A 64,775-nucleotide genomic window follows, 5' to 3' on the forward strand; every position below is an offset into this window, starting at 1 on the left:
TAAGAGTCCTAGCTTGAGTGCTAAGTATGCCTCATCTACATCATAGTCACCATGGAGCTTAATATCCACAGTGTCGATGAGTGATCCATTGTTCCAGTGCTCAACCACCCGATCAACTAACATGGGCTGTTTTTCTCGTATATCTTGCTTGATTGGCCGCTGTCCACAGACAACTTCAAGGACAAATATGCCAAATGCAAATACATCGGTAAGAGGGGTTACCTTCCCTGTGCATGCTAGCTCTGGTGCTAGGTATCCTATGGTGCCAACCACGTGCGTACTATGTGGATCAATGCCATGGTCATACAACCGCGCAAGACCAAAATCACCTAGTCGGGCATTCATCTCGCCGTCAAGGAGCACGTTGCTTGCCTTGACATCTCTGTGGATAATAATTTTTTCCCACTCCTCGTGAAGGTAGAGCAATCCAGATGCAACACCTCTGATGATCTGGAACCTTTGGGTCCAATTTAGGGTAGGCTGCAGCTTGTTGTCATCCCCATGAAACAAGTACTTGTCAAGACTTCCGTTTGGCATGTGCTCGTACACAAGAAACAGTTCTCCTCTTCGCCGACAATAGCCGAGTAACCGCACGAGATTACGGTGTTGAAGCCGTCCTATACTCACGATTTCAGCGACGAACTCTTTCATGCCTTGCTTCGATTCGTGCGATACCTTCTTCACGGCTATTTCAAGTTTAGATGTTTGCAGCACCCCTTTGTAGACTCTTCCAAATCCACCAACCCCAAGCAGGTTCTTGTTCTTAAATCCCTGTGTAGCATAGTACAGATCCTTGTAAGGGAACCGGTGTGGCCCGAACTCAACCTCCCAATCTTCTCGCAGCTCAGCGTACCTCCGATGCCTTCGCACAAGTAGGAAAACGGCGATTCCCACGGTGAGGACAAAAGCAGCTGTTGCTACTGGCAATACCATCTCCAACACTTTGGACCTAGGCTTTGGACCAAAACGTGGCAGCCTTGGCAATTTGCTCGTGTCAATAGCCGGCGCCGGCCTATTCATGCCGAAGCTCCAGCCAAGTATGTAGTGCCGGCTGCCGTCCTTGCCCGCTGAAGAGCCGAAGCCAAGGTATGCCTCCTCCTGGATCACCGTTGAGAGGTCGTAGATGGCCGAGACCAGCGGCCGAGCTGGCTTACCCATACTCAGTGGACTCATGGTCACATTGATCCGTGTCGACTGCATTTCATAATCTATCCAGAGCTGCAGCCCCTGGGCACTGGTGAGGTTCAAAGTGTTGAAGGAGCCAGTCTTGTCGTCGTAGAAGCCTGCGGTGTTGGACTTGTTGGAGACGATGCTGTTGATGTTGATGCCAACATGGTTGGCGTCGATATCCAGCAGGTCCCTGTTGTTGACGGTGTCGAGCTCGACGGCGAAGATGTGGTTGCTGGAGTTGCCCTGGTTCACGGTGTTGAAGACGCCCAAGTACTGCGTCGGGAGAGCCGAAGAGAAATCCTTGCTCTTGGCGATGAAGAAGGCCATGCCTTGGCTGGGCCGGTAATTGGGGTAGATGGCGAAAACGAAGGAGACGGAGAAGGATTTCACGGTGCCATTGGGGGATTCACGGAAGGGGAGCGGCGCAGGATAGATTGCATGGCCTTTGAGGCTCTCCTGGGCATTGGTAAGGTCGATGAGACCGTTTGGGGTGACTGTGGCCACGCCGTCGACGGTGATGTTAGCTCCGGCAAAGCCCGAGAAGAGGAACTCATCTTGTGCGAGAGCCAAGGCTGCAAGGATGAGGACTACAGGGCTGAAAATGAGATTTAGAAGCAGCAGCATTGACATGATTATGGCTGGATATATCGGTCGATATGATCGATCTGGTGACCTTGCGTTATTATAGTCTGCAGCTAGCTGTACTAAGCTATGCATGAGTGTCTTTGGTTGGCAACACAACTATGGCGACTAGTCATAGTCAAAACCGGCATGAATCATTCATTGCTCATTCTTTGGTCCCTAGGTTTTTTGGGTCAAATTGAAGGCGTCCACACAAGTAGTAATCAAGCAAGCGGTCGGGGTGGACATGAAAGCTCAAAACTCATTAGCTACTTGGGCTTATCTCAGGTTTTTGCTTGTTAAGATTAACGAGCTTGACGAGTTCGAGCTGGCGTTAACCGCTAGGTACTCGATATGATCCACTCGTTACACATGATACTTCTGATACTTCGATCACCCCCGTAGGAACTTAATATACTTCGATCACCCCCGTACGTAGGAACTTAATATACATGATACTTTTGAGATCCGTTGTTTCACCTTTCTTTTCTCTAGTCTCTCTTAGTTCCCATATCTATATATACAAGACAAGGAAGTATGCATCAAAGTTTAGGAAAAAGATTCTTGGCGCCTATTACACAGTTATTAGGAGTGAAAAGTCAAGATCAAGGTGTCAGCACACAAAAAAAACATATTTCACCACTAGACGAAATAACCCTGTTGTGGACTTTTTGGTTGTGTGCATCCCGTATCCAGACGCCGGGGGTTTTTAAATTCATGTGTATCGCTCGATACTTTTGAGTCAATAATATGCTTCCATTATCGACAAAAATGTCAACCCACCAGAACCAGTAAACTGCAACCTCAAAAATCCGCTGTTGTCTTAGTCACACAAGTTTGCACAAGCCATCAACATTGAAAAGGCCGGAGAGGTTGCAGTTGTCATAACAACAAGACTTCCATAGAGTCCAAGCGAGCAAATAACCATTACAGGTCTCAGTTTGTCAATTGACCATATAAAATTTGTGACAGGTTCTACCGGCATTGGCTGGCTTCCCAACATCCAGCTAGCCTGCCCAGTTTTTTCCAAGATTCTATTACGTAGTACAGATAGTGTTGGTTTTTCTCACAGATCTTGTCCGTGTCAGGCTATAGCTATAACAACAATAGTCTTCCCGTATGGGATATCTTATTTTTGGTACATATTTGTAGATGCATCGACACATCAGCATTGAATTGTATGCGCTAATACATTAATTAACAGACAGGACAAGGCACAGGATTGCAGCAGGCCGGCTGCTAAGTCGATCATATCCGGGCTCGATCTCTTCCAGAACTTTTACTGACGCACTCTGACCTCTTTTTTTTTTTGACGAAAATGACCTCTAATTTTAATCACCCGGCCGGCACATAGGACATATGCGTGCCTATCTGTCGTGGGCTGTTTGATTGGGTCTCCTTTAAATATGTCACCACCGGAGAAATATGTCTCAGAGGTGCAGTATCAGTAGAAATTTCTTAGTGAAAAATATTACTATTCATTTACCATTTAGGTTTTAAATAGAGAAAAGTAGAACATCGAAGCACACGCATAAACTTGAATTGTGCAGTTACGGTTTATACTTACCGGACATTTTTCCTCGTCCAGCCGTCAATTGCGAAACAAATGCCATGTTCACTTTGAGATTCAGTGCTACCTTAATTTAAGCATCCAGTTAGTCAGTTATTATCAGCAAATTTAGAAAATTAAACCCTAGCGCACAAGCACAGCCTGCTTCCTGAATCCTGAATTGAGAAATTAAGATGGGGATTTGAGAGGTCATCGGAGAAGAGAAGATTTGGCCGCCAGGGACATACCTTTTTCTTCCAGGGGCTCTATCGGCTGCCACTCCGAGCGACAGCGGCAAATCGGCGATCGGGACAGGGGCGAACATAGGGGAGCCGCTGGAGAGACGGAGTACGAGATGACCCAACAGGCTGGCTCGCCAATGGGCCATTGGGCCGCGCGCCGAAGAAGGAGGGGCGTCGCCGGGTTGGGATGCTATTGCTGCTGTGTGGACTGTTTAAAAGGCTAGGGCTGGTCCATCTAAAATGTAAAACTATTCTCAAAGTTCTCATGAAAAAAAAGTACTCCCTTCAATCCATATTATTTGTCTCAAATTTGCACAAACATGAATGTATCTATGCCTAAAAAACTTCTGGATGCATCTAATATTTTGACAATTTATATGGATCAGAGGGAATGAAGCTTTTCCTATCCGAAGTATATACATTTTGATATTGGGTTTGGTTTGGTAAAGCTAGGCCCACTAAAACAGTCAGCCCATTAAAATATCTCGAAAGTAATTAACTTCTAAACTTAAAGTCCGAACCAAGGTGTTGATTTTTTTTTCGAAAAGTGGTGGAAGCCCCGGTCTCTGCATCGAAACGATGCACACGACCATTTTTATTGCAAAGATACAAAAGTGGGTCTTACAAGTCACCGACAAGCGATCGTGGAAACAAAAATAAGCCAGCAAAAAACATCAGACATGGTGACTAAAATTGGAGGTGTCTAGTACACCGCCAGCCAGTCTGGTTGAAGATATTCCGAGAGACCGTCTCCAGCGGTTGCATCCAAAATCCATAAACCCCCGCAGGCGCACAGGAAGCAGGAAAGCCCAAAGACGGATCCAGTGCGTAGCTTTGAAAATAACCTGCAAAAGATGGGGAACTTTGGATCGATTAAAAACCGCATCCTTTCTGCAATTCCAAATAGCTCAACAGAAAGCCGAGACTCCCATCCGTATATGAGTGTCGCACCAGTGGCACCCGGGGTGCCGCCGCTGCACGACGCGTGGGTCGCATCGCTTGGTCCCTGGGAGGATCGCACCCTGAGCAGCAACGTGCAAGCTACCTGGCCAGCTACCAGCCCGACAGGGCTAGCCGGGCTTCGGGGAATAATCTCGCCTGGTCGCTTCCCGGGAGGTAACTTGTCGGGAGGAGGCGTTCCCGGGCGCAGGTTCCTGCTGTGAAGGCGGGGCTGAGAAAACAGAGCAGCAGCGCCACGTGGGCGCGCTGCAGGCGCCCAGTGTGCAGGGTCGCCAGGACGAGGAGTATAGCGCAAGGCGCATTTAATGAGCCGATAAGAGGGGGGTTATTCGTCTAGTCAGGCAAACAGTGGCTGTCCAAAAGTAGTTTTTAGGCCTTAGACCCCTAGCTACAAGGCTAGTATTCCTGCATGTATGCCAGCACACCGAGGAGGAGCTGTCCGAGCTCCCTGCTTGCCACTTGTAAACCATGCACCGTGGCCCCTGTGGTATCCCCTTGGTTATAAAAGGAGGACCCCCGCCCACGGTCAAAGGGTTCGGTTCGCTTCGGTTTGTTCGTCCGACCAACTCATAGTCCTGCACTAGCAATAGCTCAGAGTAGTAAGTAGCACTTAGCCAAAAGGAGAGAGCACCCGGGGACTCCCCCCGCAACCTGTAAACCACAGTTCTTCGGTTAATAACAAGCCCAGACAGGCAGCACGTAGGGTTTTACACCTAAGGGTGGCCTGAACCTGGGTAAAAACATTCATAGCGTTTTTGTAGGCCACGCATCGGCCCCGCCGGCGATCACCGGAGCGATCCCCGTCGCCCTCTGCCGAACCTAAAAAGGGGGTGCCCGCACACCCCCGGTGTCAGAGCCCCGTGCTACGACATCTGGTGCACCAGGTAGGGGCGCGTGAGGAGAGCTCGCCGGTGACCGCCGGCGGCGATGTCTACACCAACATCGACCTTGTTTTCTTCGACGACAGAGCCAGCCACCATGCCCCCCAAGCGGGCTGGTGACCCCCGGATCGATCCGCGTGAAGCCCCAGCGGCACACATGCGGTCACACGACGCACAGCCCGCGTCGCGGACTCAGGAAAACCCTGAACCCTCACGAGCGCAGCAATCGCAGCTGCCACCCCCGCCTCCTCGGCCGTCGATGGACAACCGGCTAAGGGGGCCGGCGGCTCCTAGCGCTGGAGCCAGTCACGCGAGCAGCCACGGTGCCACCCGCGCCGGCCCACGAGTTGAATCGCGGGCCGAAGACGCGCAGCGGCAGCTGCGCCATGACCAGACCGCGTCGCGAGCAACGCCGACGGGGTCGCACCCCGCGCACCCAGGTGCGCCCGAGGATAGGGTGGAGGGTAGCCGGTCGGAGAATTGGCTGCCCCCCGCCCAAACCCCGGCGGAAGCCATCATCGCCGCGCGGGTCATGGTGCGGTACAAGCCGCAGCAGGGCACGCCGGTGCACGAGGCATGGAGTGCGGAGCTGGATGCGCTCCTCGCACTCGCAGCCCAACAGCCACAGGGCGAGGGTGCCCCGGCAGGCTCAGGTCGCGGGCAGAACCCGGGGCACGGAGACACGCACCGCGCCTCACGACAAGGGGAAAACCCTCCCCAGCAGGGAGGCCCAGGAGGCGGGGATCCAGAGGGGTCCTCGGACTCTTCACCCACGGTCACGCGAGCGACGCGCGCGGCATCTTGAATGCCTGCTAGCAGGAGGATCTGCGTCAGCGCCTGGAGAGCCGGCGCCGGCACGAGGTAGAGCGCCAACGCCCGTAGGAGTAGGAGGATGCTCCTATGGGCCCCGAGGACGGCTGCACTGCGTTCGCGCGCGAGTTGCGGCGGGTGACATGGCCCCACAAGTTCCGAGCGCCCGTGACCTTGAGTCACAAGGATTTCCTCCTGACCTACACCTTGGGGATGCATGCCATCGGCGCCGATGACACGGTCAAAGCCAACTGGTTCCAGATGGTCCTCAAGGGATCTGCGAGAACCTTGCTGCTCAACCTGCCCGCTGGGTCCATCGCCACTTGGGCGGACCTGCGCGAGCAGTTTGTGAGCGCATTCCAGGGCGGCTACAAGCGCCCGGGAACCATGGTGGAGCTGGACACCGTGGTGCAGAAGCCGGGGGAGACGTTGCAGAGCTTCGTCAACCGCTTCTCAAACCTCTCCTTCTCCATCCCGAAGGCGGTAGCTGCCGCCATCATCAACACCTTCGCCATCAACGTCCGCGACCCCAAGATGCGCGAGAAGCTAAGCACGCATCAGATCCAGACGACGCAGGATCTGTACGCCCTGGCGCACAAGTGTGCCATGGCTGAGGAAGGGCACTTAGCACCCGAACTTGCAGCTAAGGCTGCCACGAGCCCAAGTGAGGGTTCGCAGAAGAAGAATTCCCGCAAGCGCAGTGGGAAGCAAGTCCTCGCTGCGGAGTCGGGGGCTACCACGAGGCCCACAAAGAAGGCCTCGCCCAGTGACGGGAATTGCGGCAAGCAGGGCGACGCGTCCCGCTGCCCCATCCACGCCAACTCTACCCACAACGCGCAGGACTGCCGCATCCTACAGGGTATCAAGTAGCGGCGCGAGCAGTGCCACGAGGAGCACCGAGCAGCCGGCGCCTGTTTCAACTGCGGCCACATCGGGCATCTCTCTCGAGATTGCCCGAACGACCCCAGAGCGGGGCCGAAGCCTGCTGGCAGTCGTGCCGGTAGGGAGGAAGCCCAGGGGGACGCGGCCAGGCCCGCGCCGGCAGGGAGCGCCCTCCCGGGGGACGAGACAAGGCTCACGCGGAGGAGCAGCGCGAGTCCGATTGCACCGGGGGCGACGAACCGGGCTTCCGGGAGCCCCGCGGCGTCGCCTGCCTCCATGGGGGAGCTTACGCTCTCTCATCCCACGATGCGGTAAAGCGCCTCACCCGGGAGGTGTGCGCGCTGTTGCCGGATGCGGAGCCGCAGCAGCCACTGAAGTGGTCGCACGTCCCGATCACCTTCAGCTCCGATGATCACCCAACTGTTGCTGGATGCGGAGCCGCAGCAGCCACTGAGCCGGCTGAAGCTGGGTTCAGGGGTCATACCCTTCGTGGTTTCGCCGATCATGAACATGACGGTGACCAAGGTGCTGGTGGATAATGGAGTGGGGCTAAACCTTCTGTCCGCCAGGTGGGTGGAGAAACTTCAGTTGCCGGTGGAGCAGCTGAAGCCCACTGACCCGTTCCGGGGGGTAAACCCCGGGATCGTTCGCCCCCTGGGGCGCATCACGCTGCCGGTGACCTTCGGGTCCCGGGAAGCGTTCAGGACCGAACATAGTGTTCGACGTCGATGTCGTCGCTCGGTGCTCCGACACCGGGGGCGTGCAGCCACGTCCCCCTTTTAGGTTTGGTAGGGGCGTCTGGGGTGGAGACCAGATGATCGCCGGCACGGCCGATGAGGCCCTACGGGGCCGCCGAGGCAAAGTGCTAGGGGTACGCGCTAGTCCAAGAACAGACGCTCGCACGTTTTTTACCCAGGTTCGGGCCACCCGAAGGTGTAAAACCCTACGTCCTGCCTGTCTGAGCTGATATTGATTACAGATCAAATGTTTACAGGTTGCCGGGCAAGCTCCCGGGCTTTCTCTTAGTGGCTAGGCACTCCTCACCACTCTCCGCTGGCTACCTACTGGAGCTAGTAAGCATCTATCGAGCGAGCTTCGTCCGAACCAACTAACTGACCAACTGACTCCCCTCTCCAACTGTCTAACCCATCAACCCCCTAACCCCCTTGACCGTTGGCATGGGTCCTCCTTTTATACACAAGGGGATGCCACACGTGCCACGGTGCATGGGCTGCAAGTGTCCAACGGGGAGGCACGCAACTCTCCCTGGTGAGCTGGTGGCATGCATGGGTGCCACCTCCGCTGCTAGGGGCCTAGGACCTTAGGGTAGGATTGGACAACCACTGTTCCTTGGATCGGACGGGTAACTACCCATCGGTCGGCTCGTTTACTGAGCTGTGCGCCTTACTCCTTGCCTTGGTGGGACCACGCATTCCGCGCCCGTCACGCGCCCGCGTGGCGCTGTCCAGTGGGCCCCACGACCCGAGGTGGGGGCACGCGTCCGGGAACCCTCAATCCCCGCAAGTCGGCCCAGGAAGCACCCGGGAACCTCCTCCCGGGAAGCAGCTTCCCGGGAGGTGCCTAAGCGGGAATATTCCCAGAGGCCCCGCTGGCCCCTTTCGGGCTGGTAGCTTGCCGCGAAGCTCGTCGGTGCTCCCCGGGAAGAGACCATCCTGGGAACCCGGGGGAGGGGGCCACGCGTCGCGCAGCGGTGGTACCCCGTGTGCCATGGGTGCGACAGTCGCGCACACCCCATTGCCCTACAATGGGATCCTTGCTCGGCCAGCGCTGATTAAGTTCAAGGCGGCGACGCATTGCGCCTACGGCGTGATGAAGATGCCGTCCGTGTATGGAGCCCTCGCCATCAGGTGCGACCTCGAGGACGTGGCCTAGTGTGTTGGCGAGGCCGTCAGGGCCGCCGCCGCGGCTGACGCCGATGACAAGGATGTTGCCGGAGACGAAGGGTCGCCGGGCGACGGCCCGACAACTAAGAAGGCCCACGCTGCCCCGCAAGAGCTTGCTGGGGGAAGCGCAGGCTCGAGCTCGTGCCCCGGCAAGGGCCAGAAGCTCAGGGAGTAGGCCGCCAAGGTGAAGAAGCTACCCCTCCAAGCCGGCAACAAGGAGCGCACCGTCACCGTCGGTGCGAACCTTACTGCCGAATAGGAAAGCGCCCTCATCACTTTCCTTCGGGAGAATGCCGACGTGTTCACTTGGGAGCCGTCAGACCTTCCCGGAGTCCCTAGGGAAGTGATTGAGCATCGACTCGCGGTGCGCCCGGACGCCCGCCCCGTCAAACAGAAGATTCGCCGGCAAGCACAGGAGCGCAAAGACTTCATCAAGCAAGAGGTGGACAAGCTCAAGGCTGCGGGGGCTATCAGGGAAGTTCTGTACCCCACTTGGTTAGCTAACCCTGTAGTAGTACCCAAGGCGGGAAATAAGCTTCGCATGTGTGTAGATTTTACTGATCTTAACCGTGCATGTCCCAAGGATCCTTTCCCTGTACCCCGTATTGATCAAATAGTTGATCCACTACTGGGTGTGATTTGCTGTGCTTTTGGGATGCTTTTTCCGGCTATCATCAAATTAAGATGGCAGTCGAAGACGAGGAGAAAACGGCGTTCATCACCCCGGTTGGCTGCTACTGTTATACATGCATGCCTTTCGGGTTGAAGAACACGGGCTCAACATTCCAGCGCGCGCTGCGCGAGTGTTTGGGACCCCGGCTAGGCCGCAACATGGAGGCCTACATGGACGATATCATCATCAAGTCAAAGCATGGGGACTCGCTGATTGATGACTTGCGGGAGACGTTTGATAACCTCCGCAGGATCAAACTCAAGTTGAACCCTGAGAAGTGCACCTTTGGTGTAGACTCGGGCCAGCTTCTGGGTTTCTTGGTTTCACACAAGGGAATTCAAGCCAATCCAAGGAAGATAGAAGCTATCGAGAAAATGGAGGCTCCCCGCAAGGTGAAGGATGTCCAGCGCCTCAACGGCTGCGTTGCCGCGCTGGGCCGCTTCATCTCAAGGTTGGGTGAACGGGCCCTGCCTTTCTTAAAGGTGATGAAGAAGAAGGATCCGATTGACTGGACCCCTGAGGCCGAGGCGGCGTTCCAGGATCTCAAGCAATACCTGAAGTCGCCGCCCGTCCTCGTCGCCCCCAAGCCGGGCGAACCGCTGCTACTCTACCTAGCGGCGACTGACTAGGTGGTTAGGTCGGTGCTGATTGCCGAGAGGGAGGTAGACGTTCCGGGGACTGAGGCGGCGGGGCAGGGGTTGAACGGCCCCCGGCAACCGCCTCGGACCCAGGGACCACCCCCAAGCCGGCAGCGTCAGCACCGTGCAAGCGGCTCGGGCAGCACCCGGTGTACTTCGTCAGCACGGTGCTGCGCGACGCCCGTACGAGGTACCCGCAGGTGCAAGCTGCGCCACTACTTCCAGGCGCACCGTGTTACGGTGGTGTCGGGGTTCTACCTTGAGCGAGCTCTCACCAACCGTGAGGCCACCGGGAGGGTGGCCGAGTGGAGGATGGAGCTGTCGGAATTCGATCTGCACTTCACCAACTCCAAGAGCATCAAGAGTGCGGCCCTGGCGGACTTCGTCGCGGAGTGGACGTCGACGGGTGTAAAAGAGGAGGAGCCAGAGACCAGCCTGCCAGGCAAGCTGGACGAAGGCCACTGGATCCTGTACTTCAACGGCACGTTCAGCCTTCAGGGAGCCGGCGTTGGGGTCGTCATCGAATCACCGATGGGGGATCAGTTGAGATTTGCTATCCAACTCGATTTCCCGAACTCCACTAACAATACGGCAGAGTACGAGGGTTTGCTCACCGGGTTGCGGGCAGCAATCGCCCTAGACATCAAGTGCCTTGTCATTCGCGGGGACTCCTAGCTCGTGATCAACCAGGTCAACAAGGACTACGACTGCCCGCAGATGGCACTGTACGTGGAGGAAGTCCGCAAGCTAGAACGTAAGTTTAAGGGTTTGCGATTCGAGCACGTCAAGCGGAAGGACAACTTCGCGGCTGACGAGCTGTCCAAGATGGCGGCAGAACGCCGGAAGCCTCCGGCGGGGGTGTTCTGCCACAAGCTAGCGGCGCCTTCAGTCACCCCCAAGCCGGTCGCCGGGGAAGCCCCTCCGACAACCAAAGGAAACCTCGCAATAGCGGGGGTCCATGCCGCTGACGTAGCGGCATGCATTGGCAGGGAGACCCCTCCCTGGGCGGTGGAAATTGGCCATTACCTGAAGGGAGAGGCCCTCCCAGAAGACGGCGTTGCCGCGGAGCGCGTGGCCCAGCAAGCCAAGATGTATGCTGTGGTGGACGGCAACCTCTACCGCAGGCGTGCAAATGGAGTCAAGCTCCTCTGCGTGCCCCAGGACAAGGGGCGCGCACTGTTGGAAGAGATACATCGAGGCACATGCTCCCACCATGTGGCCTCCCGAGTGCTGGCCGGCAAGGCGTTTCGGCACGGTTTCTACTGGCGCACGGCCCTGGCCAACGTAGAGCAGCTGGTGAAGACATGTGAGGCGTGCCAGTTCCACGCGAAGAAGAGCAACCAGCCGACACAGGCCCTACAGGTCATCCCGTCCTCGTGGCCATTGGCGGTCTGGGGGCTGGATATTGTCGGCAAGCTACCAAGAGCAGTTGGTGGCTACGAGTATTTGCTCGTGGCCATCGACAAGTTCTCTAAGTGGGTGGAAGTGGAGCCAGTTTGAAAGGTGACTGCCTAGGCGGCCATCAAGTTTTTCAAGTGCATTGTGTGCCGGTTTGGTGTGCCTAACGGCATCATCACCGACAACGACACACAATTCACGAGTGCGGTGTTCCAGGCCTACTGCGAGCGCATGGGCACCAAGATTCATTTCGCGTCTATAGCTCACCCGAGGAGCAACGGACAGGTGAAGAGGGCCAACGCAGAGGTGTTGCAGGGGCTCAAGACGAGAACCTTTGACAAGCTCAAAGGCCACGGGAAGCACTGGATCGAGGAGCTCCAGCCCGTGCAGTGGTCGGTCATGTAACATCCCAAAATTTCAAATTCTTACATGTGCATTGCATCCATAAGTATCATGCCATAATTGCATGTTTGAATTCAAATTTGAATCTCAAAAGGCTTTTAAAAGGTTTTTATTTCAATTTAAACCCTAGGGTTTTCACCCATTTGAGCTTTGGATATTCAAATCAATAAGGTTTACTTATAAAAGGGGTTTATTGCATATATAAGCTATCTCATAATTTTTGGATAATTATTTGGAGTTGAAAACGTATTTTATTTAAATAGTTATATAGCCCTAAAGGCATTTATAGGGCAAATGTATTTTTAGATATTTTATTTTGAGGGGAAATTACTCCCAAAAGTTGAACCATGATAGAACATGATTTTACAAATTTTCTGGAATTTATTTGGACCATTTTGGAGTTTAAAATCAAAAGATATCAAAGAAATAAGAATAACAGAAAAAGAAAAGGGCTAAAAGAAAAAAAAGGGGAAAACGGGACGAGCCCGGCCGTTTTGGGTCGAACCGGCCCCGTCCCAACCGCGCCCGAGCCAAACCAACCGGACCCGTCCCCGCGCGCGCCGACGCTGACAGGTGGGGCCCACCTGTCAGACCTTTCTTCCCTGAAGGAAAGTGGCCGCGATCTCCGCCGCCCGCGCCGCGCCGCGCCGTCGCCGCCATGACACCCGCGCCCGTTGATTCCTGCCTTCCCAAAGTGCCCCGAGCGTGTCCTTTAAAAGCCCGAAGCCTCCTCTTTCTTTCCCCTTTGCTCGCCTGCTCTCGCACGCGCCCACGCCGCCGGGATTTCGCGCCGTAGCTCGCCGTCGCCCGCCGCCGTTCCAAGCTCACCGCCGACGAATCGGTACGGCATCGACGCCCTCTCCCCCCCTATTCGCTTCCTCTCTCCCTCGCAGTCAAGCTGACGCGCTTCTTCACCTTTTTCGTGCACCGCAGCGCCCCGACGCCCGAGCCCGAAGCTCCGCTGCCGACCGCGTTTCCTCATCCTAGGCGTCGTCCCCGTCCGCCCCGACCCGCACCGACGCCGCCATCGACTTCCCCATGCCGAGAGGATCCCACAGCCGCCTTCCACGAGCCCGAGAACCCCCGGAACGCCGTTGCCGTCGCCGCTCGCCGGAACCCTAGGACTCGCCGGAGACGAAGGATGTCAGATCCCGACCGTCCATCCTTGATCCACGGCCGAGATTAGATCCCCGTTTTTATTTTTAATCGAACCGGTACGCACCAATAAGATTGCGACACGTGGCACCTATTTTGTAAAACGAAAAATGTAATTTTAATTCCCGGAATAATTAGAAATGGCACTTTTGCAGAAAAGCCCCAGTAACTTCAAATGATCATATCTTTTAATCTGTTTGGCCAAATTTGATGATCCACACCTTTCTGGAATCCTTAGGAAATGTAGAATCTTTTGGCACTGTCCAATTTCAAATTTGAATAATTGAATCACAGTCAATTTACAGAATAGGGTTTAATGCCATTTAAATCATAACTAATTATTTAGAAGTCCTTTCTAAATGAAACCAGTACCCAAAAATTGGTTTTAATGTCCTCTGTCCACTGGGACAGAGAAATAAATATTTTGAATTAAATTATTTGACTGATGCCAATAAATCTATGATCTACGTTTTAATAAATTGTTTTTGCCCTTTTGTTTAAACCCTAATGCATTTGTTTTAAATACTTATGCTTAAGATCAGTTGATCACCCAAATAAAAAAAACCCAATCATGTCACATGTTTGCATGGCATCATAGCATACTTTATTTTTGTCATGAATTGACTTGTGGTATTATGTGTGTATATTGTTTGTATTTGAAATGGTTTTCTCGGAGAGCGAACCTTGTGATTGTGACGAGTGTTTGAACTCCAACTGCTACCAAGGCAAGTTCACTTTGATCATATCCTATAACTGTTTGTTTTTAAAATACTTATGCATTAGAGTTGTTTGTAGAAATGCATTGATAGGACTATTACTCGTACTTATGCTAGCTATGATTGACCTACTAGCTATAGGGTTACCTTTGCCATGAATACTCCACCAATAGCCATCGTGATTAGTATTGCTTAGCCCTGCTATGTTAGTAAACGTGGGAGGGAATCTCAATCACTGTGAAATGATGATGTGGAGTGATTTTGGAAACTTGGCAAAACAACCCTAATGAACCATCCTAGGTGGACTGCTTTGAGATTTTCCCCGAAGGAAAGCGGCCGCGATCTCTGCCGCCCGCGCCTCGCCGCGCCGTCGCCACCGTGACGCCCGAGCCCGTTGATTCCGGCCTTCCCGAAGTGCTCCGAGCGCGTCCTTTAAAAGCCCGAAGCCTCCTCTTTCTTTCCCCTTTGCTCGCCCGCTCTCGCACGCGCCCACGCCGCCGGGATTTCTCGCCGTAGCTCGCCGTCGCCCGCCGCCGTTCCGAGCTCACCGCCGACGAATCGGTACGGCATCGATGCCCTCTCCCCCCCTATTCGCTTCCTCTCTCCCTCGCGGTCAAGCTGACGCACTTCTTCTCCTTTTTCGTGCACCGCAGCACCTCGATGCCCGAGCCCGAAGCTCCGCCGCCGTCCCCGCCACCGCCGACCGCGTTTCCTCGTCCCAGGCGTCGTCCCCGTCCGCCCCGACCGGCGCCGACGCCGCCATCGACTTCCCCATGCCGAGAGGATCCCGCAGCCGCCTTCCCTGAGCCCGAGAACCCCCGGAACGCCGTCGCCGTTGCCGCCCGCAGCCGCCGCCGCTCGCCGGAACCCTAGGACTCGCTGGAGACGAAGGAGGTGAGATCCCGACGGTCCATCCTTGATCGACGGCCGAGATTAGATCCCTATTTTTCTATTTAATCGAACCGGTACGCACCAATGAGAAGCTGCCACGTGGCACCCGAATTATAAAATAAAAATCTAATTTTAATCCCCGGAATAATTAAATGGCACTTTTGCAGAAAAGCCCCTGTACTTCAAATGATCATAACTTTTAAACCCTTTGGGCAAATTTGACAAACTTGACATTTTTGGAAAGCTTTCAACCTGTAAAATATTTTGGCACTGTTTAAATTTCAATTTGAATATTTGAATCACATTCAATTTACAGAATAGGGTTTAATGCCATTTAAATCATAACTAATTATTTAGAAGTTCTTTTTAAATGAAACTAGTGCCCAAAATTTTGTTTTATTATCCTCTATCTACTGGGACAGAGAAATAAATATTTTGAATTAAATTACTTGGCTGATGCCAATGAAAACTTATTTTAGGGTTTAAACCCTAGCTTTTACTTTTAGTTTAAAACCCTATGCTTTTGTTTTAATTACTTATGCTTAAGGTCAGTTGATCACCCAAATAAAATAAACCCAATCATGTCACATGTTTGCATCGCATCATAGCATACTTTGTTTTTGTCATTATTTGAATTGTGGTATTATGTGTGTGTATATTGTTTGTATTTGAAATAGTTTTCTCGGAGAGCGAACCTTGTGATTGTGACGAGTGTTTGAACTCCAACTGCTACCAAGGCAAGTTCACTTTGATCATATCCTATTACTGTTTGTTTTTAAAATACTTATGCATTAGAGTTGTTTGTAGAAATGCATTGATAGGACTATTACTCGTACTTATGCTAGCTATGATTGACCTACTAGCTATAGGGTTACCTTTGCCATGAATACTCCACCAATAGCCATCGTGATTAGTATTGCTTAGCCCTGCTATGTTAGTAAACGTGGGAGGGAATCTCAATCACTGTGAAATGATGATGTGGAGTGATTTTGGAAACTTGGCAAAAACAACCCTAATGAACCATCCTGTGTGGACTGCTTTGAGATTTTGAGATGTTATGCGATGTCAGGTCAATTTCTATGGGTCCCTCTGAGTCGAGTCTCCGTGGATTCGGAGATGGATCGTCCATGGACCTCTCTTCCGTGGATTCGGGGAGCGCTTGCGTCGCAAATGTGGAATGCCACCTGGGGTATCAGAGACTGGACTAGTTTCCTGTTTAGTAGCTTCTAGTACAACCACATGGTAATATGGGTTCTGCCTGGATGGAGTAAGAAATGTTTATCCAGATCCGAGGGATTGTACTGAGGTAGTTGTGTAGGTGGGAGCGCGGGTCCCTCAGGTGGTCTGGGCAAACATGTTCTGAAAATTCTTGAAGTCGAGGCCGTTGCTACTCCACCCGGAGGACAGCAAGGGATTAACACGTCGAATTCTTGTGGGGAATGTGTACAACCTCTCGAGAGTGTCAAACTAAGTACTTAGCCGTGTCCCCGGTTATAAGGAAAGTCTCACTCATTCCAATTTCAAAATAAAATGAATGGTTTGAACAGGGTAGGGGCACTTGATGTTTCTACTCAATGTGCTCTAGGTTAATAAGAGCATGGGTGTTTCTACCCCGTGTCCATTAATTAACAATATTTTAACATTTGAATGTAGTAAGATAAACTATGTTTTGCTACCACGCCATAAAGCCTGAACCCCACTATACCTCAATTGCATATACTTGGTAGGATCTGTTATAACTTCCAGGTGAACTTGGCAATGCATTCAATGTATTGACCACGTAGTGGCTGCAATTAATAATGAATCTGACGAAGAGTGAGGTTCGTCGATGTCTTTCGGGTCATGTGCTTACATTCCAACATGCTCTCTCCTCTGGGAGTAGATGAGGCCCATTTGCTCTACCTTTCCGCTGCAGTTTTATGATACAATGTTATCATTGTTTTGAAACAATATTTGCTTATGCTGGCCTAGAAGGTCATGCAAGTTTGTAAGTACAATTAAGTTCTGGATGATACGATGCATTAAAGTACATTTGACCTTTGTATCTTAGTATTACATCTTGAAACTGTGTGTGCTAGTGAGTCGATCCAGGGACTAGCACAAATAAGCACAGAGATCGAACCCTTGTAAGGGGGCGGTCGCTTCAGTCACCAACGTGTTGCAACGTTGCGTTGAGCCAGAAGAAGGACAAGAAATCCTCCGAGATATTCATCAAGGTGAGTGCGGCCATCATGCATCCTCAAGAACGTTAGTACTTAAGGCATTTCGGCATGGATTCTACTGGCCGAGTGCACTACAGGAGGCAGAAGATATGGTCAGGAAGTGCAACGGTTTCCAGAGATATGCCAGCAAAGTCCATATGCCGACATCTGAACTCAAGACAATACCAATCACTTGGCCATTTGCTGTTTGGTGTTTGGATATGGTGGGACCTTTCAAGTGGGCATGAGGAAACATGACGCATATCCTGGTAATGGTGGACAAGTTCACCAAATGGATCGAGGTGAAGCCAATACAGAAGTGTGACGGCAAAACAGCAGTGTCATTTTTAAAAGATATCATCTTGAGATACGGCTACCCGCACAGTATCATCCCGGATAATGAAACAAACTTCGCAGAAGGAGCTTTTGCACGGTTCTGTGTGGAGAAGAAAATCCGGCTTGATGTCGCCTCCGTAGCGCATCCTCAGTCCAATGGGCAAGTTAAGAGAGCAAACGGCTTGGTTTTAGCCGGCATAAAGCCTCGCCTAATTGAGCCACTTGAATGCACTCCAGGGTGTTGGCTGGATGAGCTCCCGGTTGTGTTGTGGAGTCTCAGGATAACCCCGAATCGTTCCACAGGCTATACGCCATTTTTCCTTGTCTACGGGGCAGAAGCTGTCTTACCAGCCGATATCTAGCATGACTCCCCACGAGTAACCATGTATATGGAAGCCGAAGCAAAGGAAGCCTGAGAAAATGATGTCGACCTGCTCAAAGAAGCACGGGAATTGGCTTTATCCCGGTCAGCCGTTTACCAACAACACCTGAGACGCTATCACAGTCGGAACCCTGGGGTGTTCCAGGAAGGTTATCTCGTGCTCCGGCTTGTGCAACGCATGGACGGCATGCATAAGTTGTCACCTCCATGGGAAGGACCCTTCACTGTGAACAAAGCGCTGCACAATGATTCATATTATCCTGTAGATGCGCAGGACCCCAACGCAAACAGGATGGACAGATCCAGTGAGGAAACCAAGAGGCCATGGAATGTAGGTTTGCTTCGTCCATTCTATACTTGAAAGATGAGTATTTGTATCGTTGTACCCTTTTTTCGTTATGTCGGTTATTTTGAGACATTGAATGAACCGCCGAGTTCTTGAAAGAGACTCGGGGACTTCCCTTTTCTATGAAAGTTGTGTTTAATTATTTGTTTTATATGTCGGCTTGACTAGATTGTGTAATCTTATGTCGGTTCAGTAGTGTGTCGGTACTTCTCTTATGCCAGGCAATTCTAGACAAGTTTCATAAGTTTAAAAGTTTTTGAACATTTTATTCTATGACTTCGTGATTCATACGTCGAACGCCGATAAGGCAGACAAAGAGCCGAGGTCATAAAATCTAGCCGACAAGACAATAAACTCGGGGACTTGGCTGGAAGCCCAATAGCTTGTTATTTAGCTAATTAAAACCATTGTGCATCACACTAAAGTACTTCAAAAGGTTTACATATGCACCCGGCATCCTGGAGATCTGATAATTTCAAAGTTTTTGAACGTAAGATAGGCAAAGTTTCAAGCTGCAGGATCGCCGGCACTGGTACTCGGGATGTCCATCTCGGCAGGTGGCGACTCGCCAACGATTTCATCGTCAACACCTTCTTCTTCCTCTTCCTCGGCTGCCTCTTCCTTCGCGTCCAACCTCGGGCTCTCTACAAAGGAGTGCATGTCGGCATACTGAATGAAGGAGTAGGCTCGCTCTTGGCACTTGGCAATCAGCTCCGGATCCGAGAGGAAGATGGAGTCGGCGCACATAGATTGCAGCACGTCGAGGTTAATGCCGTCGTACCAACAAAGTACGAACGACAATGCCTCGTCAGCGCCGACAGGAGCGGCTGACTCCCGCCACTCGCAAAGCCGGTCCTCCACCTCTAGCAGATGCTTGACCAGATCCGAGATTGCACTTGGAGCTTCTTCTGCCGGCCAAAGGGCGCGGAAGACGCGGATGCTGGCATTGAGCATGTCGACCCCGAAGGTTTTCAGCGGCTTAACCCGGGTCCATATGCTGACGAGGTAGTCCTCGACATCGTATTCCGACGATTGTGTCGAGGCGGAATCCCTTTTCCCACGAGCTTTGATCACGGCAGCTTGTGCACTTTCGGTGGAATGAGGTAAGGTTTCTGCAAGAGAAAGAAAAGTCAAGATAAACCCCGGCCTATGGTTATTGTCGGCTGAACGTTCGAAGAGAAAGCGCAACTTACTGGCTAGCAGTGCGTCTATTTTGCCGAGATCCTGCAGGCAAATAGACAATAAGTTTGCAATGTCGTCCATTTTCTTCTGTGCTGAGGAGGCTCGGGTCTCGGCATCTGTGAGAAGATCCTTATACTTATGTATCTCGCCTTCCAGGCGGATTTTCTTGTCAGCTTGCACGGAAAGTGCCGAGGTGAGTTGAACCACCTCGGCTTTGTGCGCTTCGCTCTGCGCTTCAACCTGTGCTCTCAGACGAGTTACCTCGCCCCGGTGCTGCTCCATCAGCTAGGTTTTCTCCCCTATATCAGAGGAGTGGATTAGATATGCTTAAGTCAAGAACAAGTGCAATCGGAAATACAGAAGATGTTATACCTTGCGCCTCTGAGACGCGTTTGAGCAACTCGGACATTTGCGCCTCAGCCCCAGCTGTTTATGCCGGCAAACGTCGGTTTTGGAGTAAGTACGCAACTCAGCATAGTATATATGTCGGTAAGAATAAACTTACTTTTGTTCTTCTGCTCGGCCAGCAAGACCTTGTACTTATCCACCAATTTTCGGTGCGACGCAAGCAGAATGTTGAAGATGGACGTTCGTTTATTCATGCAATTCTGCAAGCGAATACTCCACAGTCAGTCATTGGACAATGGCTAAGACCTGCTATAGCAGAAGCAATTCTGCAATTCTAAGCTTCAGGCCGACTATTCTTAACTCGGCCTGAATCTCGGGGAATAGTGTTTGAAGTCATTTTAAGCTTCAGGTCGACTATTCTTAACTCGGCCTGAATCTTAGGGAATAGTGTTTGAAGTTATTTAAGCTTCAGGCCGACTACTTCGAACTCGGCCTGGATCTCGGGGAATAGTGTTTGAAGTTTCTAGATAAGCTTTGGGCCGACTATTTCTTACTCGCCCTAAACCTCGGGGACTAGGGATATGTATACTAAAGAAAGAATGAAGAATTCGGAGGAAAGTTCGTTACCTCAGCAGCCCCGCTAGCTTCGAACAATGCGAATCTCGCATCAAACATCCTGGCCAACACCGACTTAGGAGTTGCCTCTACGGGCAATGGTCCCACCAGAGCTGCCTGTTGTGCTGTTTGAAGAGTGCCGGAGTTAACTTCGTAACTGTCGGCACTATTCCAATCCATGGCATAGTGCCCAAGGGACCCCCAGCTGCGCCCGCTCATCGTCTTCGGAGGAACTCCGTGAGTACCCTGGAGCGACGTGATGTTAGGCAAGCTGGCCGAACTCGGAGGCAGCTGTCCTGGCGGAATGACAGAGCTTCTGGTTCTCTTCGCCTTGGTAGTCGCCAGTTGCATCTGCTGTGGCTGCTGTGGCGGCGGCGATGCTGTTGCTAAAGGCTGTTGGGGCTGCAGTTCTTGCTGCTGAGGCGGCTCTACCACTTGCGGTTGGGGCTGTGCATCCGGCATTGCCGATGAACATGTTGTCCTGGCTTCGGCGATGCTCGTAGCGTCGATGCCGGGAGCAACCTTTCGAACAGGGGACACCGGATCTGCAGCAATCTCGGCTCCATCTGCGGCTTGAGCCGAAGGTTCTGATGGCGGAGACGCAGTGGCCAGGATCTCAGACGCGATACACGTCTTACACTGGGTTGCAGTTAAAGCCTCCCTACAGGAAAAGGGTTACGTCGCCTTCATGATTTTTAAGAAGAATTACCAAAATACGACGTTCAAGATCTAAAGTGGTACAAGACTTACCCGACAACCAATGGTTTTGGTTTGGGAGGCCGGCCAGCTGCTTTCTTCCGCTTCATATTTCTCGGAAGATCTCTGTCGGCAGTGCGCTTCTCACCCACCAACACGGGAACCACAGCAGTAGCCAGCTCATCCAAGTCAGCTACTCCCGGACAAAAATAAGCATAAGTACAAGCGGATAAAAGTTAACCAGATATCTACTCATGGAGTAATGATGTTGACATCAGCAAAATTGGAAACAGAGGTTCTCACCTATGGCACATCTGGGGCCAGCATGAGGAATCGGCATGTGATCTTCAGAGTCCGGATTTTCCTGGTCGATGTCTATGCGGTCAGCGCCGAAGCGCTTGTCCGGCTCATGCCCATCCTCGTTGCGTTGAAGGGTAAATTTCTGCACAAAAGATAAAAGTCAGGCCGAGATAAAGCAATATCGGCTAAGGACCGACATAGAGTTATGTCGGAGAAGAATGGCAAGAACAAGTTGTTGAGAACTCACAGCGGGCGCGCGGTTCTTCCGGCTGAAGGGTACCATGCCCCAAGTCCAGTTGTCCCCCAAGCTAGTCTTGGGGATCGCCTTGACTCGGCGCCGAAACTCGGTTTTGTCCAAACTGACCGTCGAGACTCGGTTTGGGTCCTGCCAGCCGCTATGGAAGCACATCTTGTGCGTCCGACGTTGCAGTGGGCAAACCCGCCGGAACACAAGTGTCACCAGCAGGTCGTCAGCTGTCATCCCATTCTCCTTAAGCCCCATGATGCCGGCATGGATCTCGTTGATCTCCGGGAGAGATTCCTTCGGGTCATACTTCCAATTCTTCTTCTCCTCCGGTGGGCCGACTTCGAATTCCGGCAGATTGATCAGGTCGGCGTCGGAAGTTTTTTTGACATAGAAAAAGGTTTTTAGACATTTCTTGCAAGACTCAAGACCTTAGATCCGAGGAAAAATGGAACCTCGGCGAGGAATGACGGTGGTGGCGCCACACTGAGTCATAGGCTTGGGGGCGCCGGGATTGTCTTTGTCGGGAAGAACTTGGGGCCGGAACATAAAGTATTTGGCCTAGAGGTCGACAGAGGGCCAGACGCCGAGATAACTTTCACAGCAAGTGATGAAAGCAGATAAGGTAAGAACGGCGTTAGCTGGAAGATGATGAGGCTGGAGTCCGAAATGGTCAAAGAACTGTCGGACGAAATCACTGGCCGGAAGACCAAAGCCGCGTTCAAAATGAGATATGAAAACTACGTACTCACCTGGCCCAGGTGTCGGCACGACCTCGTCGCCAGGAATCCGGCACTCCCCTTCTGCCGGGATACGCCGAGTGCGACGGAGCCAGTCGATATCGGCCTGGGAGACGTCGGAGCCCTCTCATCCGGCACCCTCCGACCCTGCGTCTTCTTCAGCGTGCTGGATGGCAGGGTCGACAGCGGCGAAGTCTTTGGAGGAGGGAGCCATGGCAAAAAGTAGATCTAAAGTTACTGCGGAGAAAGAACAGCGGCACGAGGCACGAGTGAACAAGGAAGGAGCGATGGAGGCGTAGGCGGGCTCGCACGAGGAAACGGCGGTGAGCATGCGCCGGCGGTGGCAAGGAAGCAGTGGTGAGCAAATCTCGATGGCGGAAAGCTCTAAGCAGAAGGAGCGTGAGGAAGCTGGGGTTTCGGGGGGAAAGTGAGAGCGCTCTCACCCCGACCCCGCTATTTATAACCGAAGGGTAATCATGGGGCGCGGATCTTTCGCACCCACGATCCCCGCGGACAACGGATAAATGGTGCTACAATTATGGGGGTGATTTCCCCCATTAACGGCATGTGCAGGGTTACTGGTCAACGTGGCGCAGTGAATCTCGCCGAGTTATGAGGGGATAAGGCAATGGGCGGAATTCGAAACTCTGCCCTTAATGATTCGCCTCAAAAGGCGTGCCAACAGTGTCTTGAGCCTTATCTTCCCGTTATTAAAATGACACGCAACACTACTACAAAACAGTGCATATGTGACGAGTCAACAGTGACGGGTCTTTCGCTCCCATCACTCATGACCATCATCAGTAACGGGCATACCACGCCCGTCACTGATGATGTGTCATGAGAGACGGTCGCGTGCTCACCCGTCACTGATGACCCCTTATCAGTCACGGACATGCTACGTCCGCCACTGATGACAACTCATCAGTGACGGGCGCGTAGGGCCGTCACTGATGACTATTCATGAGTAACGGGCATGGGAGGCCCGTCACTAATGGTTCAATGTCAAAAATAACAAAATTCACACAAACACACATTAGTGGCGGTCCTTTCATCTAGGCCCGCCACTGATGACACATGGATAGGGCTGGCTAACGAGCAAGCTCGGTTCGTTAAGAGCTCGGTTCGTTAAGCTCAATTCGTTAAGAGCTCGGATCATTAAGATCGTTATCGCTAACGATCTGAAACAATTGTTCGGCTTGGTTCGTTAAGAGCTCGCGAGTGCTCGTTAAGCTCGTTAAAAACTTGTTAAGCTTATAGATGGTATGTTGATCTAAATTTTTGGGCATTACCTGTTTGGTTGAGATAAATTTTGGCAGCAAACAAATATATCAAAAGTTAAACAACGCTATAAAGATTGGAAATAACACAAAAAAAACACAATTCCAACAACAAAATAAGTTTCACAAGTGATGTACGAGACGAGCTCGCTAAGGAGCTTAACGAGCGCTCGCCGAGCTCGCTCGTTAAGATCGTTAAGGTTAACGATCCGAAAAGGAAGTCCTATTTGGTTCTTTAGTTAACGAACCAAGCCCTTAACGAACCGAGTTAGCGAGCGTTCAATAAGATTATCGAACTTCGATCTTTTTGTCCAGGCCTACACATGGAGCCCTTTGAAGATTAAAATAATCATAACTAATTCATAAAAAATCAAAAAAATGTGATTCTTCTTGCTAAAGTCTTATTTTTTGTTGCTTAACATGATGGAACAATAATATCATATGTTAACATTCGAAAAATGAACTATGTAGTACAAATTTGTTATTTCCTATAGTAAAACTTCAAGTTTTAAGCCAAATGATCAATGTCACGAACATTTATATGTCATGGTTCAAGATAATGTATCCATTTCTTGCACAGAGGTGCATGTTGTTATGCCAAACAATATTGTCAAAGATGTTTACAAATGTTTGGCTTAAAAATATATTTTTTTAACTTTTCAAATGCAAAAGAATAATATTTAGTCCATCAGTGGCGGGTCTTTTTGCCCTGCCCGCCACTGATGACGTTCTGGGCCAACCCATTTAGGCCCAGCCCAACTGAGAGCCTCTAGGGTTTGAGGACACACCTATAAAAATCAGTTCATCTCCCCAATCCTCCCCAGCCACCGCCCTCTCTCCTCCCTCACCCGAACCAGCGCCCCTCCTCCCTCTCCCGTGCCTCCCCATCTCCATCGCGTCGCCCCTCTCTCCTCCCTCCCCCGAGCCAACGCCCCTTCTCCTCCCTCCCGAGCCGCCACCGTCTCAACCCGCCTCCACCCCTCTCCTCTCTCACTTCTGGCCGGACTCCATCTCCCAAGTCCCCTTGGAGCCGGGACCTTCCGTGCACGTCACCATGCCGGCAAAGAGCAGGGACGCCTCTGGATCTGGCCGCGGGCAACTCCGGCCGACCACTGGAGCAGCGGCGGAGCGTGGCGCCTGGAGGAGCAGAAGTCGGCCGCCGGCCTTCTCCAGCAAGAGCCACCGGATCTGAGTCGCCCTTCTCTTCTGTCCTCTGCAGATCGGCAGCCACTGGCCTTCTCCCTCGTAAGTTTCTCTCCCCATCTTCACTCTCGGTTTTCTTCCACTCTCCCTCTCTCGGCGCTCTGTGTCCTTTCCCTCTTTCAATCTAATGCAGTTAAGGAGGTAGCCGCCGCCGTGGCCGGAGATGAGGTGAGCGCCACCATGGGGAGCTAACTCCCCGCCCCGCCCCGTATCGAAGGAAGATGGCGCGGCCTGGTGCGTGCGGCGGCTCCGGGATCCAGCGGTTGCGGTGAATCCATGTGACGATGTTATTTTTATTTTTAATTGTGTTCCTTTGTTGTGAATTCATGGGATGTAATATTTGATTGCTAATTGTGTTTTATTGTGACTGCATGCAATGTAATTTTTTATTGCTAATTGTGTTCCATATGTGATGATATTTAGTTTGTACTGTATGCAATTGGGACAAAAAATCATGGCTAGCATAATTATATGCTAGCCGTGAGCTTTTTTTTAATTACGCTGAAACATCAACAGTTTCGGTTCCTAAGGAACGACCGCCATTGATGCGTGCGTTGCACATTAGTAACGGGCTGGCCGCCTGTCACTGATGTACCCCACATCACTGACAAGTAGTTAGTGACGGGCGGCCTGCCCGTTACTGATAGCCATTTTCGACCGTTACTGATGAGCGTTTTTGTAGTAGTGCAAGTTAAACGCGACATGTGGCAAAGATGTCGGCGGAGTGATACCCTCTCATGCTAATTGAGATTAAGAAGGATGATCTCGGCTCGAAACTAAGAGTACGACGCCGACTAAGAATGTCGGTAGTGCTGAGTCTCGCCTGAGGAGGCTCGAGATCGTGTCGGTATCCTACCTGGTCGAGTCCTCCTTGACACTGAGTAGTCTGGGTTTGGGAAAGTGTCGTGGCCCGACATCAATTCCTGTCGGACCGCAACAGATTCGGGAACTAGTGTCGGGGGATGACCTCGGATAGGGTCATGACGACACGTATTGGCCGGCTAAACAAGAGCAAGATTGACGTAAGCAAGTAAGCCGGCACAGTTAAGCCGACTTTCTAACAGGCCGGCATACCAAAAGTATGCCGACATCACTATCTTATTTAACGTGATTGTAGGACAAGCACAAGCTATCTTATCTCGGCTGGAGCCGGGATATGCTGACGGTCTTATCCTGATCGCACGGCCTAAAGTAAAGCTAGGCTCCTTTGATGACGGTAAAGCAGTCGTTGCTCACGTCGCCGTGTCGGACGACTGCACAGTGACATGTCGTAGAAGGACGGTGACGACAGCCGGAGCATGGTTATAGTGCGCGCCGTCTCACAGTACGAAAAGCACAAAGCAGCGTTGTCCCCTCCCCGACAATCCGGAGGGGACCATGGGCACACCCGGCGGGCCCGGGAGTGGTTAGGGTTTCCCTTGCCCCACTTGTCAATATAACTTTTTTAGCCTATAAATAGAGGCTTCATCCCTCCTGTGAGAGGGGTTCCTCCTTAGATATTAGTAGTTCTTCTTCTTCTTCCTCCTCTGAATACAGCTCAAGGAGCACCATTGTAGCTCTTCGATATCTCGGCTAATACAAGCTAAGCAGGAGTAGGAGATTTACCTCTACAAGAGGGCTCCGAACCTGGATAAAACACCGTGTCTTCTGTGTGTTGAGCGTAGTTACTTTACGCCATCCCTCATCCGGATCCACCATCGTCCATTGGCCCCAACTTAAATCATCTCATGGCATCTGCCGTGACACCCCACGACAAAACCAGAACATCTTCCACCGTTGCACATCATGGGCAAGTGGAAGATGTTCCGTTTTGCTGTTGCCGTTGTTTTTCTGTGAATGACTAAACTACCGAGTACTTTCCAGAATTCAAAAAATAAAAAGCTACGGGAGTAGCTAAAACTAACGTCCACCAAGCGGAGACAGGAAGAAGGTGGGCCACTCGATCTCTACGGGCACCATCGTCCGTGTCGTGGCAATTGGGATTACAACTCTTCTTCGTCGTTGACTCTACGTTTGTTTTTTGAGAGCCGCCGTTGACTCTACGTGTTCACCACTGTCACCAGCGTGGAGTCGCCGTGGACTCTCTCGACCCGAGTTATATATTGGGCCCTGCGGAGCTCGAGCTCGCCCCCTCGATGTGAAAAGGCCGAGCTGAGTCAGCCTGCTGGGCTCGTTTGAGGTCGAAACCGAGCCGCCCAAATTTCGTATACAACCCAACCCACAGACCATATCAGTTAAGCCGATGCCTGCCGCTCTACACCAAGTCGGTAGAGACCATCCTGAATTCCTTCCTGATCCAGGAGACGCCCACCACCTGTTCGACGCCGGCCCTGACCACCACGCCGACCGCATCTACGCCACACCGGCGTCCTTGCCTCAAGGTCAAGGGGGCGTGTTCCTCGCTGTTCCGACACCCACGGAGGACCCATAGATACCTGCGCCGCCGCTCTTCCTCTTGCCTGAGCTTGTCCCTTCCGACGCCCGCAACGTGTTCGATGTAATGCTCCGAGAACGATGCCAGCAGGGTGGCCCCCGCCACGGTCCTGCTGGGTGCTACTCCTACGGCCACGTGTACAACAAGACCAACGACACTACCAGCCTCTTCATGCCGACGGACGCCACCAGCTTGAATGCTTCATGCCAAGCCATGACCGTGGCACCGTCGGGATTAGGGTCGTGCCCGAGTCCCTGAACGTGTCCCGGTCTACTACCGTCACACCATGTTGGGAGCCCCCCACTGACTCTGCCATTGTACGGTGACACCAGCTAGGTGTTCGATGGAATTCCCCGATGATGTCGACAGCTGGTTGAGCAACGTGTTAATGCCAGGTGCGAATTTGTTTTGTGTGTGATGTCCACTCCAGCCCAATACAGGATGCTACAACAGTTACTCTCTGCTGCTTAACCACAGCATCACACATGCAACACTAAACTGTAGCCCAAGGACGAGATTGGTCTGTAAGGAGATACAAGCAACAGAGGAATCGAACGGAGAAGAATTGGCAAGGTTCTTCCCCTACCTTGGCTTGTCTTCCTCCCCATCTCCGGCTCTATACTCCCCAATCCCCCCCTGCTTGTTGCTACTTTACTGTAATCAACACATATATAATCTGAATCATACATTGGGGCATAACAGACTGGCCCAGCTCATGGAGGAAATAGTGACATCATTGTCGCACGCTGATGGCAGTTACAATCGCTATGGTGGCAGCGGGATGAGGAGTCGGCAGCTGTATGTGCAGACAACGGTGGCGATGGGATGACGAACAGATGGCGCCTGCTAGCTGGTCCCAATGACGCAACAACAGCGAGCACCTATATCATGGCGGAAACTGGATGGTAAGCCCCACTCAACTCTGGCATCAATAGTAGAAAGATGTTACAGTGCACTACCCCTCTGATATGATAACGCATGTATGTATTCAATATCGAAAGCTTCAATCAAGATCAAGATAAGCACATGCCGATATACACAAACAAGGTCTGCTCACTTCCACCAAATTAGTTACAAAAGTCTCTCGTGAATATAGATCTGAACATGGCACTGGACTTCGAATTGCACTCAACTTGGTGATGATGAAATCACAACATCAATAAGAAAAGTGATACACGTACATTTGGAGCCCAATTCATGGACAATAAGTAAGCTCAAAGGCTCCTAGTTACCTGGGCCAGGTACAAGCAAAACACACCACAACCAAGAAGGGAACAACCAGACACAAGAATTTAACTAATGGAAAGCCACAACGAACATGCAGGTTTTCAAATAAACAAAACTTGCAGGAGGCAAAGCCTAAGGATCCACGGTGCTTGGCTCAGGGGCAGGTCCGGCGTGCATTAGCAATGCCCACAGGAGCGTGATAAACTCGCCGCCACAGGCGATAGGCTCCACATGGTTGTGGACCTTGCTTTTCGAAGCGACTCGCAGGATCATCTCTGACCAGAACACAGCAAGCACACCCACGCTGTGCTCCCTTCTACATCCGACATGCCTGCTAGCTTCGTGGCAAGAGCGGCACCCTTCCCCAGCACCTCGTGCCGATCTGATCCACTCAGTAATGTCACAAGGTCATCATATCCAGAAACTAGAACGTCCAAGGAGTTCTTCTTGACACCTTTGTACAAGCTCTTGCACCATTTGTCATCATCGGGAAGTAGCTCGGGCACATGCGCCACCAAGTAGGCACAATACCTTGACAGGTGAGTCGCAGTGATCTTATCGTCAGAAGCAGGGTGTGGGTACCTCACTTCAAGTAAGCTTGTGGCTATATGACATATGAGCATGGGTGTGAGCCGCACCTTTGTCGCTGCAATCCCAAATGAAGTTATTGCCATCTTTTTGGCTCCGAGGCAAGAATTCTCCACCTTTACCTTGGATACCATTACTTCTTCTGAGTGCACTGATGATCGCTGCCTTTACCACTGTTTCTACCTTGACCTTCTTAGTTGGATCAGTTAACCGTAGACGAACCTGAAGATGCGTGAGAAGAAGCATTGTGTGGAGCACCAACACTGAGCACTGATTCACCGAAGGCTTCATCAATTTGCATTTGTATTCTTCCAACACAATGTTAAACAATCTTTGTATGCAATAAGGTCGCTGCCTGCTGTTATGCCTTATAACATACCAGCAAATGAGAGCCACTTTTGTCCAGTTAGAGAAGATGTAAGCAATATCCCGTACCTCAGCAAGAATAACCAGTGCCAAAAGTAACAATGCGACTGCTATATCAAAATGCAAACTTCCAAAGGTAACTATGCTATAGGCTCCGTCTTGTACTATTTTCCTGAGGTCAGAAGGATTACCACACCATATAATGCAATTAATCTGACCAGTACCAACTAGACCTCCAGTTTTATCAAGGTGACCGTCGTCCATCCAGTATGTAGACAACAAACTACAGTCAAGAGTGAGGTTAGGATGCTAAACATGAGGTTAGGGTGTCTGTCTGATGTAATAACCATGAGGCTGTTTGTCCACCTTTTGTCTCTCCTCTCCCATAACTATGAGTGGCGGAGGAAGCAATTGGAATTGCTCATCTTGCTGGCTTCCCTCTTGATTGCATAAAATAGCTCTGTGTTTTTTTTTCCGAAGATAAAATAGCTCTGTGTTTATCAACTGCTGGTACACCATGCTGGGTTTCCTCTTGTGATTGCTCAGATGTTGTCTCTAGCTTTTGTTCAACTTGTTGTCTTTCCTCTTGCAATTGCTCACTTGTTATTGCTACCTGTAGTTCAACTATTGGTTCAGCATGCTGTATTTTCTCATGTAACTGCATCATGTATCCAACAATAAGGCGAGGGTTGCGTCCATGAGCCAAAGAACGTCGGGCCATCCAAAATGCAAAATGTTTAAGCACCATTTTTGCAAAGAAAAGAGCAAAGATAGGTGGTAAGCTGCGAAACGGATCATACTGGTAGAGCGCAAGGTACGAGGTCCACATTGCTTGCGCAAGTAGTTGCACAGGGAGACCATTGTTTCGACCTTCTCTATCATCAGCAGCTACTATTGTACTGGTATTGATCGCAATAATTTGAGCAAGGCCTACCCATAATAGGGTTAGGAGCAAGTGCATATCTGAGATGCAGCTGAGCGAGAGGTTTTCGTAGCTACCATCTGTCAGTTGAAAAATTCTGCTCAGATCTGTATGGGTGGATGCATTTGTGGAGCCATTGGAGACGACATAGGAGATGCTTGGCAGTAACAAGGCAGCGGCTCCCAGAAAAAAGAAGCGAATAACAGGTCTGTGACGGTAGTGAGGCATGTAAGTGCCAATTCCAACTAGAATTCCGACAAAGATGACATTGAAGACGTTGAGCACTTTTACTTGCATCAACATCGTTTGATTTAGCATTTCCTCGCCACGATGCAGCGCAAGACTGGAGCAGTTTGGAGCTCCATGCCATTGTGCTTCAGTGTCCTAATAGACACATTAGAATGTTAGCACAAGTGATGACATGGTGTGCTAGCAACTATGGACTTACTCACCGCATGCATGAATTGAGATTCTTTAAAATACCACATGCATGGAAACATTGAAATTCAAAGAGATCCTAGATTGCATAGAAAAAAGAAACGATTCTAAAATTTGGAACTTATGCATTCCATAGAAGATATGGTTCAATTTTCACCAGAACTTGAGACCGTACAATAGTAGTTAGAGCTGGAAGTCAAGAAGTTACCATAGAGGTAGGCCACGAACTGAGCACAGGTGGAGCTAGTTTGATCGCCTCTCCTGGCTGCCTTTGCAGAGATGATGTCTCTATATGTGTGTGCCTGCCTAGATACCCAATTTTTGTGTTCGTTCGTTTGTTCCGCGAACGCAAGCAAGTCTTGATTATATGCTTGCAGTCGCACTTACCTGCTCTGAATATTTATTCATCTATATATATACGTGTAAAGAAGCCAGAGAGATGTATATTACTCCCACCCTCCAATAAAGGATGTCTCAACTTTGACTAAATTTGAATGCATCCATACACTGAGTCATGTCTACATACATTCAAATTTTGACAAACTTGAGACATCTTTTGTTGGACGGAGGAAGTAACTGAAGTGCTCCATCACACGTTAGCCTAGTTGCTCTTATCATATAGTAATACGCAAAATATCATGGCATGCGACAGAGACAATCAGACAAGCTGCTACAATCATATGACATGCATATGCGCGTGACGAGATCAGAAAAGAGCATGACGTATTCCGTACTGTACCATTTAGATCACTCCAAAGCTAGTTCCAAATAGACCGACTGCTGAACCAGTTAGCGCCTTGCGTAGACTCGAGAGCTAGCTCGGCTTTTAATTTACGTAGAGAGGAAAACGCCTAAGCTAGCACGCACAAGTTAGGTGTCACGTCTGCTTCGACTACCCAATGATTGATTGATCTTACCTTACTAGCTATTATAAGACGAGGATGATCAATTTGAGGCATGCCTGACGATGCATCTGGTCCCTAATTTGCTTATTACGCGCACACGATCCATGTATAAGCCATGTGACCCTAACTAGGTAGCTTACTGATGGTGCGTTGTTGGACATTTTTCTCAAAAAGGAAGAAAAGAATATACTGCTTCTGTTCAACAAAAGATGTTTCAATTTTGACCAAATTTAAATGCATTTATATACTAAGTCATGTATAGACATCCAAATTTTTAACAAACTTGAGAGATCTTTTGTTGGACGGAAGAAGTACCATTTTTACAAGGCTCAATTATATCCTGCTACAGAGGGGACTATTATATGATTCTGTTCTGACGGCTTGGGTTTTCTTGTCTAGCATGATGCGAATTCTTAACCTTGGTTAATTAGTTTTCCAATCTGATAAGTTCGATCCAATGATGCTCCCCTGCTTCTATTGCCTAAGTGCCTAATGCAACGTCACAGTAGGGTCTAAGGTTCAGTTTGGCATTGCTGAATTGTGCAACGATGAACTTATTTTATAAATTTTTTAAAACATACACACAAAATTAGCGAAAAACTGGTTGGCCAAACACGAATAACGATAATCGGTTGGAAAAAACGGAATTATGATAATTTACAGCAATGCCAAATGCAGCCTAAGCAGTTCAAATTGGATACGAAGTTCCATGCAATTTCATGATGGCAGAGTCACTATCTGAGCGGAGACGCGAGTCATGGTCGTCCAGATCCAAGTTCAGGTCGTCTCTTATCCCGTCCGAGTCGTCGGTCTACGGATCGAGCTAATTTCTTCGCTGCTTCCGCTAATTTCCCTGGCGCCTCACTCTGATTCGGACGCAAGTTTAGTCACCTACGTGGAAACACGGAAACAACTTTTGTGTCTATCTCCGTCCCGGTGCTCTATTTTCCGCATCTTATTACGCACAAAAAAAAGGAACTCAAACTGAAGGTAACATAGAAGAAAGGGAGCTGGTTTTGTCAGGCAGCTAGCCAGGCCTGCAACCGGATTATTAACTAAAGTTAATTGCATAGAACCGTAGTTTTGGGGAACTTTTCTCAGAGCCAAAATTTATGTTAATTTGTCCGGAGAACCACACATTTCGATTCTGAATTTCTCAAGTGGCACGAAACGGTGGGTTAAGCCATTTTGACAAGGTTCCTTACATGTGGACCCCACATGTCAGGTGTCACGTCGGCCAAAACCCGACCAGACCCGTCATGTCAGGTGCAGAGTCCGTCATGTCAGTATGCGAGAAGTTATGGCTGGGCTTTTTGCATACCGTCATATCAAGTGCCATTGGGCGTCTGGCATATGGCTGCCCGTCATTTTTCTTTTGTAGGAAACCACACCAGAAGGTGCGCCTATTTGTATTAAGAAGAAAGGCCTAAGCGATAGATACAAAGATCAAAGCCAGTCCACAACAGAAAGAAAAGAAGACAAGAGGGAGAAAAATACCTAACAGCAAAACTAACTACTCTCGCAGCAAACCCACGGTCGTCCACCTCTTACGTTCCTCATCGATGTCCTTCAGGAGCTGCCTCTCCGGGAGGCTACGGTCATGGAAGATGCGACGGTTCCTCTCAAGCCAAAGGCTGCAAAGGGTGAGGAGAATAATGCCCCTGAACGACTTACGGAAAACGATCGGCCAAGACAAGAGAGTTCTCTCCCACCAAGACCGAAGACCATCGGAGGAGGAAGGGGAAAAAGACCCCAGGGCTCTGGTAGACAAGACTTCTAACCAAACTTGGCGTGAATAAGAGGATTGAATCAGCAAGTGCTCAATCGTCTCGAGTTTTTGGTCGCACATTGAGGGGCAAGTAGCATCCTCAGCAAGCCCCCGGTAGAGCTGGCGCTCGCCTGTCCAGCAATGATCGCACAAGGCAGTCCAAGCAAAAAGCCGATATTTAAGGCGGGGCTAGATAGCCACACGAAGTCGAAGTCCTGTCAGTAAATGCTACTCCCTCCGTTCCTAAATACTTGTCGTTATTTTAGTGTGAAATATTTGTCGCTATTTTAGTGCAAGTTTGTACTAAAACAGCGACGATTATTTAGGAACGGGGAGTAGTCTTTAATTTATTATCATCGACTTGGTGACCAGGCTTTGAAGGATGCAGGGCCTACACATTGATGCAGGTACAGGGCATTTACTGTGACTGTGCAAAGCTGACAAGTCAATGATTGTCCTGCATACTAGCAGGGGGATCCTATCGTGTATGTAACAACGGCGTGGGCGCTCAGGGCTGTGTGCTGGACATTAGATGCGTAGACTTTGCTATGTTAGATTTTTTTTCGCTGTCTTATTTTTGTATCCATGATTTCTGATCGGTGATTTATAAGTTGTCTATGACAGGAAAGATAAGGTTGATCACGATAGAACAGAAGATTATATGAGGTCCAGACGGCAAACCTTAGCAAAAGAAGTTTATAATTGAGCAAGGTAAGTAACTGATCGAGCTGAAATTAACAACAAAACATACCGGCCCGTGCATCCGCAGAGGTTCACGGGTTGTACAAACATTCTAGCTCTAGCCGGAACGAGCGTTATTCTCAAAGAAAATTAAGCAAATAAAGCAGCCATCCGGGCCAGGGAGCGTCGACATGTTGACTGCAGGCCGGTTACTATAGGTTGCTGAATATATTGAGATGCTTCTCACCTCACGGGGTTCGATCGATCAGTTCTTGATAGATCCCCTGGCCTGTGCTAAGTACTTGTCGGCGCGCTTGGTGGTAAAGAGGGGCTTATCATGGATGTAGCCCCGTGCCGTTGGACGCTGGCGAGCATGCGAAGAGAGTGCAGAGAGCGCCAAGCCCTTGCCCACCTTGTCGTACTGGTCAGGCGACTCCATGGCGTCGAGAATGTCCTCCATCTCCGTGGTGAGGAAGCTGACCACCTCCTCGGAGTGGTCGAGCTCGCCAAGAAGGTTCAGGCGATGCGCCAGTTTATCGCTCGCAGCACTTAGATCCTTCTTGTCCGCCAGATTCTTGGCTGCTTCTATGCTGGCTGCGTGGTCACGGCGGAGCAGCTCTATCAGCACATGTGGCTTCATTTCACCCGGGTTTGCTTTTGCGGTGCGTTCCATCCTCACTTGTTGATGCTTCTCTCCGACGATGTCTTTGCGTTGTCCCACGATTCTGAAGACACACATACATATATGCATGCTCAGTATAATCAACGAGAATAAGCTAGGACTAATAATTAAGAAAGACTGCAAGCTAGTAGTGCATATATATAGGAAAATGCGTAACTGCACATGGTGGCGACCGCTCCTGATATCTGTACCACGCAATGCACGTTGAGATTCACGTTGCTTTCCACCAGGCTTTATGTATATCAAACCGTATGGAGCGAGCACTGATGTATTTCCCAACAGTCCCAACAGTGGCACAGGAACATATTGTCAGGGGCTACTGTGCGTCAGTAAAGAATGCGCCCACCTACCACACCCCTCCCCTTGGCTCAGCACACCACCCACAGTTACTGTTCAGCTCCACCCTCTCTCTGGCGATCCCCCTTCCTCCTCTCCCTGCCGATCCCCCCCCCCCCCCCCCCCGAGATCTGCCTGCGGCCATGGGCACCCGCCGCCACTCTACCCCTTGATTATGTGCCCTTTCTGTGCCCGCGCCCACGTTGTAACTTTCATCGCCGGCACTGCTGCCAATCGGGACCGGAGGTTCTACAAGTGCCCTCATCACAGCGTGAGTATGGCCAGTGTTCGACCACTGCATAGCGGTTCCTCGATCTGTGCTTATATTAAGGGATTTTTGCAGGACATCAAGGGAACCCGCGGTGATTGCGATTTCTACAAGTGGGAGGACGAGTACGGGCTTTTCTTGGCGTCCTTATTCGGTGCTTCAGCAGTCCCCGGCGGAGCTAACATCGGTTTGGATTCTTCATTTTTCCGTGCTGTTGCTTCAGATCTGAAGAAGATAGAGTCCGATATTGCTAAACTGCTTGCCTTGGTACTTGCCGTACTAGTAATCCAGATCTGTTCCAAGATGTCCCCGTTTTAGATCAACCCTAATGGGTCTCCTGAGGCAGGTTTAGTTGGCTCTTAATAATTTCGTAGATCCTTGTAGCTGTGTAGCAGTGCCCGCAGAAACGTGACGTGTCGTGATTAGTGGATTGTTCATGGATTATCTTCGCGAATTAGATTTAATGCTTGTGTCCCATGCTGGATGATTTTGGCCATTCATTTATCTCTGACACATCGAAATTTTTGTTGAGTTGGTGTACCGTTTGAATTTTGCTGAGTTGGTGTACCGTTTGAATTCGAAATTTGGAGCCGAGGCGTCCAATTTTGTTCATTGCACCCCACCTTGCTCATCGCACAGTCTGCTCAGTCATCCATCTCTGCGGAGCTGCTCCCCTCACACACCAGGTGATCTTGGTTACAACGCGACTCCTGATGATCTTGGGATTTTATTATGTCCCTCCTAGTTGTTTTACCCGCTCAATTCGAGATTGAAGCATACTAATTTAAGGTTGCCCTGCTCTCTGTAGGACACGTCCATGAGTTGTTGCTGAACCATGAGCAGCGAGGAAGGAGATGTTGGGTGGACCAGTTCCGAAGGAGAGAGTGCCACGGACTCGTCATCGTCAAAGAAATATGGTTATGTTCTTACTTCCCGACTGTTACCCGGTACTGTACGTGCTGTCACCGAAACTTTCAGTGAGTACAAGTGATTCCTTGTAGAGGAAATAGAGTTCAGCGGCATGCTAGTTGCGCCACCCATTAAGAAACTAGACTTGAAATGTAGTCACTAGATAATGTGTAGAGTAAATGTGGAGGAGAGAAGCATAATTTTGCAGGATGGACGTCAGCTTAAGATGTGGGCAGCTGACATGCACAAAGTCATGGGCATCCCCCATGGCCCCCGTGTAATCACGGGCCCGGAGAGTGTAGCCCCCGACTAGTCAATTAAGTTCATAACTAGTGCACTAGGGATGGATCGAGGCGGTGGCGTGCATAGCCTCAGCACGGTACACTCATTTCTCATGAAGGATATAAACAAGAACTCTAGCAGTCTGGAGAAACATTGTTTCAAGATAGCTGCTTTAATCTTTATATGGGTCATATGATAGCTCCTAGCACGAAGCATGACTACGCCGCTATAGATTACTGGGCGCCATCCGTTCTGCTGACGATATTGCAAGGTTTAACTGGGCAGAGCATGCCTTAGATCAGGTGTTGCTTGCTTGCAAGAAGCTCCAATGTGGAATGCAAGAAAATTCCGACACCTTTCATCTGTATGGTTGTCATTTATTTTTGCAGGTATCGCCTAGCTCTCTTTACGTTTTCTAAATGCTGTCTGTTGCTATAACTGTGGTTCTTCACGTCACGTTATTTGTTGCAGATTTTTCTGCAGGACAACCTTGACCTGGGCCTAATAATTTTGAAGCATGATTTCCTGCCACGCGTTTCCTTGTTCACACCAGAGGTAATCAAAAGGATGATCCTCTTCGCAAGGGGTCCAAGCAAGGCATCAACATCATACGCCGCCGCCCCTTAAGCATTTAACCAACACAACAGCAGAGCCCCCACAAGCATCCTGTGCAACATACTTGCTCAATAACCATGTTTTCGTTGGCGCAGCTGCGCTGCTTCGTTTGCTACACGAGGTTCAATTACGAGAACCCTGACGTGCATATACCTGACCCATCTCCGGCAGGGATTGTAGCTTTGAAGGGCGCCTCTGGGAAAATGAGAAAATGGATCTCGCTCTCCAAGTCGCCAGAAGTATGTCATATTGAAAATAGGTCTTCATCCTCCACTCCTGCAGCCATGTGCAGTGGGATGTCCAGTCAGAAGCTACCGTGTCTTGAAGACGCTAGCACACCAACTGCAGCCCCCGCTCAGACATTTAGCCTGTCTGCATACCAGACGGAAACATACCCATCGTTAGTAAGTCTATGATCTAAGATGATGCCTACTTTCCTAATGGTATCTCATGCACAAATATGGTTGGTATAATTTTGCAATTAACTGGTTGTATACTCTCGTTGACATGCTACTGCTGCGTCCATTGTAGGCGAAGGACCCATTGTTTATTGCCCTACGAGAGCACAATGCACACGGTCTTCAGCTAATAGCCCAGCAGAAAGCTGGCCATTACGACCGGCAGTGTCGGTTTGCGGACAAACTTGTAGCCCTGATGCAGGAACAATGCATATGCTACCGTGTTCGGCAGACCGACCCATGCCTCCTTGACCGGCGACTCACTTCAGAAGGTGAGAGTGTCTATAATTCATCATCATGTCTTGGTTTTGGTGATCCTTGATTTTACCTGATCGCCTGGTATGTGTTTAATTGAAGAGCGCCGAACCTGTGGGCGACAGTTGATTACTGGCTCGGCAGCAGATTGGAACGAAGGCCCAGGTTCAGCAACTGCACTCATGTAGTTCTTTGACAGGTCAACAGATCTTATAGAGTTCTAGTGCTGAGGTCTTGTTTCTGGTTGTAGCATGCAGGACCAAAGATTCTTTGACAGGTCAACAGATCTTATAGACATCCCAACGCACAGTAAACATAAAGTGAAAACATGTTCCCCCCTAGCCGGGAACGTGATGAGGACATGGTTCCGCAGCCTGTCGCCGGCTGAACTCGAGAGGTTCGTAAAAAATTTCCGGTTGAATTCGCAAGTGCCATGTGACGGGCTAGGCCAAGCTAGGAAGGAGTAAATAACCCTTTTGTTTATTTTCATGTCAAACCAGCAACTGGTTTATACATCGTCATCCAAGGTTCATCAGCATAGCAGGTATCACACTCGAGCAACAGCTGGCTGGCGATGCAATCCTCGACCATGAGGTTTGCTCAATAATTTGCCATCGAGTTGGACAGATTGATGCCACTAACGGAGCCTACTGGCGGCTGATTATTGAGCCAGACTTCGCGGTAAGTACCCTAACCGAATTTTGATGCCTAACTCTCTTTGGTTTCCATTTTTCTTCTGATTCTCACTGTACATCATATCGCCAGAGCAACGTCCTGTGTGATGTAAAGGCTCCACAGCTAAGATTGATCCATACACAATTAGGTGGTACTAAAGGGAGATTCCACACGGCCGCCGCCAGACTGGTATGTCTAGATTGTACTGGACTGTCCTTGTTACCAGCAAATATCTAGACGGTCGTGCTCATTGTTTTCGAATTTTCAGTTCCTCGCGCCGTCGATACTGGACAACGTGTGGACATGCTATGCATGGGACATGAAGGTCCGAGTCATTCATGCATTAGATCCTTGCTGTTCAGATGTCGACCGAACAACCAGGATTGCGAGGCACGAGTGTGTCATCGAGAAGTTGCACAAGGCTTTGTTTGACTGTTTCGAGTCATACTTCCAGCAGTGGCACACGGAACGCTCCGGCTGGAGCCGAAACTTCGTCTTCCCAAACATTAAATCACCTTTGAGGTACATATCCTAACTTGGTATATATAATCACCCCCCCCCCCCCGCCGCCGACATTGTACTTCCAATCTGGAGTTCCAGTGTGGCCATGTTCCACATGATGAACAACATGGACGGAGCCGCTTTCAGGTGTTCATTCAGTGAGGTGAAAGTTCATGTTTTGTCTCGTTCGTTCATGATCTGCAATAATGCATCATTTCCAATCCTGGCAATGCTGTGCCAATTTAAGTGCTCAGCATTATTGTTGTCTCATTCAGTCTATGTTTGCATGAGGAGGCCGCTGCTGAGCGTGTGCAAGTCCTGATGGACGTTCTTCAGCTTGAAGGGAACCAGGCAACACTGCCTTGCACTGCCACAAAGACAGTTGAGTATGCCAGCTGGTACAGGTAGAAGATCTGTTATAGTGACTTGTAGGATCTGGCAGTCGTCTGATTAGCACGTCGCAATGTACCCCCCCCCCCCTCTCCTCCCTGAAAGGTCTGTATGCCGTACTGGTGGGAGTGAGAGATCATGTTAGAGGGAACCACCTATTATTGGAATAAAATTTGGACACCCATTATTCTGTTCTTTTTACATTGACTTTCATCACTCCGAAGTTCCAACTCTTAGGACGGCCATCACTCTGAAGTTCCAAATGTGAAATAGTCCTAAACGTAGTTTCAGATTTAAGAAACTTAATTATATTACACCTGATGAATGCACACCCATTTTTTTTGAAACATGCTTGGCACCAGCATGAATGTCATAACCAATGTTGGACAAATGAGAATATAATTGTCATAAAACAGGTTGTAACCTAGCATACAGGGCCCGTCGAGGATGAAGGTGTCAGCGAGATCTAAAGTAAAGCAGCTCCCGGTCAAGGTCAGTACCTCACGCGCCCTATCCTAAAAGTTCCCCTTATAGTTGAATTCAACTGTAGGACTGTGTATATTCTAGCTTCTTGCTTTTCCATGTTCTTCCATGTCCTTGTTATGATTCACCATAGTTTGCTAAGTCGATGAACTATCGGTATGATAATTAAATGCTGTATTTTGTGATTCCTAAATAATGAAGCAAGCTTAATTAACGTTGCTAGATTAAACTTGGTCCATCACAGGACAGTTCATATTAGTACCAATTTAAACACAAACAGGCTGCACACCATGGAAGGTGAAAGCAGCAACAAACCCACACAGGAGTTCACACGGCGGATCCACCACCAGGGTCTTAATTAGGTACATTACACAGACTAAGCAAATAGGTAGTTGGATACAGCATGAGCCGAGCAGCCAAATGCAGCACCTGTTTGAAGGCCTGATCTGCAAGCTTGAGCTCTGGACGGCTCACTGATTCAGAGATTCATGCAGTTCCAGAGGAACCCTGGCAGCCTCGCCGTGTTCGATTCCATAGTTAGCACCATCCAGGACATCTCCCTACGCAGTCGCATGATCCCAGCCTGCACATGTAAGGTAGCAAGTCACACATCCGAAAGCATTTCTAGTTAGGTCGACATTTTTTTGCCAAGCACCAGTTCTATGACCTCGCTTAGTGGAGGAGTCTCGTATCCTGGGTCCAGAGCACGCAAGTAGTGAACCATATGGAATCCAGTGTCATTCCTGTATGCAGAAAAACAATTTGTTAAACCGGCTCAACCCTTTTTCGGACGTCCTATACCTACTAGAATTGCTACAACTTAAGAGGCTTACTTCGGCACCCCTAAGGTCCTCTGGTGACAGAATGTCACGACCCACGAAGATGTGTTGATGGCCCAGCCATCGAAGTATTCCTGCACAGATAGCTCGAATCCCCTCAGCAGTTGGTTGATGTACTGTACATGCTTGTTCTCCATTGCATCGTAGCCAGCGTTTGCAAGATGCGGGTCCAGGATGTGCAGGTGACGCTCGAAGCTACCGAAGGAGTACACGCACCACCCAGATTCCAGGTAAGCGGGAGCCATGATCTGCGTTTACGTGTCAGGTGTTGTCTACATTAGTTTATGAAGTATGTATCGGGGGAATAATGGTGGCAATTCATCAGTAGCGGACGAACCTGCGAGCAGTCTTCTACTGCGTAGGGAATGTGCGTCCCGGTGAACTGGTTCTGCATGCCCTGCCTTCTGGTGAACTCCCCTCCCCGCAGAACATTCGCCTGCCCAATGCAAGAGTTTCGGGTTTATTTCAGTAATTCTTGATTTACAGTGGACTTAAAAAATGAGTGCTCTAACGTAATTCATCAACACTCAATGTACAGCATGGGAACTCACCGCCCATGTTGGTGGTAGCACATGTTTTCCACATCGCAAACCTTCGGAAGCATACATCTTAGCGGTCATGTCGTTGACACATCTGACTATAGCGTCACAACCGTCGAAGTCAAGTACACCGCCATCGCCGAACTGCTGCTTTAGCCGCCTCCCTCTAATGTCAAGCTGGCTCGGTTGTGACAAGCTCAGCCAAACCCTATTCGAGCAAGCATGAATTTTGTCAGTTCATTCAATAGTAATTTAAAGCTGGAATCTGATAGGCAGTCCGGCAACGGCGGTGGTTTGGGTGCTTAGTTGGACTGAACTGACATTGGGCAAGTCAACATCTCTGCATATGCTGCCAGAGAACGGTTGTGAGGAGCTGATCCGTAGCTAAGACCCAAGGATCTAGGTGTTTGCGCCGCCACGCGATTGAACACGACCTTCTTCGGCCTTGGCGAAGAAAGTGACGGCCAGCCAAAGTGATTGTTGATGTTGTCCTCCAAATCTCCCTCACTATCCACTGTGTTGCTGGAATCATGTTCAGAGTCGGTGTCGCTGCTGTAGGCAGAGCTCGTAGCATATTCCACACGCCTCCTTGTCGCAAGGGATTCGTCATACACGGGAGCGACCTGTGTAGCTGCCACTGTCGCAGTCCTGTTGTTTTCGCCCCTTAGACCTGCACGCACACCAGAACTCCATTCACCAGGTTCACCCCACGAGCATTCTCATGTTCACAAGCTTACTCCTAGCTGGTACTATTATAATGTACTCACCAAGGGTATGGACGAAGTAGTCCGATGGACGTTTTCTACCTATGATTCTGCACTCTTTCAGCCTTTCTTCCGTACTAATCTCAGGATGTGATTCTCCTTGACTGTCAGCAAACCCGGGTGGGATGGCCGCACTCCTCTCCAAAGCTTGTTTCCCTGTTCCAACGTCATATACATGAGCAGGAAATAACTATTCATTCATGTCATTGTATCTTTTGTAAGTATGAAACAACACCTTCTCTGATCCTGGTTCTCTTCACCCTTGCCTTAAGCTTTGAAATGAACTTGCAGACTGAAGCGCCTGCCCCCGTACAAGGGTTCGATCTCTGTGCTTTTAGTGCTAGTCCCTGGATTGACTCACTAGCACACACAGTTTCAAGACGTAATATCATAGAACAAAGGTCTCAAGTATTACAACGCAATATCCAGAATTAAAGAATAACCACTTGGGTTAGCTCGAATTAAAACAATTGTTCAACAGCGGAAAGCAAAAGATACAAGGGCTACATCAACACCATGGTGAGAGCATGTTGGAACGTAGGCCCGTAACCCCAAGGCAAAAACGTACCCTCACTCTTCGTCAGAGCTTCCTGCATCATCAAACGATGCAGCCACTAGCGTCAATACATTGAATGTATTGGCAAGATCACTAATAGTTATATCAGAACCTACCAAGTACATTCATAGTCTGGCAAAGTGGAGTTCAGGCTATTTGCATAAAGCATCTTTGTTTCATCCTATCATTTTAATCAAATAATTTTATCACTACTGGACATTAGGTAGACTCACCAATGCTCATATTAAACTATGGACATTGAGTAGACACATCAATGCTCCTAAACCCAAGTTCAAACCATTCATTTTAATTTAAGAAATTAGAGTGAGTGAGACTTTCCTTACAGCTCCCGAATCTAGTTGCTCAAAAATGTCCGTAACCGAGGACACGGCTAAGTACTTAGTTTGACACTCTCGAGAGATTGTACACTTTACCCACAAGAAACCGACGGGTTAATCCTTTGCTGTTCTCAGGATAGAGTAGCAACGGCATCGATTACAAGACTTTCAGAAGTAATCCCCCAAACCCATACCGAGGGACCCGCTCCCACCTACACGGCTACATCATCACGATCACCTCGGGCCCAGGTTCAAACAGCTTACTCAATCTTGGCAGAGCCCATCTTACCATGTGGTTGTACTGGAAGCTACTAAACAGGAAGCTAGTCCAGTCTCTAGTTACCCCGGGTGGCATCCCACATTTTGCGACGCCGGCGCTCTCATAGACATGACTACAAGAGAAATAGCCCGTAGAAACACTATTTTTGGTTTGTAGAGACACTATAATTGTCTCTACATAACTTTAGACACGTTTGGTACAATGCCACAAAACTGCCACTACGGACAATGTCATCTACACTAAGAAAACGTCTCTATTGTTTTAGACATTGCATAGAGACACCATACCGTCTCTACGTTCAATACAAAATTTCATAAAGACATTGCATTGTGTCTTTATACTTTTTAGACATTTCATAGAGACACTGTATTGTCTCTACATTCAACGTGACATTTTATAAAGACATTAAATTGTGTCTCTATAGTGATGTGCTAGAAAATATGCATTGAAAAAATCATGTTGAAACCAATCCTCGAACTCAAGACCTTAAGGAAAACTACACACTCACCTAACCATCTCAACCTGATACCACTTCTTGCTTATACTTCTAATGAAATTATTATGAGTAGTCTGTTGCATGTCTCAAACCTTCTAAGAATGTCTCTACACAACATAATATGTGTTTCAAATAGTGTCTCTAACCATACCGTAAGGTCATTTCCTCTAGTATCTCAAAACCATGTCTCTACATGAGTTTTGTGACAATCTATTAAATGCCTCAAAAAATGTGTCTACACCATAATGTCTCAACTAGTGTCTCTATATTTAAGACATTGTCCATAGCGCCTCATAGAATGTCTCTACATGAAACTCTGTCTCAAAATTGTCTCTAGGTAGAGACAAAGAGTACATTGTCTCAATGAAAATGTCTCTACAAGACATATTTGTTGTAGTGTGGCGAGTCGACTCATAGAAATGGACCCACAGACATGGACCTGACGTCGCATAACATCCAAAATCTCAAAGCCGCCCACCCAGGATGGCTTATTAACAATTAAGTTGTTTTGTCATACTCTAAGTAAAACTCAGCTTTCTCCATAACCATAATATTATCATGATGTATTAATTTCCCCCACGATACTACCATAGCATAGCAATCAACTACAAGCGATGACAATTTGGTAGCAAGGTAATGGCAAGGTAAAAACTATACTACCTGGAATTCATAGCTAGCATAGAGATACAATTAATATTCCTAATGCAACTAATAAAACAACTAGTGCATAGTAAAAATATTTGGGAGATGATCAAAGTGAACTTACCTTGTCGAAGGTTGTGGTAGTTCTCGCACTCTTCGCAACAACAAGGTTCACACTCCACACAATCTAAAATAAAAGAATACACACCCATATAAACATGCTATTCAATACAAAAAACATGCCATGATGTAGTCATGAAGATGCACACTTAGGTTGGTTCTAAACTTAACAAGTTTAGCTTCTGTTTTAAAGAGCTTCACAACAGGTTTGGACAGATTATACACTAATAAGAAAATACTTTCTTTGTACAAAACAAAGGTGAGCTTTAATTAAAAGCTTATTTGATTTTTATAAGGCATGGAGCAAGATTAATTTGGTGTGGCAATATTATTTACAAAATAATTTCCCCTCTGGTCCTAATGGATTTATTTTTTATTTTTTAAAGGGCGACATGTGGCGCTTTCTCATTGGAGGGTACCGGTTCGGTTAAGTGGTCTAATCCTAACCGTCTATCTAGATCCAACGGACGAGAAGGGGCTGGGGGCTTACCGAAGCTAGGGCTTCTTCTCCGGCGAGATTGACGCCGGCGGCGGCTCGGGAAGTGGCGGCGCAGGCGGTCCAGCGAGGTTCCGGCTTTGGGAAAGGGTGGGGAAGACGCGGCTCCGCGAGACGAAGATGGTGGTGGCGGTGGCTTTCCTCGAGGGCGACGGGAGCGACGCCTAGGACGACGGAAAGAGGCGGCGCCGGCAGTGAGCTTCGGGCGGCTCGGTGGCGACGGGCTTCGGCGCTCCAAAAACAAAAAGAAACGCGTCACAAGCTGCGCCAGAGAGAGAGGAGGAGAAAGGGGTAGGCAGCAGCGGCTACTTCTCCGGGGTTCGTCAGCGACGGGCTCGAGACGGCGGCCGCAGTGGCGAAAAACGGCGTGAAATTGGCACAGTTCCGAGGTGAAGGGGGAAAAGAGAGAGGGGGTCGAGGGCTTCGATGTGATGCGCTCAGTTTCGAAGATGGGGTCCCGTGCGAGGAGAAAACAGAGTGGAGTCGTGGGTGACGCGAACTCGGTTCGTGGCCGGCTTCTTCGGATTGGGCGGTTGGAGGAAGAAGACGGTCTGACAGTGGGGCCCGCCTATAAGCGACAACAGCTCGGCGCGCGCGCGGGCTGGGCTGCGGCCTGGCTCGGTGCGCGGAGGTAAGTGGGCCGGTTCGGCCCATTTGGCCAGGCCGGCCGTTTGTTCTCCCTTTTTTTTATTTTTCTATTTCCTATTTTTTAATACAACTTTTGATTCGAAGCTCCAAATCAAACCAAATAAAATGCAAAAAAAACTTGTAAAATCATATTTTCATATGATTCAACTTTTGGGGCAAGAATTTCCTCAAAATAAAATATTTAAAAATACTTTTTCCCATAAACTAGCCTTTAGGGCTTCTTAGCTATTAAAATAATTAGTGATTCAAATCCAATTCAAATACCAAGATATGGGGTAGCATTATAAATGCATTAAAACCCCTTGTTGAGCCAAAACCCTCATGGGTTAAAATGCAATTAACCAAAAGAAAGATGAAAAGCCAGATTCAAATAAAAGCACTTTTGTTAATGGGTTTTTCTGAGTTAAACTTTAAGGTTTTAACTGTGGTTAAATGCAAAAGTGACATGATGCTTATGAATGCAATGCATATGAAGGGTTTTGAAAATTGGGATGTTACACAGACACAGGCAGCCACCTTGCTGTTCGGAACCATTGGATCGCCCGACGGGTTGTTTTCCAATGAAGGCCCTTTGAAATGGTTCACAGGTCAGACATTTATCCTACAACTGAGGGTATTTGCAAATTATTAATTAAACCATGTTCTGCATCAGCTAGTAATGGTTATACCAGATACGTTGGCTGCTAGTGTCGGAGCCAGCTGTCTGGCCCTGTTTATTGGAAGCCTGATGATGAGTCTGTCTGAAATGAAAACAGTAGGGATGGAGTAGCTCAGCAAGTAACCAACAGAAAGCTGTCATTCAGTTATGAACCAAGTATGATGTTAGGTTATCTCACTTGTGCCCCTCCTGGAAACCGAAATCGACCCTCCCGAGCCATGTGGCGGCATCGCAACTGCGATGCATTGACATATTTCGATATAATGCAACTGTAAGAAAAAACACAACCAGTAGCCACACGATCGGGGGGGGGGGGATCTCAAACAATTCATGCAAATTGTAGGTCTCATCAGGTCAAATGAAAACACGGCTAGCATGAACTATGGTCACAAAGTGCTTACCCGTGGCCCTTACGGCTTCACGGCGAGGTGAATTGATCCTTATTCCAGGCTTCACAGGAGCCACGTTTAGGTCTGAAACCATGTATTCTCTTATGTTAGCTATCTTATAGACAGTAGCACATGACAATCAAAATGCAATCAGGGTTCGGGCAAAGTCTAACCTGGAACAACCATGTCACCTGAGCCATCAGCATCAGCTGGGTGTGATGCACCCTCATCCACAGTTGTGCACTCTGAGGGTTATAATAAAAACATAATATTTAGTACTAATTTAACTGGCAGTGCTCAATCAGCAGCACAGGATCAGTTACCCATAATTAGTCTCTGGCCCGCCTCCATGAGTTTAGTAGAAAGTCTTTCACCAGCAGAATCTAATGTCGTTGACACTCTCACCAGAGCCGCCGTCAGTTTCTGCACCTCCAGACGCAGCTCCTGGTCGCAAGGTGCTCTGACCTGCCTCTGCTCGTCGACCACCTCCTTCACAAGCGTCGCAAGCTGCAAAAAGAGGTAACAATTTCATTGGCAGATCAAGTTGATCATATGTCATGCAGAATTTTGATTAATGGCTATAGAGCAGAACCTTCTGCATCTTCAGTGCATAGACATTTCCTTCTTCCGGCACCATGATGGTGGCATCCACTGCTTCTGCTTCTTCGGAGTCTCAGTAAGCTCCAGCCAAACGTGGCAGGTCATTCTCTTCGAGCTGCCTATCCTGTATTTCAGAACTATCATTGTTAGCCATTTCAGCCATCTCATCCGAGTCAATTGAACATGGTATGCATGGATAATTCTTACCCTGACTCGTCCATAGTACTTGATATCCGAGACCAACATCAGGTCATCGTTGTTGAATATCTTGAACAAGTCGGAGCTATATGCCATCATCCGCGGCATCACAGTCCGACTAAGTGCCGGATACCTGTAGTCTTTCCAATCGGCATACACAATCTGTGTGTAGTTTTGTTTCAATTTAGTTAGTCCGTATGAAGCTAGAGTTTGTGTTAGGCATCATTTCCCAGCAAATCAAAAGTGCTATATGTAAAATCACCTGCAAGAATACAGGGCATCCAAGTAGGATGACTGTGCCACAGTTCCTGGCCAAAGTGTCTTGCACTAACTGAGCACCGGCGAATGCCATGTCCAGGATGTACTGATTGAAATCGTAAGACCCTATCAGATCTGGCTCCACCACACAGTTCAGAAGCTCAGCCGGAACCTGGGGAAGCTTGTCAGTTGTGGCAATCATCCTTGCTCCGAGAAGCAGAGTGTACGCCACTCTAGTCGATGCCACTTCATGTGGGCTCATCTCCTCTCAGACCGGGGCACCTAGTATATCCTTAAGCAAACCAACCGGCACTTTTAGTGCTGACGGCCCTAGACGCAATATTTGCCTAACCTATCTAGGGATTGGGATGTGTGCTTTCCTCCCCAAATGATTAATCCTATGCCCTCCTTTGGGGATCCCGAACACATTCTCCACGTCGTCGTTAGTCACTTTCACAACTAGACTGTCGCTTATTTTCAAGGTGCGACGAGCCACATTTGCTCGAGTGCTACACCAAGCAGAATGGTAACGATCTAGTGTGTTGATATCTGGCAGATCTAAGAAACATCCTAGGTTAATGTCTCTTACACAATCTTTCCTAGATTCAGGCTAGTTGGAGACGATCTCTTTCATCTCGAACATCGAGAAGCTGCTTGCGACGGCCACCGATGGTGTCCGGCTTTGCTGGCCATCCGCGCGCACAAATCTCCGCCTGTGAGTCCCACGCATCCTGGTATCCGACAGCGTCGCCTGTCACCACGAAAGCAACACGAAGAAATGAACGAGAGCACATGGAGGGGGTGGACCAGCAACCGATGATGATGCATTAGTCATGGACCATACCTTCGATAGCGGCCTGTCGCTTTGCCGTTGCTACAAACGAAGGAGCTGTTGTCGCCCTGGTTTTCGCCCTCTTTGCTCTCGATGGGGAAGAGATGGGGATAGATCTGGTGTATGGTCACTGTGCAAGCTTCCCCTTCTGCCCTCTTATCTCTCCTCCTTGCTCCCGTCTGCACTCCGAAGCCACACCGGCCAGTACTACAAGGTACAAGATGTGATAAATGTTTCTACCCCTACTTTGGTTTTCCTCAGGCATAGGGTTGCACGCGGAGATATTATTTGGCTAAAACGAGACCACCCGGGAAAGGAGTGTTACCGTGGCGGGAAGCATCCAGAGCCACTCATTTTTTCGTTGTCCATTGATGTCGTTTGGTTAAAATTGTGAAGATTGTGTATGCGATTGCTCATTGCATTGCAGTGTCGATCATAATATAGCTTAGTCGATCACTGATGGGAATGATTAGTTCCATTAATTTACCAGAACTCTATGAAATTTACTAGTTCGAGTAATATAGAAGTTCAATTAATTTACGAGCTCGATCATTTTACTAGCCCCCAAGTCTCATGTTAAGCCCGTATTAGTAAGCGCGAGCAAACTCCCTTCAACGAGTTAAGAGGAACAATAGATTTGCAGCATCTTAGCCGGCCCATTAATCTTGTGCCTAACAGCACGTACAGATACAGGTTAGCTCGTTATTCTCATGGTCCAATAATGGGCCACGACAGCTACAAATGTTCCTGATTCTGCCTAGACTTCTTGCTACACGCCTCATCTCCATCTTCTGGGCCGCCGTGGACGTTAGCCGAGGTCGTGGATTCAGCGTCGCCGTCGTCCAGGCCCGTGAGCCCACTAAGCGTGCCAAGGGTTTCAGCTGGATCGAAATCTGCCGAACCTTCCACCATGGGGGGCTGCAGGTGAACTGGGCTTCCGCCGATATCCCCGTCTCTTCTCCTCTTTACACATATGCGACCGCGCACATCAAATTGCCCGGCTCTGGACCTCTGAATTTTTTTTGTTTTGCTTCTCAAAAGAGTGCCCCGTCATAAATAATTCAAGATTCAAATAACAAGGGACTTTTACTTGCCTCGTCTGAATATGTCCCCATCATCGATCTATCCCCTGAGTAGACACCAGCGATGGCTGCATCATCTTCCCCCAGGAGCATTTCCGTGGTCTGGCTCGCCACTTCTATCACGTTCACCTGGTATCCACGATTATGTTAGGCCCTCTAGTTTAGAATTATTTGAAACGGAACCATAGTGTTGTGGACGTACCTCTTGCGTGGACTGCCTTTGAATCTAATTGACGGTCGTGCAGGCTGTGCCGATTGATCCATCCAGGTCGCTGCTACCGGAATCCATGTTTCATTGCGATATGTGCACGGATAAATGCTAATGTGCCTCTGAGCCACCTCCGTCTCCTTATATAGCTGCCCCGCACCTGACAAGTTTAAGAATTTGAAACCTCACGGGCCACTCCCGCCTAGAAGCTAAATTTTGGATTTTGAAATCAATTGAAGGCACCCCGGCACAAGCTGGCCTAGCAGTGTCCACAGTGTATTGCGACACCAAGACATACTTAATTGTAGGGCACAATCTTTTGAGAGAATACGTTGTTACATACCATGATCCCCAGGTCTATTTGATGCGTGAGTGTAACACACTTTAAGCAGACACCAATGTCATGATTGTCTGTTCATTACAGATCATCTAAAATGAGCTAAGTACTCAAGAAAGTTTGCAACATTACAAAGACCCACTAACCGGAATCCGGGATGGAACCCACTCATGCAATGTTACAACCGGAATCCGGCACGCTACCGTTGACATCATTTTCCTGCTCACCACTTGTTTTCATTAGGTACCTAGCCACAGGGCATCGCGTCATCATGTTCCACCGGCACACCCGTAATCTCCTTTCCACAGCTTGTTCTCCTGTGCCCAAGCAGTCCACATCGGCTGCAGGTCGGCTCCTTCCTAGCTTTCGTAGGTGCATCCCCTCTTTTAGGGCATGTCGTCCTCTTGTGTCCACGACCCCTGCATAAGCCACAGAATCTTGTTCTTCTGTTCGAATTCTCGTAATTTGGTTTGTCCCTTGCAGTCATTGGCCTGCCCCTTCTCAGCCTCTTCTCTGGTTCTTTTGCATTGCAAGGCATTCCGGTGTCAACGGACACAACATCTGAAGTGTCGACAGAAGGCCCTCCTCTCACCGTGGAATTAGCAAACTCCAGCGGTTGATCTACATGACCCTTCCCATCTTTCCCCTCTACCAGCTTTACAAGGCCTGGTCTGAGAGATGCTAAAGCATCCATCGCATAGTCATAGGCCGCGATGTTCCTGTCTCCCAAATCTAGCCAGGCCAGCGTCGCTTCTCGCAGACTGGAGTGCCGATAGGTTGCAGCCCTTGGCGGCCCATGGTCTTTCTGGTAGTGTTGCAGATGCGAAGGCAGATTGTCTCTAGCATCCATGGTCCATCTCTTCTTTATACGACATTGCAGGATCTTCCGGACACCCAGGTGCAGCATCACCTGCGACAGTTCAAGCAATGAGAATTTTATCTGTTAACTCATGTGATAGAACCGTTCTTACATCCAGAATCATACCTGTAACATCCCAGAATTTTCCAATTCTGGAATGTTAAATAAAATAATTATTTTAATTAAAATATTGGCTTTGGAAATGTTTTAGGTTGTGAATTTCTGAAGGATTTGAAAATTTTATGACTTATTTAAATTTTTCCACACCCTGTTTGAATATTCAACAAAAGAGTGGATTAATATGACTATCCAAATTATACAACATGGTTGGGACATTTATGTAAGTTCAAAGTTATTTTATTTTGGACTCATATGCATCTTATGATTTCCACCGGATTATTCTTTGCATCTAAATAAATCCTATGTTCTTTTTGAAGGATTTACTAACACACTAAAATTCCAATTTGGATGCCATGACCATTTGAGAGCATCGTTGGAATATTTAAATCGATCAGAAATGTTCTCCAACATTTATCTAAATGATAAAGAAAGGGAATAATATGACTTTCCTAGTTATAAGGTTGGAAACATATTTAATGATGCACCTATGTTTTCTCGATTTTTATTTTGTCATGTTCATTTTGTTTTCGAGAACAAGTTATCAAATATTCGAGAAAAGGATAACTTGACATCCTCATGTGCAAATGTTATTCCAACATTTATTCCGTCATTGAGAGTGGGATAACGTCACTTCCCAAATATATATATAGTTGGAAACATTTGCTATGATTCGGTGTTATAAAGCTATTTGGCAATTTATTGAACCATATAATTATAAGATTTTATTTGAAATTCAATTATTTGGAGTTCAACCCAATGGGGTATTTAGCTAAGGAAGGGTTTTAGTGCAAAGTATGCCAACCCAATATTTTATTTGAGTTTAAACTAATTTATGAACCAAATGTTTCATAATAGATTTCAAAATTTATTTTATGTATTACTTATAAAGCCCTAATGACATTTATATAAGCAAAAGTATTTTTTTTACTTATTTTATTTTGAAAGGATTCAAGTCCCAAAAGTTCACACTTTGGAGGATTTGAATTTACAAATTTACTGGAGTTTATTTGGACTTATTTGGAGTTATCAATCAAAAGTTATTAATAAAAACAGAAATAGAAAAAAAGAAAAGGAAAAAAAAAGGAGAATGGACCGACCCAACTGGGCCAGCCCAATCACCTGGCCGAGCGCCCCAGCCACGAGAACGAGCTCGTGCACGTAAGGAATCCCCTCTTTCCATATATTTTTTCTTCGATTTCTTTCCTTCCCGCGCGTCTCTCTCCAAAAGAAAACCACCCCATCAATTCTCACCATCCCAGGAACCGATTCAGGAAATCAATTTGAAGTTTCCTCTCACAATCGCAGTTTCCAAAAGAGGCGCCCGGAGCTCCGCCCGTCGCCATCCAGAGATGCTACGACCGCGCAAGCCGCGTCATGATGTCCGCCTCGACGTCTTCCAAGGCCCCATCGAACCCTACGTCAACATCATCGCCGTCCTCCTTCAACTCCGGCGAACTCCGTGTCTTTTTCGATGAGCAACTTTTCAGCCGCAGCAGTTTTGATTAGCCATGTTTAGAAGCCCATATATTTTAACCTGTATATCATTTTTGGCCGATTCTTTCGTCTATGGTTAGATCACGTCCTCCACTATAGGTCAGATCAGTTTTTATACCCCTTATCCAAGAGCTTCTGTAGTGCATCTTCGTTTGAAATTGCTATTCACAGCATGCTGTTTCTGGATTAGCCACGTTTCGAAATTCATATAAATTGTTCCATTGATCCGTTTGGTTCCAAGCCTTCTGTAGTTCATCAATTAGATCATGTTCTACACATTAGTGTACACCTTGCACAACTTAGGATTCATCTACAGAGGTGCATCTTGAATCAAAAGTCGTATCTGTATACACTGTCACATCAGTTAGCTATCTTCCGGAGCCTATATCTTTTGAGACATTACTTCAAATTAGATGATTCTTTCTGTCATGTCAAGATCAAATCCAAATCTAAATCCTAAACCTATTTTAGCACCTTTAAAATTTCATCTACACTAGTGCATCGTCATTGCAAAACAGTACCTTCAGCAGTTTTCCCACACTTGCCAATGCTAAGCCTAGTTACAGAAACTTTGTTATAGATTAGCCTGTTTTGTAAGCCTGTATCTTTTGACTCACAACTCCTATTTAGGTTAAATTAGTGGATTTTGAAAGCTTGTTAGATCTAGTTTAATTCATCCCATTGGCCCTATGTCTTTTGAAGCCATTAGTACCAATACATTTTCAGTATACGTTAGTATCTTTAATCTGTGAGAATCAGACTAGCCAGCTTTGCAAGCCAGTAGCTAATTCTCTGTAGATCCTTTTGGCATGAGACTTCTTGGGTTAGCAATTAAAATCTTAATACTATACAGTAGTATACTTTTCATCACATGTTCTGTCATTTAGCACCATTTTCCAAACAGCCAAATTATCTAAGTTATAACAGTTCCTATAGACTTAAATTCCAAACTTAGCCACACTAGTCCATGCCCAACCAAACTTTGTATCTATTAACACTGTCTTATTGATTAGCAATGTTCCAAAGCCCATACATGTTGATCCATATTTTCAAACCAGTTCATTCTTTCTGTTGTGACAAGAATACACCAAACTCTAATTTTTGGACCACTTTGTACACCTTCCAAAGTTATTTTACAGTAGCCCATGACCCCTAGAAAATTGTATCTATTAACAACCCGTAGGTTACCAAATCAATTCCGTTCCAACTCCGCTTTTGTCCCAACCTTGTTCCTACCTCTTAGATCTATGACTAGGACAACCTAACAGTAGTTAGGTACTATTTAATTTAAACTTTCTATATTGCCTTGGTTCTTTATTTGGAGTTGTCGAATGGTTATTTATTATTGCTTTTCGTTCTTCGCGAGAGATTATACGGAGTGCGGTAAGTGTGAGTATCGAAAAGAAAAAGAATACAAAGACACTAATCAGGCAAGTTCACTTTGACCATCATCCTATTATTTTATTATGCGCTAGATTTTATTAATTGCATTGTTAGGATTATTATTGTATCTATGCTAGCTATGATTTCTCCTAGTAGTATAGGATACCCTTGCCATGTCCTTATCACCAATTGCCATCGTAGTAGTAAAATGCTATGCTATGATAATATACGAGGGTGGTATTATTACAATGTGATACTATTGAATTACAATATGGTTTTCTTAGTGTATGGCAAAACAAGTAATTCAATGAACCGTCCTGTGTGGGCTGCTTTGAGGAAGTGGAGATGTATGCGACGTCAGGTCCATTTCTATGGGTCCATTTCTATGAGTCGTCTCGCCATTTTTATGGGAGCGCCTGCGTTGCAACTGAGGAATGCTACCCGGGGTAACCAGAGACTGGACTAGTTTCCTGTTTAGTAGCTTCCAATACAACCACATGGTATTATGGGCTCTGCCAGGATGGATGTAAGAAATATGAACCTGGATCCGAGGTGACATCGGTATGTAGCAGTGTAGGTTGGAACGCGTCCCTCAGGTGGTTTGGGGTAATATGTTCTGAAAATTCCTGTAATCGGTACCGTTGCTACTCCACCTGGAGGACAGCAAGGGATTAACACGTCGATTTCTTGTGGGTAAAGTGTACCACCTCTCGAGAGTGTCAAACTAAGTACTTAGCCGTGTCCCCGGTTACGGACAATTATGAGCAACTAGATATTGGGGCTGTAAGGAAGGTCTCACTCATTCCAATTTCCTAATAAAACAAATGGATTGAACTGGGTAGGAGCATTGATGTTTCTACTCAATGTGCCTAAGTTAATAGGAGCATGGGTGTTTCTACCCCGTGTCCAATAGAATCAAAACTATTTTCTTAAAAATGATAGGATTGAACAATGATACTTTTATGCAAATAGCCAAACCCCTACCTTGTCAAATACTGCATGTACTTGATAGGATCTGTTATGACTCTTTTGTAAACTTGCCAATGCATTCAATGTATTGACCCATCAATGTATTGACCCCCTAGTGGCTGCAACGTTCAAATGTTGCAGGTGAACCAGGTGAAGAGTGAGGTACGAATTGTTAGGGTTGCGAGTTTACATTCAACATGTTTCGACTGTGGAGTTGTTATGGGACTCTTGTATCTTCTGCCTTCCGCTGCAAGATTTTATTTTCTTTGAGATAACCCATGAGGTTATGCAATATGTAAGGTATTATTAAATTCTTGATCAATGCGATGTAATATACTTTTGACCTTTGTATCTTGATATTACATCTTGAAAACTGTGTGTGCTAGCGAGTCGATCCAGGGACTAGCACTGTAAGCACAGAGATCGAACCCTGTAAGGGGGAGGATCGCTTCAATACCTTCAGTGCATGGTAGCACAGCATCCCCATGTGCTCGAATAGACCACACTCGCAGTTGTACGAATTACCCTTGTCGTCCACCCTGACCTGATAGTCGATGCAGTACAATTTCTCACGTGGCTCACCATGGACATGTCGTGCTTTGTATAACTTGTTGGGTAGTAGCTCTGTCACTTTGTATGAACCAGACCCATACAGGATTTTCCCAAAAACCTCGAACATCACACGTGTGTACACCCTGCTGGCATCTTTCTCGATCGGCAAGTTCATCCTCAGGACAACTCCACCCTGGGTGTTAGTAGGGTCGTTATCAGACAGAAGTAGTTAAAATTTTCTATATTTTAACAGTTTATCTTGTGTACGTACTTACCAACTTGGTACGCCTTTCTTGGAAACTCTCTTCAGACTCTCGGGCGTGTTGGAGCTTCTCGTACTGCTTCATGAAAACATGCATCGGGGATCTAGGAGGCACGTAAACCTTCAACATATGATTTGCACTCTCACTCCTTTGTGTGCTGGTCTGCCTAGCACAAAATTTTCCACTGAAGAATGGTTTAGCCCACTTGGACCGGCATTCATACACCTGAATGAGGTACGGGTGGTTCTCTAGGTTGTATTGCCTGAGTAGTAGGTGCCATGCCCGTTCGAATTCATCGACCGTCAGCATTACGTTCACCACTTTATGGAAAGCAGCCCTGAAGTCGCTCTGCTTCGTGTAATAAGGCCCTAGCTGCTCCTTAGCCTTCCTTAGGACGTGCCACTTGCACCATCAGTGTGTCGTGTCTGGGAACACCTGCCGGATAGCCACCTCCATAGCTCTCGCTTGGTCTAGTAAGAAAAATAGATGCACCCGACATTAGCATGACGTTAATATATTTCTGGGGGCATAGGAATCACACCGACACAGGCTTACCGGTGAGGATGGTCTCAGGATGCTTCCCACCCATCATCCAGACGAATTCCCGGAAAACCCATACGAAACTTTCTATCTTCTCTTCACGCATGAGAACCCCTCCTAAGATTATACTTTGGAAGTGATTGTTGACACCCACAAACAGACCGAAAGGCATGTCATAGAGATTTGTTTTGTATGTCATGTCAAAAGTAACCACATCACCAAAATGATGGTACTGATGCCGGCTGCGGCCGCTACTCCAAATTAATGTCTTCACACGACTGTCTTCATCCACCTCGACAGTGTAGTCGAAGTCCGGATCAGTTGTTTTTAGCCTAGCGAATTCTGCCATGGTTTTTTGGACATCATGATCTGCTTGTTCTCTCCCCATTTTGCCGCACAGCGTGCGCAGCGGCCTCTTCGTGAAAGGTACATTCTCCATCCTCCCAAACATGGAACCTATGATGTTGTACACCTTGCCGAGAGGAACGTTGTTCTCCCTAAGTTGTTTCACCGCGTCCTTTCTATACTTGTCAATGTGCCTATGAGATGGCCAATGCAATTTCTCACCGCACGTTCCTGACAAACCATGGTTATGCTCTTGCCTGTTCTCCGATACATACCAGGTCCCGTCATTGCTGCGGAGTAATCTTACGAGAGCAGGGCACATTGACATGGACGACCTTGTGTTAGGCTTTGGCCGACCCTGTAGGAGTGCGATGAACTGGTTAGATAAAGGTGGCTCATAATCATCATCAACAGAAGCTTCAAATCCACGAACACTTACCGCACAGCCACGGACGAGTTCCTGCATACATTTTGATCCCTTCACATTTCTCCTGCTCTTTCCGTACCTTATCCCGAACCAAACCTCCCAGGAGAACAAATTATAGAAATCATAGGCTTCTGCGAGCGAGTCGAACTTTGTCCCAACCACTGGATCGACAACTACGTCGGATTTCTTCTTTGCATATCTCGTCAACGATTCTTCCAGAGCTGAAATCCTCCCCACCGTACATTCCTTCGAATCTGGCAGCACTCCAATCCGGGGCCTAGCATCGTGTTCGTAGCGGGGAGAGCATAACAAGTTGCAATCCCATCAGAAAGAATGTGCAGTTCACAATTTACTCAGCGTCGCGGCAAATTTGTTCCTTACCTTTTTTTCCACGCAGGTGGGGGCTCGTCTGAATCAGTTTCTGGCCTGTCCATCCGCGTTGCGCTTTCCACCACTCCATGCTCGATGAAATCTTGTTCACCCGATAGGTCATTGCTCCCTTCCACCGCCGTCGCCGCCGCGCTTGAATCAACGGACCGAGTGTCTGACTGGACAGCCCCTCCCCTGGAGTCCCAGGCACCTTCTTCGTCCAAGGCGAACGAACTGAGTAGCGCGAGATAGCTCATGTTTGCTGAATCAATCCCCAGATCTCGTGCTCGGCTACGGGATTCGAAAGGTACAGATACATTAGGAATCGGTGATCTGAACCCAGGGGGCGTTACTAAAACGGCATCGCGAAGGCCGTACCTGTACACATCGACGCCGATTTCCTCCATGGCTGCTCGCCCCGTAGCCGGACACCTTTCCTCCTCCACCGGCGTATGGACTGAGGGGATCGTGGCACAGGACTCATGAGGGGTTTCGCAGTAGGTAATAACCGAGTGGCCATAAATTTCCCACCAGATACAGGGCCCCATGCGCAGTACTTACTGAATTGCCTGCCGACCAGTCCCTTCTGCAACAGTGTTTTCACTGCTCTCCGATACTACCAGCTCTCATATTTGCAATGTATACCACGTTTCTTGGTTTTCCTGGCACAAATCTCCATGCAATCGCGAATGGACGGGATTTCAAGTGCGGTCGCCACTGTGTGCAGGAAATCCACTCTCATATATATACCTATATGAACACTCGACTGTGAGGACAGCAGGGAGGCGTAAGAGGAGTATGATCCTGCGCCTCTCGTCACGGGCAAGATCGCCGAAATCCACGGTGACAGAGCCTGCAGCTGGGTGCTTTTCCATGGGGTAGGAACCAGGATCCACCTTGTCGATCGCCGTGGCCGGCTCTTGTTTCTTGAGTGTCACCCTCAGGTTCAGGACGGAGATGGAGCGGTAAAGACCCAGCGTCATGAGGAAGGCTTCCTTAAGATGGTTCGCGTCCTCCTTGTCGTGCACAACATGGAATACGCCTCCATGGCTCTGGTGTGCGAGCGCGTACGGCAGCTGCGCACACATATGATATACTTATTTTGCGTGCGTGTAATAATTAATGCAATTAATCAGGTCGCTAACTTGCAAGTACTCCCTCCGATCGATATTAATTGTCGAAACATTACATATATGTATCTAGACGCTTTTTAAACATGAATACGTTCATATTTTGACAAATTTGAGACAATTAAATATGTATCGGAGGGAGTAGCTATAGTAATTAATTAAGAATATGATCATGTAGTAGAGCACAGCTGCATGTACCGTACTTTTGAATCGTGCTTTTCGCCAAAACCGAAGGTTTGGACGTTGACTTCGCTGACATCTACTTTCCCAGCGTCGCCATGATTCTGCTTACCGTCCGACATGAGAAAGATGACGCCCGTGCGCCCTTGCTTGTCCGTAAAACGGTCCAGCAGCACCTTAACGGCGACCTGGAGACCGGCCCTGATATTGGTTTTGCCCTCGGCTTTCAGCTTGTGGATGAATGCGTTGGAGTCTGCTTTTACTTGCGTGCTCGTGTATTGTGGCCGGGCTTTGCTTTCAACGGCTTCCGAAGAGAACGGGACAATGGCAAGTCGGTCACGACGGCCCAGCTTCTCCAAGATTTTCTCCATGGCCGCCTTCATCTTGCTGATCTTATCGCCCGCCATGCTTCCACTGGTGTCGAGCACAAGCACCACATCCAGAGGCGCCGTGTCCTTCTTCGCGGTCACGGGTGCTGTAACCTTCACCATCACTGTCTGCTCGTGAGCCTTCAGTGGTGCAGCCTTGTTACTGTACGTCGCGGTCACCACCAGCTTTGCCATTTCAATTCTCACCGGCTCGCCTGTGGCTGCAATTACCCATAATTAACTTGGAGAGCGAGCTTAATTCCCGGCCATCGAAACACATGACAATCAAGAAATGGCCAAGAAATTGTACCTCAGCTTGCAGGAGAAATGCGAGGACGTCTCGGCCCTGCTGGAGAGCCGCTGAGACTGATGATCACAGCACTTTGCTAGTTTGGTAGCTTACGCCCTTCCCACAGCTCATCCCAGCCTAGTTTTGAAAACCGGACCGGTAATCGAACCGGCGAGGTTCTCGGTTCCGGTTTTTCCGGTTGAACCGATGGTTCACCGGTTGAACCGGTCTGTCTTTTTAAAATATAAAATAATCTATTTTAACTAAATACTGGAAAAAAAATCCAGCGAGGTGCGCTGCGGGCGGCGCTGGTGTGGGGCGCGCGGCGGGCGGCGAGGCGCGGCAGCGGGCAAGGCGGCGGCGGGCGCGGGGGGCGGCGGGCGGAGCGGCGGCTGGCACGGGGGATGGCGGGCAGGCACGGGATCCAGAGAGATGGGGAACGGCAAGTGAACCGGGCGGTTCGAGCTAAACCGTCCGGTTCACCGGTTCTCACCAAAACCGGCCTATTTGTCCGGTTTTTTCCGGTCCACTTGGCCGTCCGGTCCAGTGCGCTAAACAGACCGTTAGAAGCTGCGGTTCCGGTTTTTTCCGGTCGGACCGCCGGTCCGTCCGGTTTTCAAAACTAGAAATCCCAGCCACCGCCCTATATATATACTCCACAAACGCATCTCTCCCACTGCATCAGTAACCAGAGGCACCCTACTATATTCAATGTGCACCAACCTTCCACACTGCTTCGCCTCCAAACATTCAAGTTACCACTGGCCACTGTCTACACGAACATGCATTACTATAGCCATTAATAGGGTACGTCAATCACACCGATGCCAGGCATCTCCTTTCTTTCCTTTTTTCCTTGACGTATTTTAGTTTTAAAAGTCTTCTGCAGACAGTGAAATCCACAAGCTCAGAGTAATGCATAGATTAGTATACAAAATCAGAAAACACACACATAAAGCATTAAATTGGTGTTAGTGTGACACTTAGGTCAAAAACGGTACCGCTGTTCAATTTTGTTCACGTGGTAGCCACATCAAGTTAAGCTCGTACCGGGGTTTTCTTGTTGGGGTTTCTCAGTCTTTTATTAATAGTATACCTGTATTGCAGTCTCACAGAATAGTTAACAGCCCACTACTCTACTTTGGCCTCTTCTTTTTTTTCAATTCAACAAAAATATTATATTTAAACCTACAGCATGCCTACGTCGTTCTATTATACTTGCTCTCAAGAAGCAGAGGTACTTTTTGTTAGGTGGGCGGAGTATCTGCAATCGTCATGAAGCTGACGTAGTACCTTTCGTCGGAAAAATTAATGGCGGTTCAAGATTTTACTCCGTATTAATTTCCTCCAACTACCCGAGTCTCGGTCAGTCACTGTACACTACGTAGTTCTGAATAGTTGATGAGGCTATTGAATTGCCCGTCTTTCTCACAGTAGTAATCAATATTCGCATTGTACCGGTTGATGAGGCCTCTGTCGAATTTCCGCAAGGCCGAATGCTAAGTACTACTGCTCCCTCGTTTCACAATACCATTTTTATAAAAATTTCTCATTTGTTTCCCGATGCATCTCATTTTTTCTGGGTACCGCATCTGATCAATAACTGCTCACATCCATTTATTATTACTCAATATGAGTGGGCAGTTAACGTAACGAGGGCTGTTTTGTTCCAAGTGCACAAATCTATATGAGTTGTATTTTGAAATGTAGGGATTACTCGGTATGTTGTGTTTATAAGCTTTCCAAATATTTTTTTCGCAAAGTCAGTGGTCAAGTCAACAAAATTGCTGGTGCGTAAATTGGAGATGCAAGAAAACTTTTTGAAAATCACAAACCAAAAGCAGTACCAAAAGCAGCGTCAAGCTACTGTCATACGCTCACGCTGTGCCTGCCGACTTTTTTTTTAAGAATAACCTGTAACTTTATTCAAACACAAGAAACATTACAGGTACAATGATTTGAATCATAGACTCTAGAAACTACAAGATAATTAATGTAATTAAGAATTACAATAAAATCTCTTAAAAACATCTTCTCCGTGATATCATACTTTGCAACATGAAATTTTGCCGAGACTTCAACATAGAGACTGCAAACAGATTATATCAGCAACATCGTTACTGATATACCTGTACGAACTTGACTGTCTTTGAAAGTTTCGAAAGCCCCATAAGTCACTCATCAAAAAAGATGAGAAGTCATGAGCGTTGAACGTACTTAAACTGAAAATGATGTTGGGAATATGCCCTAGAGGCAATCATGTATGATGTAATTCCCAATGTATTCATAAAGATTATTAAGTTGTCCTTGTTTGAACATCTGATATGTATCATTGAATATGTGATTTGATTGTGAAACTATGTATTCATATTGTTCATACTAAATTGTCCTTAGTCATTGAGGTTGTGCTGAACACATAACCTAGACTAATGTGAAAGTTGGCTGATGACTCGGTTCCACTTGTCATGGGCATGGTGATGTCATTCCAGCTTACACGGACTCGGCTAAAGAGTTTAGCGAGTCGGACTGACCCATATTGAGATGCAACAAGTAGGTCGTCATTTGCATGTCTCAATCAATGTAATCCTTAGACCTGAGGTTACCGCATAATCCGAGTTGTGGATCACCAACTTAGGTTCTGTCAAACGTTGTTCCGTAACAGGACAGTTATAAAGGCAGAGTTCGGGTTGACTGAGAATCAAGCTGTGTGATGTGGATAACCAAGATGGGATTTTGCTCCTCCGACTGGAGAGATATTCTCTGGGCCCTCTCGAGTGATATGATTCGGGAAGCATGGCCATGCGCGACTCGGTTAACTGTTAACCGGATCGATCGACTAAGAGTTAGTCGGATGAATCGTATATCACAGATCGAGAAGAGAGTTGAACTATTAAAGGGATGACGATTAATCGCCTATAGTTCGACAAGGTATATCGTGAGGCAAAAGGGACTAAGACGTATGTCACATTGGAAGGTACGTCGTCATGACTCGATGGTACTTGGGAGTCGGCACGTTCTGTTAGGAGCCGCTACCGATTGATCGATTGAGAGTCGGACTCCAATCGTGTCCAAGTCGCCATGAGCCTGCGGGGTCACACACTTAAGAGCAGGAGCAAGTATTTGGTCGGGTTGGACCCGAACCGGAAATGGGCTGACAATGCGAGTTGGACTCGCAGAGTGGATGGGCCACAAGTGCTGGAGCCCACTTCCACTCGGTATATAAGCAAAGGCGTGGGATGCCTAAGGGGCACGGTTCGCCACTCTCATGCGTTGAGAACCCTAACCCTATTCAGTCCAACCGTCGCACCGGACCTAGCAGTCCGCCGCCGGAGCTCCTCCTCGCACGTGTGGATACCGGCAGAGGTGTTGTACGTTCAGCACTTCGACGATCGCGGGATTGGATCGGCTGGATCGGATCGAGGGACTGCACTGCATCAAGGCGCTGCATCGATAATCCGCAACTGCGCGTCTAGTGGTAATCCTCGTGGCCTTCTACCTCGGCTAGATCTTGGGAGTTCGCGTAGGAAAAGTTTTGTTTATCTCTACGCGCCCCTTCAAATGATCCCCTAAACGTGCAGATCATTGAACCACAAGATCTTCATCAGAACGCCAGAGAAGTATTCCAAAAGTACAAAAGATAAAACCAACAAAAGCACCATGACACACTGACAAAAACTCAACAGATATGTATAAACGGATCCGCGAGTACACAAACCCTAATCCACAAGATCGGGTACACTAAACCACGGGATTAAAAATTTCTGGTTCCGCAGCAACACCCGTTGAGGCACCACAGCAGCAAAGGAAGAATCAGAATACTTTTATTCGCGACGGCATCGCAACCTCCGCCATTGTGCCCATCGGAACCAAACAATTGAAATAGGCAAACACTTATGTATACTCTTTGGTGGAACCGAGATTTCCCCACGTCGCAACGCCAAGACGGCGGCCAGAGAGACGAGTGGAACGCTAAATCTTCAAATGATGACGTGGAAAACCTAATTGCTTTTTACTCGAACTGATACGCAGCCGACTGCGCGTTGGCATTTGAAACGGGGAAGAATCGGAGATCCGCGTCCGCCCTGCGTCACTGTTGTGGGGTGTGCGTCGCTGCTGTGGGCATGAGCGCCTGGGCTTAGTGGGCTGTCGTGGCTTGTGGGCTGTACCAGCAAGGGGCCGACACGTGCTACAGCCCAGATAGGATGGTAACGCGAAAGAATGGGGGCCCCAATCTCCGTTTGAAGACCAGCCCGCTACGGAAACACGGTCCATTTTTATTCCGGATCACTTGACATGTTGCCCAAACTGGTCTGCATACAGTGACAGTCTCCTCGCAGAAAAAAAAAACTGGGCCTGCATTCAGAGGCACTGCCCCGTGACGTGAAGCGTGAAGTCAGGGCAAATGCCGCTCAAGGAAACCAAACAACTTCTCTTCCTCTTATTTCGGATTCTTTCTCTGCCGTAAACAAATTAACCAAGTCCTGTATTCCCCCGTCTCATAATTTTTATTAAAATATTACATGTATTTTTAGCAAAAAAAAATATTACATGTATGTAGACACTTTTTAGAAATAGATAAATTTAAGACAAATATGAAACTGTGTAACTTAGCCAGTTCAGGCTCACAGGACCCATATATCGTGCATGTGCTTTCTTAATTGCTGACCTGTACGTGCTGATTCAGCTGATTAATCAGCTAAAGGTTAAAGTATCCGTAGACGCTTGGTGATCGGCTACCCTGCGTCGCGTCGCGTACCAGCTCCCTACCTATCGCCCACTGCGTTCTACAGAGTAGACAGTACAGCTTGGGTAAAATTAGAGCTCTTTTACGGTACCTTTAAGTAAATATGAGCCATCCGTTTATGTTAATCCGATGGACATTATTGAATGGTACTCGGATGCAAACACGAGGGAGTACCATGGACAAAAACGGGGGAGTACCCTGAGTACAAGGGTAAAATGGTAATCCAGAGATATTAAAACAATTACTCCAATAAATTTTATTCCCCTCTCATATCGCATGGAAATCGTTTTACTTTGCAGGCGGCGTGCCCTCGTCGACCGTCGTATAGGTTTGGTGGCCTACGTCAGGCCCTCGTAGCCGCCGACGAGAAGGCTGGGAGAGCGAGGCGTCGGACACGGACGGAGATCTCGTCCAAGCGGAGCGGCAGCTAGAACCCTAGCAGTAGCAGGCGATTATCATTCATACGTGAATTGTATTGTGATGCATGATTAAAGATGAGATTACACCGGCTGGTT

General features: G+C 48.4%; 3 protein-coding genes, 1 long non-coding RNA gene and 1 pseudogene across 8 annotated transcripts in view; 1 reads left to right on the plus strand and 4 right to left on the minus strand.

The window, feature by feature from the left end:
* The window catches only part of LOC100826376, an 11,179-nt gene extending 9,013 nt beyond the window's left edge, over positions 1 to 2,166 (minus strand). The window contains exon 1 of the mRNA XM_003557576.3: positions 1 to 2,166. This exon is cut by the window's left edge and continues 147 nt beyond it. Coding sequence (XP_003557624.3) covers positions 1 to 1,887 — 1,887 coding nt within the window. The 5' untranslated portion in view covers positions 1,888 to 2,166.
* A 24,738-nt stretch (positions 2,167 to 26,904) lies between these two features.
* LOC112271523 lies at positions 26,905 to 29,187 on the plus strand. Of its 5 annotated transcripts, none has more exons than XR_002964612.1 (4): positions 26,905 to 27,594; positions 27,677 to 27,772; positions 27,902 to 28,440; positions 28,524 to 29,187. It is a non-coding gene; the product is annotated as an uncharacterized LOC112271523 (long non-coding RNA). The 5 variants fall into 5 exon arrangements; XR_002964606.1 differs by having other exon boundaries at positions 27,902 to 28,104; positions 28,201 to 29,187; XR_002964610.1 differs by having other exon boundaries at positions 27,902 to 28,104; positions 28,296 to 29,187.
* Positions 29,188 to 29,778: 591 nt separating this feature from the next.
* Positions 29,779 to 31,115, minus strand: LOC112271521. Its single transcript, XM_024460763.1, has 2 exons — positions 30,949 to 31,115; positions 29,779 to 30,686 (listed from the first exon to the last, which is right to left on the minus strand). The coding sequence occupies exons 1-2, from the start codon at positions 30,949 to 30,951 to the stop codon at positions 29,802 to 29,804; spliced, it is 888 nt and encodes a 295-aa protein (XP_024316531.1). The 5' UTR covers positions 30,952 to 31,115; the 3' UTR covers positions 29,779 to 29,801.
* Positions 31,116 to 48,379: 17,264 nt separating this feature from the next.
* Positions 48,380 to 58,637, minus strand: LOC100824151 (annotated as a pseudogene).
* Positions 58,638 to 58,756: 119 nt separating this feature from the next.
* On the minus strand, positions 58,757 to 59,779 carry LOC112268554 (uncharacterized protein sll0103-like). The gene is made up of 2 exons (XM_024457672.1): positions 59,538 to 59,779; positions 58,757 to 59,448 (listed from the first exon to the last, which is right to left on the minus strand). The coding sequence occupies exon 2, from the start codon at positions 59,420 to 59,422 to the stop codon at positions 58,850 to 58,852; it is 573 nt and encodes a 190-aa protein (XP_024313440.1). The 5' UTR covers positions 59,423 to 59,448; positions 59,538 to 59,779; the 3' UTR covers positions 58,757 to 58,849.
* Positions 59,780 to 64,775: the final 4,996 nt, after the last annotated feature.

Source organism: Brachypodium distachyon, chromosome 1, assembly GCF_000005505.3.
Source record: "Brachypodium distachyon strain Bd21 chromosome 1, Brachypodium_distachyon_v3.0, whole genome shotgun sequence".
Lineage (NCBI taxonomy): Eukaryota > Viridiplantae > Streptophyta > Magnoliopsida > Poales > Poaceae > Brachypodium > Brachypodium distachyon.

Bases quoted from the DNA above. Each gene is read 5' to 3' on its own strand.
- LOC112268554 (XM_024457672.1), bottom strand. From the start codon at position 59,422: ATGGCAAAGCTGGTGGTGACCGCGACGTACAGTAACAAGGCTGCACCA.